Source organism: Sceloporus occidentalis, unplaced genomic scaffold, assembly GCF_023333645.1.
Source record: "Sceloporus occidentalis isolate IW3139 unplaced genomic scaffold, rSceOcc1.0.p SCAF_1, whole genome shotgun sequence".
In the NCBI taxonomy this organism is placed as follows: domain Eukaryota; kingdom Metazoa; phylum Chordata; class Lepidosauria; order Squamata; family Phrynosomatidae; genus Sceloporus; species Sceloporus occidentalis.
The window spans coordinates 186,784,206-186,856,294 of NW_028316981.1; the positions used below are offsets into that span (position 1 = coordinate 186,784,206).

General features: G+C 42.6%; 1 protein-coding gene across 2 annotated transcripts; it reads right to left on the bottom strand.

The window, feature by feature from the left end:
* Nucleotides 1–9,462: 9,462 nt before the first annotated feature.
* ZSWIM4 (zinc finger SWIM-type containing 4) lies at nucleotides 9,463–54,845 on the bottom strand. 2 transcript variants are annotated; one of them, XR_016272384.1, is made up of 15 exons: nucleotides 54,455–54,845; nucleotides 42,831–43,032; nucleotides 26,729–27,085; nucleotides 24,244–24,392; nucleotides 22,647–22,797; nucleotides 21,360–21,539; nucleotides 20,681–20,995; nucleotides 19,865–20,002; nucleotides 19,099–19,353; nucleotides 17,984–18,119; nucleotides 16,921–17,078; nucleotides 16,601–16,764; nucleotides 14,223–14,304; nucleotides 11,735–13,273; nucleotides 9,463–9,654 (listed from the first exon to the last, which is right to left on the bottom strand). XR_016272384.1 is itself a non-coding variant. In XM_089486973.1 (14 exons), the coding sequence occupies exons 1-14, from the start codon at nucleotides 54,833–54,835 to the stop codon at nucleotides 12,387–12,389; spliced, it is 3,555 nt and encodes a 1,184-aa protein (XP_089343099.1). In that variant the 5' UTR covers nucleotides 54,836–54,845; the 3' UTR covers nucleotides 10,109–12,386. The 2 variants fall into 2 exon arrangements, 1 of the variants encoding a protein (XP_089343099.1); XM_089486973.1 differs by lacking the exon at nucleotides 9,463–9,654 and having other exon boundaries at nucleotides 10,109–13,273.
* Nucleotides 54,846–72,089: the final 17,244 nt, after the last annotated feature.

Consider the following 72,089-nt stretch of genomic DNA (forward strand, 5'->3'; position numbering starts at 1 on the left):
TCTTTGGCAACCATTGGGTGGCCTTGCTGAGAGGGTGCTCAGTAGAGCTACATCATGAAGCCTCTGGTAGGCAGGATTTCACTAGGAGTGACTCACGAGGCCAGGTTTTGTGGGGGGTTTTATTAAAGAGGAAGAGGCCTTGAGTCATGCCATCTTCCTTCTGTCCCAACCAGGAACCACAATGACTCCTACCCATTTGGCCTGTTCCCTCTAGGTCTGGCCCATATCAGTTTCCATGCTCTTCTTCCACCTCCTAAATTCAACGAATCCTCCCTTTGCCCTGTGTGTGTCACCCAGTGAACCTGCCTCCCCTTCAGGCGAAGAAACCAGGAGATAAAGGTTGCCAAACGAAATCTCCACTTGCCGCCATGTCTGAGCCGTTGCACCTTGCAGATGCATGATGAGCCACGCTCTTGCGTCCTAGTGAGCTGACACACCCCATGTACACATTCCTACCTTCCAGTATCTTACAGATGGAAAACAGAGAACATGTACCCAAGCAACATCAACAAGTGGAGACGTTATTAATGACGAAAAACATACAAGCTAGGAGAGGCTGCAGCAGTTTGCGTTTGCCTGAGATTCAGCCCTTTCCTCTCTGCTGGGCTAACTGAGTGCAAGCTGCTTTATATACTCAGTTGGCAATAAGGAAAGTAAGGGGAAGACAAAGGAGGGAAATGAGGGAAGAGAGAGAATCTGGGATATTTTAAAAGCAACTGGAAAAGAGGGATGATAGGATTAATTGAGACACATTAATTATTCCAATAATAATAATAATAATAATAATAATAATTGGTCCCTGCCAAATTGGGACAGTTGGAGGATCTTTTCACTCCTCAAGGAACTGCCACCCAGCATGATGTCCAGTGATCACATCTCCAAAAGAAGAGAAAATTCATCACACAACAAAAGAGATCCGAAAGGAAATACAGATTTGCACACTGTATTTGACTCAGCTATTGAATGTATCTCATTATAATAAGGAAGAATGTGATCAGTCTAAAGGACTTCATCTTTCCAGTCCAGCACTAACCATCGATGAGCAACTTCCAGTTCCTTGGTCTCCATTCTTAAGGCCTTTTCAGATAGAGGGGATCTCACAATAGTAACCAGAAGTCACCATACAGCTATTTTGTATTCTCCCCTCCATTTAATGAATTTTCTGCGATAGGAAAAAAATGGAAGAAGCAGTGGACAAACAAGGGAGAATTTCATTCAATGCTTAAGGTGGGACAATGGTGTGATAAAAGCTGTGGCTGGAAATTGACCTTAAAGATCACCCTGTTCTTAGGGTGCTTGATGTATAAAGAAGACTTTGTACTGGGCAAATAGAAGATGCCTTCAGATAGAGAGAGGCCTCTCCTCTATAAAGCTGCATTTATGACCACCCTGTTTCATAGCCATCTTAATCACAGAGGTTTAATTTAAAAAAGAAAATCAGTGTCAGCTCTTGAGGTTTGTGTAGGATTAAATGGTGTCTCCGCATCTTCCTTGAAAGGTAATATTGCCTCTGCTCCCTCAGAGACAAATTCTAAATGTGCTTATGTCTACACATTCATCTTTGTCCTGTGTTTCTGTCCCCAAATGTCGCAAATGTCTCTGCTCAGCAGAATTTCAAAGAGTAACTCTGCTTATGACGACTGGGGTTTCCTTTTTCAAAGCCTGGAAAAGACATTCTTTATGAAATCAACACACTTTAGTAGGAAATTTGGCATGGAAAATCGACCTTGTGAACCACAGCTTGGAAAAGTTAAGCTCTTTGTACTACAACTCCCCAAACTCTACGCTGGTTAGAGGATTCAGACAGCTGTAGTCTTTAAAAAGGACTTTTCCCAGCTCTGCTTGTGAAGGGTATAATTTGACCAAAGTTCAAAACGTTCTAAAGAAGGATGGCATATTTCAAAGATTTACCAAAGGCCAAGCTGAACTCCAGTGGCAACCATTTTTGTGGCCACCAAGAAAAAAAAATGACATTTCTCTTTTTGAAAGCTTAGGTTATATTAAAAACATTCAGGGGTATTTCAAGGACAGGCCTCTGGTTTGGTGAAAATCCATTCCGTATCCTAAAAGCTATGCGGTTTTCAAAGTTCCCCTTTAAACCATCATTTAGCTAAAAGAGTAGGAGTTGTTGGGTAGATTCCTTGGTAGGCCCTGTTTCCCAAAATAAAAATGGTCACTATTAGGATTCACAGAACAATAGCAGTGTGGATTTGTGGGTTTGGAAAAAGGAGCAGCTGCTTTTGTGTGTCTGTGCATGTGGATTCAGTATAGAAGTCTCCAGAGCCTGGAGAGGTTACTTTTTAGACCACAATTTCCCAAACAGCATAGTCCATGACTATATTACCAAGAGGATTTTGAAAACTGTAGTCCAGAAATGTAATTCAGTGGATGACAGATGAAATACTCCATGCAATAAAGGAAAGGAGAGAGGTACCCCGACACTGGCTTGGTTTTAATTTTGGTTAGGGAGAATGGCACAGAATTGCCTCCTCCCATATAATCTGCCCTGTACACTCAGGTCACCTGGCAGACATTTATGCCACTCAGCCAGGCCTAGGTTGGCAATGGTCAACCAGAGGACTTTCTCTTCAGATGCCCCTAGACTGTGGAAGGACCTGCCAGAAGAGATTCAACAACTGAAGACGCTGTCTGAATTTAAAAGAGCATTGAAGACCTGTCTCATCCTTCAGGCTTACCCAGATGATTTTTAACTTGTGCATTTTAAATGTGGATTGTTTCAAAATGTGTATATCTTGTCCTTTTAAATTGCATGTACAGTATGCCCTTTTCAATGGTGTGTATTTTAACTGATTTGTTTTAACTGATGTGGTGTGTCTATTAATTGTTGTTGTTCCTTGCTTTGATCCATGGGCAGAGGTGGGTAAGAAATAAATAGTAGCATGTATGTAGTATGTGAGGGGTAGCAATAACCACCAGTAATGGTAGCAGTAAAGGGAGCAACAGAAACCCGTCTTGTTAGATTGAACTTTGCAGGAGAATAGCCTTCATAGGTGGATTGACAACTGATAGGATCAAATGGGTATTTTGAAAAGCAAAAAGGGAGCTACATAATAGATGATGGATGGAGCAGAGCACACAGCTGACAACCACAGCATAAAACAAAACAAGACAAAAGAGCCATAGATAAGCCTCCTCAGAGAAAAGCACAAGGGAGGCACAGAAGGTGTTTACATCCCACTGTAGACTGAATAAAAGACAGACAGAGGGATATTGTTTCTCTTAGAAAACACATATCTTTCTTTGGTCCCACTGCCACCTCTAGTCAAACACGGCTATAAGAAATACCCAAAAAACAAACAAAAACAAAAAACCTGCCAGGCATCTTTGCCCCAAGCCAGTACAGATGAGGGAACAGCTATTCCTCTTTTAGCACTGACAGTGAAAAGTGTATACAATCTAGGAAGGAAGGAAGGATAGTTGTCCTATGAGTTGGTGGAGTTATTTTTGGTATTCAAAGGATATGGAGGGAGGAAAGGTTATTATTGTGCAGACACTTGGCCTCATTCATAGAGTACTGGATACAGGGTATTTAGACATCTAGAAAGATTTTTAGAAAACATTTCTTAGTACTACTAGTCAAAAGACACTGCAGATATTTTGTATTTCCATTCTTAATTTTTATCTGCTATAAAGAACATGAACAAAATGGTGGGAAGGCAAGACGCAGATAGTTTACATATGGAAGATGGTGATGCCTGGACCCCAATATAAATTTCTCTGAATGTAGCAGAGGGGCTGTGCGTTATAAATCTAATCTGTACACACCCATGTCATCTTCCATTTGTAATCTCCCCACTGGCCTCCTTCTCTTCCTTTTTTACTTCAGCAAACCTGTCAGTGAGAGAAAGAAATTATAGCAACACAACATCCTTTGGTCAGTAATGCTAGGAGCCATCCTTCTGCAAACAGCTGAAGAGAGATCCAGCGACTGTGGGAGTTGTTATCCAAAACATCTGAAGGGCACTATGTTATCCAAGACTGTAATGGAGCCTGTGTAATAATGTGGAGGGAATCTGAATTGTTTTAGGTCTCTCTAATATTATAGTGTCAGCCAACTGAACTTCTCTATGAAATGTGGAAGTGTGACTTGAATTAGAATATAAATGTGTTCTCCTGTGTTTGATTTTCAGTACCTGTATTCAGCTACATTTGATTTAACTGACTTTTAAAAATGTATTCAATTGATATAACTGCTAAGCAAAAGGGTAGAATTACTAAAAAGTTATGATAGCTATGGATAGTATGGATTTGTGAAATGTATGGGTAGTATTGATTTGGGTATTCCCTTTCCCCTTATTGTCAACACAGATCTTTTTGCTATTTGATGACTGACATGCATTAATATTTAACATTTCACTTGTTGTGGCTGATGACATATAAGGCATTGCAGACAACATCAGACAGTAGAAGTGTAATTGTTACTAGTAAATTCTTACTTTTTGTAGTTGTATTGCCTGTACATCTAACCAATTAGGACACATTTCACTGAACAGATGGCAAACATACACACACAGAAATTTTTCAGATGTTGAGATCAACTTTCAAAGAGTATAGCAGCACTCACAAAACTGGAGATATTCATTCAGGTCCATAACCTGCTTGCTTTCTCTGTCTGTACAGTCTCCACTTTCAAAACTGGGGACACAGTCATCTAATCAACCTAATAATTAAACCCTGCATGCCAGTCCTTACTTGCTGCATGGTTGTGATTCAGGACTGTGCAACTTGAAAATAAATCCCAAACTACTATTTTTCTAACCGTAGAGTTCAGAGTGTCCTGACAGATGGCCAGCGTTACCATTAAGCGGAGTGAGGCCATTGCCTCAAGTGGCAGGTATATTGGCTGGCAGTACGGGTGCCTGTTTTTCTGAGTTGAATAGCACAAGTGTGTGTTCCAGGCAACCTGACCTCCAAGTCCCTAGGCTAGCCTACTGCACAGAGGTGAAACGGAGGGTGCTGTTTCATCACCAATGTTGCAACCAGATTTAGTAGCCAGCCCAGAGGTGTCAATAGGGCTGGAATGTAAAGAGATCTTGTAGCACCTTTGAGACTGACTGAAAGAAGTTGGCAGCATGAGCTTTCGTAGACTGATGTCTACTTCCTCAGATGCATTTGACGTACTTAAGTCTACGAAAGCTCATGCTGCCAACTTCTTTCAGTTAGTCTCAAAGGTGCTACAAGATCTCTTTACATACTGATTTTACAGATGAACATGGCTATATCTTTGAATTCTACCACTAGGGTTGGTGTCACCCCAGTGCAGTAACTGTCACCCCCAGGCAGGCAGCCACCCCCCAACTCTGACAAGTCTGGAGAGGAATAGATCCAGTTTGCCTCCCTCTTCCTATGGAGCAAAGACAGGGGGTGGGAAAGGCACTGGACTGGGGCCCCAACCTGCAGAAGGGGGGGGGGAGAGAGGCACAGAAGAAGAGGAGGAGGATGCCACTGTTGCAGCAACTTCGCCCATCCTGACAGCCCAGAACACACACACATATCTCACAGATAATGTTGGGTGGGGGGAAAACAGAAGAAAGGGAAGTGATAGCTGCCCTCATCCTCTTGACTGCCTTGCTGCCATCCGACAGTTTAACATGTTGTGCCCCACCTCAAGCTGAGGAAAGAAAGAAATAAAATTGATCATCATCATAATCCTCCCCATCCTAAGCAAGCTGCCTGGCATCTCCCCTCTGCCATCCGCCTGCCCATTCTGGATCTGGCAGGGCTGCTGGCGTTGTAGCCGTTGCAGCCATGGATCCCTCCTCTTCACTAGAAGGATAGGATCCATGGCCACGACTTCCACCATAGCCTCCTTTTCCCACCCCACCAGCAGCCCTGCCAGATCCAGAAGGGACAGAGGCACCCTGGCTGGTGGAAAGGGGTGGCCAGGAGGCGGGGGGTCTTGGGCTGTAGTGAGCAACACCCCCTTAGTGGTGTCACCTGGTGCAATCTGGAATTCCCACACACACACACACACATACCCTAGAGATGCCTCTGAGTCAGCCCATATGTCATATGAGCCAACATCTGTCTCCATCCGGACCCTCAACGGTCTACTAGGGCTTCTATATCTTTTCACATGGTGTCTTGTTTAGCCAAGTTTATCCCATCCTATATCTATGCATTTCATTTTTTCTACCTAAGTGCAGTACATTACATTTCTCCCTGTTGAAGTCTATTTTGTTAATTTTGGCCCAGCTTTCTTATCTATTAAGATAATTTTGAATTTTGATCCTTTCCTCTACTCCCTCTAATTTGGTGTCATCTGCAAATTTGATAAGTATGCCCTCTATTCTTTCATCCAAGTCATTGATAAAGGTGTAGAATAGCACTGGGCCCAGGACAGAGCCCTGTGGGACCCCACTGGTCACTTCTCTCCAGGATGAAAAGGAGCCATTGCTGAAAACCCTTTGGGTTTGGCCAGTCAACCAATTACTAATCCACCTAACAGTTGTATTGTCTAGCCCACATTTTACTAGCTTGTTTGCAAGAATGTCAGGTCAAAGGCCTTATTGAAATCAAGATGCAATGTCGACAGCACATGTCTACATCATTCCCTGCATCTACCAAGCTGGAAATTTTATTTTAAAAAAACAGATCAGATTGGTCTGGCATGACTTGTTTTTGAGAAACCATTTTAACCATTCTCTTCTTGAGTGTGTCTTTATTATAACTCCTGATAACAAGTTTTAGGATGCATGTCCCGAGAACAAGGTGATATGGCGAATTTTTGGTGCCATGACATTCAATAGAGAGAGGCAGGCAGGGAAAAAAAGGTGACCCATGGAACACAACCCATGCGCATGTCAGACCAAAAAAAGATTCTTGTTGCATGACTCCTTTGGGGTGCAAAAGCACTATTCTGGTTCTAGAAGTCACCAAGCCAAACCTTGTTCTAAACAAAGTATGGGCCAAGTGAGCATCTTGTCATGTAAGGCTCAGTTCCCAAAGATGCCAGCTTGAATAGCAAACATTTCAGTGACACAGGGAAAGTTTAATTGCTTATGGGGAGTGGAAAAATCAATTTCTGGTTCGTCACTTTTGTGTATATTCATAGATACTTGGGAAACTACTTTGGAATTACAAACCCCATAATCCCCTCTAGCCAGCATGGCCAGAATCCTCCAACCTCTAAAGGCAGTGCACGGCTGGAGAATTCTGAGTCCTAAATAGGTTCTACCTATTTCTGTGTTTACATGTTTTTAAAAGTTTAAAGATGGATTTCCAAACTCATCATCTGTTCCAGAAATGTGTACTTAACAATATTTGATCTCAAAATTTGTGTTTTAAAAATGTACCTTGACTACATTTTTTTTACGCTCAGAACAGTGTTGGCACTTCTACAAGTTGGTTTTTCATTCCCACACAAAAAGCCATGTTGTAACAGCAGTGGGCCTGGCAGCCACTTTCCTGCCCTGCAACTTTGTAAGAGCTGTACAGACATATAGAGCACATACAGACAGGCCAAAATAAAGCTGCTTTGGGTCACTTTGGAGGTATGCTGTTTAAATGCATGCGTCCTAAGAGGCCAGAAGCCATGCCAAAGCCAAGCTCCAGTCCTAAGGACTAGCGTGCAGCTTGGGCTCAGCTTCTGGCCTCTTAAGATGTGTTTGTCATTCAAACAGCATACTGTACCTCCAAAGTGACCCAAAGCAGCTTTATTTTGGCCTGTCTGTATGGGCCCATAATCTGATAGTGTTACAATGCACCCAAGGGTAATTTTATCCAAACCCTTGCCAGAATCCATAGCTAAAGCAGAGATTAAAAATCTGTTAAGGGGAGTCCTACCACCTTCCAAGGTTGTCTATCCCACTGACAAAAGTTCTTACCATCAGGCCTTTCTTCCCAGTGTTTAGCTAGGTTGACATTTCTTTCAATTTGAATCCATTTCTTGGACCTACCCCCTAGAAAAGCAGAAAACAAGCTTACTCCACCTTCCCTTGCTAGTCCTTCAGATATTGGCAAACTGCTATCATATTACCTCTCCATCTTCTCTTCCCTAGGCTAAACACTTCCATCTCCCTCAGTGGTTTTTCATCATAGGGCATCACTTCCAGACTTTTTACCATCTTGGTTGTCCTGAATTCATTTGTCAAAATCCTTCATTATGATATCCAGACGTGGATACTCCGGGTGAGGCTTAACCTAAGCAGAATGCAGAATTACTGTCCAGATCTGGACATTAAAATTCTGTTGATTCAACTTAGAATTGCCATTGGCTTCTTTCTTACTTTGCCACTGCATCAAATTATTTAGCCTTCAGTTTATTAAGGCCCCAGATCCTGTTCAGACATCCAAGAACCTTTTCATGTGTCAAGCTCGGTTTCACGCATCCTATATTTGTCCACTGGATTTGAACATTTGTTTTAGCACTGACCCAGTGTCTAGACTTTAACGGTTGAATCACAATACTGTCATATATTGGCTCCATTTGGTGGCTGGTTTGGTGTCATGTGCAGATTTGATATGTCCCCTATGCCATCATCAAAGTCATTTATAAAGATGCTGAACATCACTGGGCTGCATCCCACTTGTCACTTCCCTTCAGGTTGATAAAGAATAATTGGAGAACACTCTTTGGATTCAGTTTATCAACGAGCTACTAATCTACCCGAGTCTGGTGCTGGTCTGCAAACCATATGTTCCTGGTCCCTGAGGCTTCCAAGAAATGTACTAGTGCTGATGGGCACAAATATGATACTAATTCCTAGTTCCCCACATCAGATAGCTTAAGAAGCCCTGACCTAGCACCAATTTTCCAGCTTGTTTGCAAGAATATTAGAGCAGACTTTTGTCAAAAGCCTTACTGAAATCAAGACACACTATATTCACAGAAGGAATATCACATTGAGGGGGGAGCAATCTTGTTTTCTGCTGCTCCAGAGAACAGGACCCAGAACAATGGATGCAAGCTCCAGGAAAAGAGGTTTCACCTAAACATTAGGAACTGTCTGACAGAAAGGGCTGTTTGATAGCGGAACACACTCCCTCAGAGAATGGTGGAGTCTCCTTATTTGGAGGTCTTTAAACAGAGGCTGGGTGGCCATCTGGCAGGTTTGCTTTGATTGTGAGTTCCTGCATGGCAGAATGGATTTGGACTGGATGGCCCTTGCGGTCTCTTCCAACTCTAGGATTCTATGATTCACAGCATTTATTTGATCTACTAAGTTTGTAATTCTATCAGAGAGGGAGAGAGAACTGTTGCATGACCTCTTCAGATGCCCATGGTGGTTCTTGGGAATCACAGCATTATTTTCTAGTGAGCCTGTACACTGATTGTTTAATAACTGGTGCTAGGATTTTCTTGGCATTGGTGTCAGTTGAAGAGTCTGTAGTTGCTTGGGTCTTCCCCATGCTGAAATTAGGGACATTTGTCCACTCTTGTCTACAAGAACCTTAAAAGAATTCTGAAAAGATTATACACAGATGTTCTATGACCACATCTACAAGTTCCTTTAATCCCTTTAGAGATAGCTCATCTGGCCCTGGAGTCTTCAATTCATTCATGAGCTAGGTGCATAATCTCTTTGGAGTTGCAGCCCCAGCACTGTCTCATTCATTTCACTTTCATCAGGTTGAGCACCATTTTCCTTTCAGTAGAAAACAGTTGTTCTGTCTCTGTTATCCATTAGGCTGCTAAGAATGCAGAAAAGAACAAAGTGGATGAAATATGATTTCTGGTTTTGAGAAAAAAATATGTATTTTCAAATGCTGAATAGTGCAAATGGACATGTAAGCTATTTAAATTGTAAAATTCCCACTCCTGGGGGTTTCCAGGAGATGTACTTACCCTCCTACCTCTTCCCCCCCCCTTTTTTTTGCCAGAAAAAGGAAGGTTTGGGGGAGTGGGGGGGGGTGTTAGAGGCCAGACCTGGCTCACCTCTATCTCAAGGGAACGCTGGGCCATGGTGGGGGGGAAACCTTGGTGGAGTACTCTGCAGTTACACAAAGCTATCTCCCTTGCATATTTTCTGGGTCAAAGAGAATTGAATTGAGCTGCTTTAGGTGAGTCAAATCAATTCAGGGCTCTTTATAAGGTGATGCATAAACTGAGAAACAAAACCAACACATGTCCAAAAGAGACACTGGAAAGGGGAAAAAACCAAACGTTGAGGTTTATGTTAATCCTTTTACAAAATAATACAATAAATGATTCAATAAATAGAAAAAAATTACAAAATTACAGGATTTTTGTTTTGTAATACAAGAAAACAAAGAAATAAAACCCCAAACTTTAAAACTAACTGACTAGCTGGCTCCAAACTGGAGCTGTGCAACACACCAACATCTCCACCAACACTAAGGGCCAAGAGGAGTTGAGCTCGGGACGTAGCCTACCCGCCCCACGGCCCCATGCGCACAAAAAGGGAGACCCGCTTGGACCCCTTGCCTCTTCATATATATTAACTTTTTAAAACATTATCATGTCTTCACAATATTCTAATTAGTAGCATGAGTTTGTTGTGGTTTGTTCCTGAGTAGATTTTATCCAGCAGAAAAAAAAAGGGAATTTGGAGCGGGATGTTTCTGGAAATATTGTTCAGCACCCCGCCTCCCCTGCTTCCTCCACAGAAAACTATGCAGGCCCAAATCTGCCTTGGGCAGCAAAATTTTGTAAGTGCTGACAAAGTGGACTATAACCCAAGAGACCCAAGGCCCAAGATCCTCCCAGGAAACACCACAGAGTAGTGGTGGGGGTGGCACTCCTTGGCTCTCATGTGTCAGCAACCTAGCACATGGCAAAATGTCTCTGGTGGCAGGCCTGGCCATCTCGTAGCACTGTCGTGGTCTGAAAAAGGAGGGAAAGAGGTTTGAGGTATGAGAGCTGTCTACCCACCAGCAGCTCCAGAATTCTATACTGGCAGAGAGTGGGAATCCTTCAGTTGTAGGAGTCTGAGGGGCATTAAATGAAGGGGGGGGATAGGGAAAGGGGGATGACAACAGACAAGGCCGCTGGCCCCTCAAAGTGCCCTTGGTCCTTCCCCACACACAGTGCTCCCAACCACACTGCAAAGAGGGTCTGTAAACAGTTTGCGACCCAAGAGCACAGCCCAAGGAAAGCAGAAATACTGACAGATTTGGGAGGGGCTATGGGAAGATGTGCCTGGAAGAAGTAGGAAAACAGCATGGTCCTCAACTGCACAGCAGAGCTAGAAGAATGGGTGAGTGCACAGAAAAGCCAGTTGGAATACAGGTTGTAGTTGGCATTGTGGGAGTTAACACGCATGCCTTTGTGTGGTGGGGGAGCCAGGCTGAGGATTGGGCACAGTGCCCTCCTGGTCTCTTCCGCAGGTACCGTCCCATTATATTTCTGGCTCAGTGCATCTGGTCCATAAACTCCCTAAAATATCCCATCTGCCACCAACAGACTGACATTAGCAGGATCATCAAGCAGGAAGTGGTTCCAACACACCAGTTCTGTTTAAGGAAAACCAAGCTGAGGCAGCCCAGCCAGTGAGAGCAAACCCTCAGACTATGGAGCTTCTGTACCAGGTGCTTTCAGCACAAAGGCACAGGAACTTGAATGCTGTCAGTGCAAAGATGGATCCAGGGACAACTCATCTCCCTGCCCTTTCTGCACTTACAAGCTTCAACACAGGTTTGGTATTTCAGATGTAAAGAACATTGAGGCTACGGAGATACTACAGATGAGGGGCAGAAGCAACTTACAGGACTCTAAGTAGGGAGGAGGAGGTGCATAACCACCCTAACTTACATAAATGAGGCCAAAGCAACCGCAACCATCACCACCACCACCATCATCATCACTGGTCTTGAAATATGAAATTGGGACAGCAGCTGTGAAATTCCACAGGACGGGATACCCCAACACTTGCAAGAGCCTGCCAAGGCCTGGGGCATTCAACCAAAGTGTGTGTGGGTGTAAGGGGAATTCCTCGTCATCCTGCAAGTTAATACTGAAATTGGCAACTCCTGCAACCAAAAGCGCAGGCCAAGTTCCTTCCTGCCCCACCAACAGGGCTGGTGCTTCAAACCTTGAACGGAGTCTGTTCCTGGCCCAGGTGTTGCAGAACCCCCACACACCCCTGGACCTCCATTCTGCAGGGCTCCATCCTGAACCCCAGCTGAAGCGCAGAGCTGTCTGCTCAGTTTTACAGTACCGGAGCATCATTGCCAACGGGAGGCGAGAGGTCTTGCTGCTCTTCCTTCAACCAACAAAGGGTTTTGGAATCCAGACAGAAATTCAAATTCCACCTGGCCACGTACCCAAAGCACGAGTGCAAGGAACAGATCTTTCTGCTCTGCACGCCAAGCCAAAGTGCTTCTGATCCAAGGGAGGAGAGGAGAAAAATCCCTCTGACTGCCCACCCCCCTTTAGCCAAAGCCTTCCCTCCCCTAACAGCCCCCTAGCCAAAGCGCTCCCTCACAAGCAACATCAATTTCTTCTTGCCCTTGTAGGTCTGTTTGAGGTTGTCAAGGAACTGTCCAAAACGCCTGTGCCCATCGTGAGCCATGAGGAAAGTCTCGCGGGCTTTGCCAAGAAACTCGATGAACTCTCCATAGTGCCGGGGACTGATGTGGGTGAGGCGTGAGTGGGTGGTACTGATGTAGGCTGCCATGGCTGCTTCCAAGAGTTGGCAAAGCGGGGCCTTGTCCATGGCAAACAGCTTCCCTCCGGCACTAGCACTGCTAGTCCCCCGGCGTCCCCCACCCAGGGAAGCAAGGGCTGGGGGTGGAAGGCTCCAACGGTGCAAGATGTCCGACAGCATCGGGGCACACTGTACACTTTTGATGACCAGGGGGACTATGGCAGCCAGCTCATTCTTCCCCAGTGACTGGCTAAGGGAGCAGGCCCAAAGGACGTCATTGAGAGCAGGGTGGGTGTCCTGGTTGAAGGCAATGCTGAGGTGCGAGAAGGCCAGGGTGGCCAGCTTGTAGGCACGCACAGGCAGCCCACGATGCTCCATGTACCGGGCCACAGTGAAGAGGTGAGAGTGGCCCATGCCAGCAGAGGCCGCTGAATCCAGCACAATCTGGTAAGCTGCCTCAAAGGCTGCGTGGTTCTTTTCACAGAGAGTCAGAGCAGGCAATGCGCAATTTTGTGGATCCTTCATGGCGCACTGCAGTGCCAGTGTCCGGGCACAGGTACACAGCTCGTCCCGTTGTGCTGAGCTCAGGCTCAGCCTCAGCAGTGTGGCGTGTGTGGTGCCTGTCACAGCCACAATGGTTGTTGCCTCGATGGGTGTGAATAGTGTGTACCAATTCTGCATGATGTTCATCAAGGCTTGGACACCTGATGGTGGAGAAAGTGTGAAAGAGAACAGATTTATTACAGAAGGCGACAATGTTGATTCCTCATCTCAAGATGGGAATCAAAGACCATCAAGAGAACTCAGAATAGGGGAAAGCGACTGAGAGGTGCTGCCATTACACACTGAGGATGGGGGGAAAGCAGCTAAAGTCTTTCTCCCTTTTTCCTAATATTAGAACCCAGAAAAGATAGAAATATTTCTTCACACAACACATAGTTAAAACTGCGAGACCTGTTGTCACAGTAGGTAACAGTAGTGTTGGCCACCAACCTGCAGGGCTTGACAAGAGGATTAGGCATATTCATGGAAGGCCATGGCCATTAGTCATGATGGATGGAGATCATATATTCCCTCCAGTATCTAGTATTACATGCAGTTGCTAGTATACATTAGTGGGAAGGTGCTCTTGCTCTTTTGTTCTACTTGACCTCCCAGATGCACCTGGTTAGTCGCCATGAAAAACAGAATGATGGCCCAGACAAGCCTTTGCCCTGATCCCGCAGGTCCCTGGGGTCTCTTTCCTAGTCAATGTATCTTAGAATCATAGTTGGAAGGGGCAGACCACAAGGTCACCTATCCCAAACTCCTGCCATGTAGGACTGTCCATCTGCCAGAAAGGTGTCCATCTAATCTCTGTTTAAAGACTTCCAAAGAAGTAAAGTCCCCCACCCAGCAAATCCACCTATACTACTTCTTAAAATCTTCTTATTTTCTAAGGAGCAGGATTCAGTCAAGAGTTTGTAGCGTTCAAGCAACCTTTTATGGTAGTGGTGGCATCAGCGGCAGCAGAATATTCCAAGTTCCTTTTGGACCGCAACTTCCAGAATCCCTGAGCTAGCATAGCTGACAGCCATGACAGCTGATTATTCTGGGAGTTGTTATCTCAAAATGTGACTTTCCCCAAACTGAGCAGCATTCACACCCACTCACCTATCTCAGTGGCACAGCTGACCAGCCAGCGCACCATTTCCCTGCGACGCCAGGTCATGGTGTTTAGTGTCATCCGCATTACCTATGGAAAAAGCAATACCAAAAAGGTGCTTCAAGACAGCTGGAATTCTAAGAAATCACAACACAAGTTAGGTACAGATCTTGGAAAAGCTACTCTTTTGGGCTAAAAGCATGGCTAAAAAAAAAGTTGCTCTTCTGATTCCGGTCAGGCGCCATCCCCTTCCTAGAGGACATGTGATTGAAATAGTTTTCTGCCACTGCTAACCCTTGGTTTAGGCAATGTGTGTTCCAGTGGCAATCACTTAAGTAAGTATGGAATTATTGTGCCACATGACAGTTAAAGGAGGGTCGTACTACATTATTTCTGCAGTGCAGAAGCAGCCAAAGTCAGAATACCCATGTCCTATCCTCCTCTCAACCCCTAATCTACGAATAGGATATCAAAAGAAATTTGCAATCTGTATTCAAATACAAATAGTCTGCTCTGTCTCAACATAACTGAGTCTAAAGATCTGGCAGCCAAATAAACAGGTTCATAGTCAATGAAATAGGCAGGGTGGCAGTCAGACATCTGCTAATAAGGCATTAGATAAAGGGTACACTAGTTTCCAAATTTTCAATATGAAACAACTTAAGAGAAAACAAGAAAGAGTATGAGTTTTCAAGAATATAGATGCTTCTTGTTAATTCTGGCAGAATTCTGTTTTCAACTGTCATGTGGAGTAGAAAATAAACAGGCAAGGAATGAAGATTCAGTATTTAGAAAGCCTTTTCGATACTGCACAATTTTGGCCAATGTGCTGAATTATCTTCATCATGGGAAATCTACTATTTATAGCATCTGCATCAGGACTTCAAACAGTAATGGCCAAAACTGGATAGATAAACTTTCTTGTTGAGGGTCCTCAAAAACAAAGGAGGGGAAACTGCAGCCTCAAGGCCTATAGTCAGGCCCAAAAAGGATTCCCATTGGGTCCACAGAGGCTCTGAAGAAGCACATTCTGTCAATCTTTTCCCGCCATCCCTGTGTGGGAAGATTCCCCCATATACTCATCACGCTCCCATTCGGGAGGGCAAGCAGTGTGCATGAGAACCCTTCCTCTATCTCAGATTACTCTCTGGAAATGAATGCAGCATCTCCTTCCCCATTCTCTGAAATGGAAAGCTGTGTGGTGAGGACAGGAATTACTGTATATACACGAATATAAGTCTACCTCATGTATAAGTTGAGGGCAGGTTTTGGGGTCAAAGTTATGGATTTTGATATGACCCATGGATAAGTCGAGGGTAAAATATAGGGGCATGTAACAAAGGAAGTAAAGGATGAAGCAAAGGAGAACAATGCCAAAGAACATACAAAATTCCAGCAAGCATAACTGATTGTGCTCTACCCTAAAGATAAGAGTTAAAGTACAGTACTTACATTGACCCATGGATAAGTCAACCCAGGTTTTTAGGGTTAATTTTTTGACTAAAATTTCTAGACTTATACATGAGTATATACAGTACATAGTTATTTATAGCCTGACTGTATTACGCAGTTCAATTGCGGGATTCCTGAGCCATGCAGATCAGTTGGGATTTCACCCTAACCTCAATACTGTGCCTTCAGATGTAGTCTGGTCCAAACCAGCTCCAGTCCCAACTGTGCTACATGGATCAAGCTATGCTCCACAATCCACATGGCTCAGACAGGGTGCCCATCCTTCCCAACTATACAAGGTACAGATGGGACAAAGCCAGCTCTTGAATGATCTGACCAGAAAGCAATAATTTTGGAGGGCACAGTCCCACCTCTCATGTCAAAGATGCAGCCACACACCTGACATCATCCAACCCACAGAGAGTGACAGGAGGGGGAAACTCTAGCCCAGGGGTAGGCAACCTGCGGCCCGCGGGCCGGATGCGGCCCGGCAAGGCCTTGGGACTGGCCCCAGCCCGGTCCTGCCACCGATTGCCGCCCGGGCCTTTGGGGGGCAATTGTCCATAGAAGCCTCAGAAACATGCATTTATATTAACATTTTTTTAAAAATCAGCAAATTTTTTCATGTGTACTCCATTTTTTTTAAAAAAAAGTGTCTTCCATTTGAAATTTTTTTCCTACATTTGTCCTGGTTTATTTATATATTTAAATTTTTAAAAAAAATTTAATTATTTATTTTTTGGCTTCGGCCCCCCAGTTGTCTGAGGGACAGCAACCCGGCCCCTGGCTCAAAAAGGTTGCCTACCCCTGCTCTAGCCCCTAAGCCAAAAAAGGTTCCCTACTCCTGCTCTAAAACTTGAAGCGGTTAGCAGTGGGCAATGTTGAATGTCCTTCAGAGAGAGCATGGTCGCAACTGACTCAGTGGTGCCCTCACCTGCAGGCCAAGCTCCAGGGAGATGTTCAACAAGGTAGTGTCTGGAGGAGTGTTGGCAGGAGTGGCCGTCTTGCAGGCATCTTGAGCCAGCTTGAACAGCAATGCTGGAGAATGAATGTTTTGCTGGATGGAGCCCAAGACCATGCGCAACCAATTGGGGTCACCTAGAATGTGGAGTAGAGGGAAAGCACAGAGTATTACACCAAGGGACCAATCCAAACTCACAGCTCCAGCCAGTATTTGCAGCTCCCTTCAGAAGGGGAGAAACTGTGAATCCCAAATCTCTGAACTTTACTTTCCCCTGCCCCAGCTGGGTCTACCTTTAGCAGCAGTGAGCATGGCCGATGCCAGCTCGCACTGCCGAGTTTCTAGGTGACCAAGAATAAACCAGCGGGGAAAGCGGTTGGCCATCATAGAGTCCAAGGGGTTCTGGTGCAGGATGTCACTGGCTGGCAATACTGTTTCCAACACGGGAAGTCTGCAAAGATTGAGAGAGGAATGCATTAGGGGATTGTCGCTTTGTGGGGTGAAAAGAGCCAAGTCTTGTCTTCCAGAATTTAGAGAACCCTAGTAATGGAAGAGAAGCCAGGTGTGGTGTGTTAGTTTGGGCATTGGACTATGGCTCTGAGGACCACGGTTCGAATCCTTGCTTGGCCATGGAAATCCATTGGGTGACCTTAGGCAAGTCACATTCTCTCATCCTCAGAGGGAGGCACTGGCAAACCCCCTTCTGAACAAATCTTGCCAAGAAAACCCTGTGATAGGTTTGCCTTAGGTTGCCATAAATTGGAGGCACACAGCAAGTAATGTAAGCCTGACTTCAAGCAAAGTTTTGCTTGGGAGTTGGTAAGTGGAAATGGGGATTAACTAGACATAAGGTACTCACACTTCTGATTGAGGAGTCTGGCTATTTAATGTCAGAGACTGGGGGGGGGGGGGGGGGCACATTACCACTACCCCCACCAGGCCATGGAAGATTGCACCCACACAGAGACAAAATTCAAAACTTACTTCCTGTTTCCTGTTTTTAAAAAAAGACCTCCTTCTGGGCCTAAAATGGGGTTAGGGGTGCAAAAATCTGTGGGGAGGAAAATGCCCCCATGTCATTTAGAGAGCATTTGAAACAAACAAAATGTTTTGACCTCTGGGATGCACTGTGGGTCACAAAAACAGCCCTGGGGCCACATATGACCCACAGGCCCCACTTTGCCCTTTTCAGTAATGGGGGGAAAGGTGATGGCCTGAGTGGAAAGAGTGTCTACATGTGCATGGGAAGGAAGGGGATACAGCAAAGTGGTAATTATATAAGGCTAGCTGTACTGCAAGGTAGCAACAAGGGGAAGAAGAACACTGAAGGATGCAGAGAGCAAGGGATTTACGTACCTCATGGCTCTCAGTGCCAAGCGGTAGGCCAACTCAGGATCATAGGGCAGTATGGCTGTGAAGAGGTAGCGGGCAAATGTGTGCATGGGAACACTCTCACGGAACACAACTTCCCCAAATCCGCTGAAGGGACCTCCTGGTAAGAGGCAAGTAACCAGTGTCAGGGAAGGAACATAACAACTTCACTTGAAGCAACTTGCAGAGTGAAGGGTAAGCAACAAGCAGAAGGGAAGTGAACTGGAACTAGTTTCAAGCCAGAGCATAGGAAAATGCCATTGTGGGACTACAGTTTGTGGAACCTCCCAGTTAGCAGGACAAATTGCAGTCCAGAAAAGTAACGTATTGGGCAGAAGCAGAGCTTTGGAAAGTTACTTTTCCCCTCTGAATCCCAAGAGTGGATGTAGCCAGCACATGCCATCATGAACCAACCCAATGGAAGTGGCATCACCAAGTCCCCTCAGGCAAAGCCCAGACCCACAGGATGTGCACAGCATCCCTCCCTACCTATCTCTCTTGCCAGTTCCTCAAAGTTGGGGGCTGATACTGCTTATTTTGAATCAAACATACATCCTTTTGGCCTATATTGTGTAATCAGGTTTGTGTTCAGGCATTAGGAGAGAAAGCTTTGGGCAATCACAGTGTAGCACTTTAGCACAGTGTGTTGGTATTGGCATCACATGGGGGAGTAGGGAGAACAGAGTGAAACTGCCTTCCTTAGTCCCACTGTCATTCTTGCCCAGTTCAGGACACTCAAAAGCTGTTTCATAGACATTTCATGCAGAAGCAATGTATCTCATATCAAACGGGAGGTCTTCATGTCAAACAAAAGAACCTTTAGATGCTACTAGACTGAAACTCCTATTGGCCCTAAACCCAGTGGTCAAGGATGATGGCCAGTGGTCAAGGATGATAGGTCTTGAACTTCACCTGCAGGTGTTCCCCTTCCCTGACATAATTGAGATGCTCTTCGCACGCTCTCCTGCATAACATCCCACCAACTTGGTTAACCCATGCTGCTTCCTCCCATCTCATCTTTAGTCACACAGTGGGAGGTTACAGTGCTGGGGTGCCTCTTTTTTGGGAACTAAAAGGCAAGCCATCAGTCACTCACTTACCATCCAGGAGCAAAGCTGCTTGTTTGCGGAGTACTGGTACCAGTCGCTCGTCCAGCTCCATCTCCTCCAGGAGGCTAATCAGCTGCTCCTCACTGCGCACCACCTTATCCTGAGCATACAGCCCCTCCGGCATAGACCTCTGCTGTCCAAGCCCCAGAAGCGACACCTCTAAGGCCAGCATGAAGTACGACTCACCAGGACTCGAGGGTACAGGAATGTGCTGATAGAGGGCCTTCTTAGGCTCTGCTGTGGAATCTGGAGAGCGGGGCAGAATGGGGTGGGGGCAACAAGGATAGCACCACTGAGTAGAAGGTGGAAACAGAACAACCAACTGGCCCTGCAAGCACATGTTAATGCTTAGGAAGACCCCAGTACAACTTCCTTTGAGACTATAACTCTGAGTATCCCCTAGACAGCATGGTCTCTCACTCAATTTTTTCAAGCTCCATCCTCCATCTCTCCTGGATAATCTTGTGCAATCATACAAGATCTTGTGCAATCACATTGTAGCCCTGATAGGCAAATGGAAAGCTCCTGCACAAATACAGCCTAACATCCACAAAATCCTTGAGGAAAACAAAAACCCATGCTTTGAACCATTTCCCTGTTAGGGAAAGCATTCCCTCATTATCAGACTGCTAATATAGACTGGAGGAGTAGGTCACTGGCACAGCAGTGCTCAGTGCTGCAAAGGAATGAGCCTCCTTCCATCTATACAAACTCACTAACTTGATGTTGTTGTTCTCTCCCCAAACTCTCCCAGTACCTGGATATAGGGCCAGTCCTTCATCATCTGTCCGGCAGGCCTCCAAAAAGGTGCGGCAGAGGCAACCAATAGGGTCCAGAGGATGTCCTACCCATCCCTCTAGGTTGGTAATGCTAGTTGTCCCTTTGTGCAGGAGTTCTAAAAGAGGGAAAAGATTAATCAGAACCCAAACTCTGAGGACTAGCAAGGCAAATGGAAACAATTCTACATGCTCAAAGTCCCAGTGAAATGACAGACACCTACAATGGGCAGAGAAGAGAGTAAGGGGAGACAAACCCAAGATCCACTGCTTACATCCACAAGTGAGTGGAGAATTTATGGCCTTCCAGATGTTTTGGATTTCAGCTCTCACACACTGCAGCCAGAACTGCTAGCAGTTAGGGACTGTGCAAGTTTAGTGCAAGGCATCTGGAAGATTAAAACATTGAGCTGTGCTCTTTCCTTCCCAAAAAAACTGAGCCCTCTGATGCTTTAAATAAAAAGGGATCCACACCAGTAAATGTCAGCTTGCTACCACTGAGTTCACTATGGCTCTGCTTAAGATTCTGCCCTTGGGAATACCCAAAAAGGAGAAGATGGTAACTGCACACAGTCAAAGGGAAGCCCCACCACTACCCTTCTCCAAGTTCCAGTGGCTCTTTTCCCCATTTTTGTACCTGAAGACTTTCAGAGCCCTGTGCATGCAGAGAGTGCCTTGTGTTCTTTTACTGAGCTTGCCTGCCTCTCTATCACCTCCCATCCCAGCAAAGAGAACTGATGGTAGGCCTCTTGCAACCAGCCTCCCTTACACCAAGCCCCACTAGGCCTCCTTCTTGCCTTTCTTCTGCTGCTTGTAGCTCTCCAGCTGATGACGTCGCTGCAAGCGCATGGCATTGACAACAGCCACTGCCAGGCGCAAGGCCTCACGAGGGTAGCCGTGGGAGCGTAAGGCATCCACTCGAGCACAGGCCATGGGGAAAGCATCTCCCAGCCAGAGTGGGTGGCCCTGAGGGTCAAAGCCCAGCTTGTCGCTGCCACTTTTCAAAGAGACACCATAGCAGTCACTGCTCAGGATCTTCTGCAGGTGACAATCACCCCAGCGAAGCTCTGCAGCCTTGATGGCACGTCCAAAAACTGTCTGCCGAATGCCAGCTGTAAAGGAAGACATAGTTCAAAGCAAAGGTGTGAAAATTTACTATGAAATCATTTGGCTCAGAAGGAAACCTCTATTCCCCATCTCTTCCAAACACACATTTCAACCTGATCAACATATAGCATTAGAAACAGGGATATTCAGATTTGCAGCTCAGCCACAGCTGTTAGCATTAGTACACGGTTTAAAAAATAAGACATCTGACAAAATGGGGCTTGAACCCAAAACCTTCAGATTATCATATGCCAGCATCATATTTCATAAAATGGAGTTATCATATTCCAGGAGAGGACCAAAATCAGGACTAGGATATAAGACTTGTTCCCCCTAGGGGGCAGCACAATTCTAGCAAGTGTCCCTTACCTGTGTTGCGGTTTGGGTTAGAGGGCAAGGTGCTGTTAGGTCCGACACTGTCGCAGGAGTAGTTACCCTCCTCCAAGGGACAGACATCCAGCTTGTTCCACTTCTTGAGAAGTTGCAGCCAAAGAGCCCGCTCTTCCAACTTGCAGTGGGGGCTAAGCACCACACATACCCATAGCGCTCCTGCAGCAGGGAGAGGAAAACGGCAGTCAGCCAGGTTAACATTCAAGCACAATCTCAAAGATGCACAGGAGGGACCTAAACACAAAATGGGTCAAGGGGGTGTAAGGGTTATGGTCTCAAGGCAAACAAATCTGCAGTTATGCAAAGGCTAAGCAAAGTTTGCAGTGGCGAATGTCTGGATGGGAGTCTCGCACAGGCTGCTCAGAACAGAACTCTAGCTTGGAAAAAAGATAGGATAAAAATGCAATAAAAGATAACAGTAAGATATATATTATCTAGCAAACAGTCTGCAGCAAAACTAAGAAGGCTTGTCATTGCTGTAGGGAGATGAGATGAGAGCAAAAGAGGAAACTAAGTTGTATGTCAGCTCTATGTCATCTTTATAGCCAAGGTAGAATTCTACCCAAGGATTAATGGATTAGACTAGGAAAGGTCTTGCCTGCAGGCTAGATGTGGCCCACCATAGTTTCCCTTATTTGGCCAACAAGCTGTTATCTCCAGTCAATGACTGGCAGAGGTTAGGAGCCACTGCCCATTCTGGCTGGGAAATACTGGAAATTGTAGTCACAAAATTAACTTTTCAAAGCTCTGCTGACTGGAGATAAGATATTATATAGTCTGGGAAGCTTACGTGCTGTTTTTTTAATCACAAACTAACTGACGAAAGTGCTTTCTCACCTGCTTTCCCCTACAGAATACTATGCAAAGACAGGTTTGGCATCTTATGGTACAGCAACAGATAGTATTTTTAAAGTGGCCATACAGCATGGCACTCTATTGTAATTTGGCTTTTAAAAGCTGACAAGATAGTCCTTAACTATCATACAATGAACATCTTGGGCTCTCCCACCATGCTTGCCTCAACACTATTTGGAGCAGCTTTCTCCAACCAGGCAGTATCCACATGTAAGGGCTAGAACCTTGCATTATTTTAAAAGATAATATACATGGCAGAAGGCTGGACTGGATGGCCCTTGTGGTTTCTTCCTACTCTATGATTCTATGAATTCTGTGTCAGCTTACAGAACTCTTCTGATATGAATGACACAACAATGACCAGCAACTCCCTTGGGCAGACTGCTCTCCTACACTGGCCAGAATACTCACCTAGTTCATCCCAGAGCTGCCGGCACTTGTCAGTCATGCCAGCTCCTTGCTGTCGCCAAAGTGCTAGGCGTGGATCCTGCAGGAACTGCTCTGTCATCAGGATGAGCATTCGTGCCCCATTTGAGTCTCGCATTCTTAGCATTTCCCGCACCTGGGGAAGGAGATACCATGATTCAAAAGATTCAAGAATCTCAACGTAACATGTATACCCCTTGTCTGCCAAAACTGCATACCCATGAAGGAAGAATGAACATCTTGGGCCTCTCCACCATGCTTGCCTCAGCACTATTTGGAGCAGCTTCCTCCAACCAGGCAGAGAGGATGAAAAGCTCCAGAGGATGCAGCAGTCCAAGCTCCAACTCTTCCAAGCTCTGTTGATCTTAAATCCTACTTGCCACCAAATCACATAGCTCATTTCCCTGTTCTCACTGTGAGGAAGGACAGTGGCATCACTAGGGTAGACGTCCCCCCAGTGCAGTAACTCATGGTGTCAGCCTTAAGGCAGGCAGCCACCCCACAGCTCCGGTGAGTGGGAGCTGCTGGCAGAGGAAGGGCTCTGGTCTTAGTTGCCTCCCTCTTCCCATGGAACAAAGATATGGCAGGAGGGGAACAGGACTGACACTCCCAGCCCTGCAGAAGGGAAAGAGGGAGGGGCATGAAAAAGGAGGGGGATGCCACCACTGCTACTGCCCTTGCAACAGCTCTACCTGGACTGACACCCAGAAACAGACACACACCCCAGGTAGAATTCTTCCTCCCCCCATGGTCAGGATAAGCAACTGTGGGGAGAGAGTAGGGGAGGGGGCAGTGAAAGGAAAAGTGGTAGCATCTGCCCTCCCAACATGTCCACAACACCACCTTCCCCAGCCCTACTCAGCTGCCTGGCATCCCTTCCAGCCACCTTCCTCTCTCTTCCAGCACCTTTGCCATCCGTCTGCTGCAGTCACTGGTGAAGGTGATGTGCTGCTGCCACCCAGCAGTCACTTCCAGGTCTAGCAGAGCTGCTGTCTGGGGAAAGTGTAGGCAGTGTTGGCAACAATGGTAGCCATACACTGCTCCTCTCCCCTTCCCCAGAAGGAAAGGAGTGTGTGGCCATCACTGCCACCATGTCCCTTTCCCAGCCCAGCCTGGAAGGGGATACTAGGTGGCATTAATACCCTCACCCTTAGTGGCTGCAATGGACAGGCAGCAGAAGTGTTCTACCAGGGGGAGAGGGTGGTGTAAAGTGGATCTTTAGATGAATGGTGAGCAACTGCCCCAATGAGGTGTCATCCAGTGCAGTCGGCAGTGATGCTACTGTTCAAAGCAGTCAGTTCATTTTGCACACATCATCTCATATCCCCAGTTACCAGCAACTCTAATATTTTCCCACAATTCTGCCTTAGCATGAACTGGATGTCTAGATGGGGGAAACATCCCCAAGGGCCCTGAATGAAAGCTGAAACAGGAATTTTCACCATCTCTGTTCAGTGTCTGGAAACAGTACCAATTCTTCTATTGGTCAGGATGAAGGCGTGAAGGACCTGCGAAGACAAGATCTTTCCACAAGCTAGAGGTCCCACCTTCCACCCAGCTATAGACAAGCAGGAGCCTTTACCTTATTGAACATGGACTGCAGCTGCTTGCTTGCCCCATAGTAACCTCCATTTGAGAGAAGCTGCTTCACTTGCTCTTGGATCTGCTCCTCATCCAAGTGCCAGCAGTTTGCATCCTCAATTCCAGCACCAGCCGTAGGGTCAGGGGCACCTGGGAAGAAATAATCAAAATGTGATTGCCACATATACACTATGCCTGTAACTAGCAGGGTTACTTGCACTGGACTTAGCAGAAAGTAATTAAGACAACACCTCTGTCCAGTCCACAAGCTTTTCCTGACCTAGAAAAAGGGTGGAGAACATGTGACCCTCCAGATGTTGTTGGACTACAATTCCCTTCATGCCTCATCATTGGACATACTACCTTCAACTTCTAGTTGAATACCAAAACATCAGGAGCACCAAGGGTTGACAACCCTTGCTTTTAGAACAAAAAAGAGGTAGCTAAGTATAGTGATTCTTGTTTCAACTTAATTACTGAAACTGGAAGTTTTCCCTCCACATCCGAAAGGGCATAGTGCACCCCAGGGCCTGTATGCAGCCACTAGACATGATTTTTTTGGCCTTTGAATCCCCCAAGGCCTCCAACCGATCCTTCCAATTTAAAAAATGGCATGATTTATCAGGGGATTTTTGCTCCCAAATCATGCAGAAAGCCCCTAAAATGCAGGAAAAAAAAACCCTCTTCCCAGAAGCTTCCCAAAACACTAACTAGCCCTAATACCTCTGTTTTACTACACGGTCACTCTCAAAATGGTGACCAGAAGGGAGCCCTGGTGGCACAATGGTTAAATGTCAGTACTGCAGCCACAAGGTTGTGAGTTTGATCCTAGGCAGGGCTCCAAGGTCTACTCAGCTTTCCATCTTTTTGTAGGTCAGTAAAATGAGTACCCAGCTTGTTGGGGGGCAATTGGCTGACACATTGTAAACCACTTAGAGAGTGCTAGTTCACTGATAAATGGTATAGAAATGTACTTGCTATTGCTATTACTATGATGTCCAATTTAGGCTTGCTGGGTGTTTTGGGGCAAAGCTCATGGGGGGCGGGGCTCTGGCAGTGTACATCCACCCCTAGCTACTATGTAATTGCTCACCTTTACTCTTGATCATGATCTTCTGCCCGCAATGCTTTGTGAATATAAAGTTTAAGACCAGGATTAAGCCTGGAGCTAAAGTTTGTGGAACTCACAAGCTGAGTCTGAAATCAGTGTAGGAATTCTGGGGAATTTAGGGGATGTGTGAGCTAATCTGAGAATTAGAGCGAGAACTGCAACTGCAAGCAAATGAGTTGTTTACCATGGAGATGTAAATTAAAATTAGCTGATGATCCTGAGATTTTTTTTTATCACATCTGCTGCATACCTCTGTTAACAAATTATCTGACAAAGAAGTTCCTTTTTACGAAGTCTTTATGTCACCTGCCCTCACTTTCTTCTTGTCCTCTGTCTACCTCAAAGCTTTTTTTTTTTTTTTTTTTTTTTTGAAGCATTGGCATTGGGAGGATGGTGAAGCAAGGCTAGAGAAACAGACTTTCAGTGTCTGTTTGCAGCAGCATACCTACAGTAAACAATGTAATACGCCTGAGCTGTAAAAGCTATGTCTGCTTGCCTACAACAGAGAACATAAACAGCAGCTGCCTCTAAATTCCTTTACTTACTAAGCATGTATGAAGAGCAAAACAGAGAAAACAGGGGAGAGCAGATAAGACTACCTCATAAGCTACCCACAGCATGTTAAAAAAAATCACAGATCTCTAAGTTTGGCCAATAAAATGGAAATCATAAAAAAGTGGAGGATGGTACAGTTTTAAAAACCATCCCTGAATGCATTTTATAAGAAGCTTTCATGGGGACGCTATACAAACTTTATTATCTTAAAAAGCTCAACACATTTCGGCCTTGTCACAAATTGGACTAATTCAGGGGCTATTAGCAGAGATTTCAGGAGTTGCAGTTTGCACTCTAAACAAAGTGGACACTCATGAGTATTAGAAAGAAGTGTTCACCATTATAATGCTGCTCAGATGGAAAACTCAGGCAGCAAAATACCAGTTTTCACTGGTATGGCTACTCCACTCCAACATGTTTTATTTTGTATGTAAGTAGCTTTGTCCATTTACAGTTACGCATATGGTTGTATACCTTGGTGAAGCAGATTTTTGGCCTTACTCACGGCCAAGAAATTCTGAATTCTTTTTCAGCAGCCACTCTTGCCCATCTGCAGCTCAACTGCATCAATAAGAAATAGGGAAAGGGGAAGTCAGGGATGCTGACAGCCCAAGGACTGCAGCTGTACCTAAAGCTATTCCCTACAATCTGACCAGAACATGGAAGGCAGTTGGGATTTTTGGACTACAACTATCTAAAACTCATAACCATGCTTGACAGATGATTCTGGGAGTTGTAGTTCAAAACAAGAACTCTTCTCTGGCCTTGCCTCCCACCTCCTATTATTGTCTCTCCAAGGGACTCAAGCAGAGCTCCATACCATGTACTCGGTTTATCTCAGAGCCAAGCAACAGAATCTCATCAGCAAGCCTTTGAGCCGTCGGCAGCACCTCTGTATGGTGGGCACTGATCAAGTACTGTACAAACTTCTGAAGCTGGTCCCGGTTCATCTGTGACAAGGTTTCAGAGATGGGCAGGCGCAACTCCACCTGGCGAGCATGTCGGATGCGGTGTAATGACAAGGCTACCACGTGGGCACAATAGAAGATGTCTCGGTTGTCACAGGCACAGCTCACCGATGTGATCTTGCAGCGGTCAAAGCTGATGGAGACGTGATAACTGTGCTCGGGTTCACTGGGGCCTGGTGGCTCTGTTACAATGCCACTTAGATGGAAACCTGTATGATTTTTAAAACAAGGAGAAGGGTAAGACAAGAAACAGCTTGTAAGCACACTAAGGGACTGCTCCCAGTAAACAGTCCATCATACATTAAATGGTCAAAATCAAGGAACAGCAAGAATGATTATTATTAATGTGAACAGGACTGTGAGTTGAGTCACAGTTATCTATCGAGTCTTAGAGCACTGACAGAATATCCCAGCAAGTATTGGCTTGGGGTATGGGAAATACAGACTCAAATCCACTACAGAGCCATGAAACATAGGGGGTGGCCTTTGGCGAGTCACATTCTTATTCCACCTGATCTCCTTCACAGGATAAAGCATGCATGCTGCTTTGAGCTCACTGGAGGGAATACAAGGTAGAAACAGAACTAATAAACTCTGGCTGAGCAAGGAAGTGTCACAAAAGCCAAATCAATGTCCCTGTTGGCCAAGGGCATCGTCAGAGGCAGCAGTGTTTAGTCATGAACATAATAACTAAGTCTTGATACCAACTGTGCAGTGAGCAGAAACTGTGGAGTAACAGGACAGGAATCCAGTCAGTTAGCCTTCATTCTGCTCATGCTCAGTATGGGAAAGGAATAGCATGGGCTTATTTACTGATTTAAAATATTTCTAATCTTCTTACTCCACTCAATCTGCACTCAAGGCAATTTACAATACCTCAAACACCATAAAATTTAAAAATCCTAAACAAATATAAGAACAAAACGAATAAAATACATAACAAAAGCATGAGAAGCCTTCTGAAATCTAAAAGCAACATAAATCACTGAAGGTTTAGAAGAGCAGTAGAGATTTTCCCAGCCATCTCACTGCTTCTTCCCATAGCTGGAATAAGTTGTCTCTGTTTATAGTTTCTACCAATCTTACCTCTCTAGGAAGTGAAACACAAAACAGGACCTTAGAGAATGAAGACTCTGGACAGAACCAGCACTGTGAAGGTGACTTAGAAACAAATAGAACACCCAAGAAGCTGTTTCAACAATGGTACTATCAGGTCTATAAAAACCCAAACCAGAGAACAGGTTGACAGTCATGTTATGTACCAGCTATAGTTTAAGATCACTTTAAGTATACCCTTTCCATGAGACCATTTTACAGTAATCAAGACATGGAGCACTCTGGGCAGCTCTGACTTACCTGGAAAGAACACAGCAGTTGGGCTAGCTGAACCTGGGCAAATGTGCTCCTGGCCACGACCACCACCTGGTTGTCCAGGAGCAATGTCGTCCCCAAGAGCACTCTCAAACTGGATGTCTAATCCTTCAAAGGATGTGCAGCCACAAGCAGGGCAGGTTGTGCTCCTAACCAGCAGATCCATATCTTCAAGCAAAACAACCCAAAACTCAGGGAACTTAGTACCTTTAAGGTTGAGGAGGGTGGACACAAAGAGTGTATGCAGCCCATGGCATCTTTTTTTTTTTTTTGCAGACCCCAGCCTCCTCCTGTATCTCTGGCTCAAGGTTACCCTCATCCAAAAATTGGACTTTTCCCCAACAAACATGACTTTTCAAAAACATCAGCTGCTTCTTCTGGAAGGTTATAGGTGGTAGATTTTGTAAACCCCCCTCCCAATAAAATAACATCCGTCCATCTTCCACATTATCATATATACAAATACAGCTACATATATTTACATGTACAAATTACACATATTTTCCCCCTCCCTCCCCTCCTGTACCCTCACAATCAATGTTGTTGGGTTCATCTTAATTATCAGCTAAGTTCTTCTTTCTTCTTTATTATCACTGGAAGGATCTAACCCTTCCACCTCTCCATTATAAGTTTCTTCGCTATGTAATCAGTTGTCATGTCCTCATCCATAGTCATATTCATTATATTTATTTCTAATTACCAGTTTCGTATTGATTTCTGAATCCTTATTAGTTACTTGTTAACTGTACTGTAAACTGTCTTCTATTTCATATTTCCCCTAGGTTAAAAGTATTCTATAATTTTGAAGTTTTATGTTGTAAATTAGTAAAGTACCGATAAAAATGTTTGATTATTGTACTGTTTCTCTTGATTACTAATTTTTAGTCCATCTCCTTTCACAAAATCTTAGCACTGGCTCCCATTGAGCCTCCCAGTTATTAGTTGTTTTTTTCTTTAATAAGTGCTGTTAGTCTATCCATTTCCATAGGTGGTGGATTTCAATGGGCTCTTAGTAAAGCTCGACTGCAGTTCTGCAGTACCTTCATCTTCATGTTTTCTGGAAGAGGTGCCAGCCATGTGTCTCCCTCTCCCACACATGTACAGCCCTGAGCAAGAGAGGTGGAGGAAGAGACCTCAGCATGGTGTGTCATGGGCGGGGTTCTTTGGATGTATTGACCAAGTCAATTGAGTCACACGTGACGAAAGCAGGGCATCCTCACTAAACCAGTTGGGCTCCATTATGCCCCGCCTGCACCCTTTGCTGCGTCACTGACCATAGCTGCAAAGAGAAAGGATACCCTGCTGGTACTGCGAGCTTGGCAATAAAGGCAATAAGGGCTAGCAGGTGACTCATGCTACCTGCCAAGTCCAGATCCACACCCAGCAACACACCTTCACCTCTTCAGCAGCGGGAAAGTTGCCAGCTACACACATAGCTATAAATAGAAAGAAAAATCCAGACAGAAAAATAAATAAAAAACAACCAGACCAAAACTTCATTCTACTTGCTCTTTTAGACTAGAACTCTCTGAAAACCATTGTGGGAGATGTAATCCAAAAATAACTTTTCCAGTGTCTGGGAAGGACAAAACAGAAGCAGAACTCAACAAAATGTAGATTTTCGTTCCATTCTACTACAGCCCAGGCCTAAAATCATCAATGGCATATGCTCCGGAGAAACACATGCAGTGAGTGAGTGAGTGAGTGAGTGTGTGTGTGTGTGTGTGTCTGAACTTATGGCGACCCCATGAATTTCAGTTTTTTCTTAGGGCAAAGAATACTCAGAGGTGGTTTGTCAGTTCCTTCCTCTGGAATATAGCCCACAGCACCTGATATTCAATGGCATTCTCCCACCCAAGTGCTAACCAGACCTGACCCTACTTAGCTCCCAAGATCAGATGGGTATTTAGGCCCAACACCACATCTAGAAAACCCTAATTCATAGCATGTTATGCACTAGTTTAGTGTTTCTGGCTCTAGCCACAGTGAAATTGTACTTTTTTAAAGGCAAACGGTGTAGCGTAAACATATAAATATATGGCACATCCACATTTACAACATTGGGCATGTTTGGACCTATCAGTATGAATGTGATCCTTGCGAATACTGGCTGACTGTGGATGAGCTCCATGCTAGTACATGCAGTCCATTCATTCCTGCTTGACTTCTTCTGCTAGTACAGGCTTGAGCAACTCTGGAAGCTTTCTGGATTAACCCGCTGAGGCCACACCACCTGCTTCTGCTGGCAGCGGAAGTGGCTGGAAATCCATTTGCAATTATTCGTTGGAAAAAGCATTTTAAAGACAACCAAAGTATGGAATGCCATGCAGCTTTATTTAAAGGAGGGCCACATTTCCTAGAACATGATTTCCTATGTTTTAACAGACAAGTAAATTAATAGACGGGGTTCCATCATGTGTCCCAAAAATGAGATGGGACACATGATGTTAATTCCTGGGCTGGTACAATCAAAGAAGTTAATCCTACAATTTAATTTTACCATGTATTCCCAGGCTCTTGGTTACTGCTCTCAGAGGAATCAGAATTTATAAACCAGGGATTTAGTCTGGTTTGCAAAGGGATATAAAATGGAAGCTTATAAAATTACAAGAAAAGACACACCATACACTTCTTATAATAAATGTGGTTAAATGTGGATTATCCTTTTGTAGTAAGACGGACACAAGGGGTCAATATAGATTTTTAAAAGATGTACTTCTCTACAAGAAGCACAATTTAGAGACAAATCTCACTACAAGGTGTAAGATAGCCACTGACTGATGGTACTGAATTTTACAGTTTTCAAAGATTACAACAAATTCATGGTCTATGAAAATCAGTCTGAATGCAGGAGGGGTCTTAAGGGTATATGTGGGTGTCGGGTGTGAAGGTGGAATAGTCTCCTGTTCTTGTAACCCCCCTTGTGGACTAGCAAGAGCATCCATTGAGATTGAGAAGTCCGGGAAAACTGCACTGGAGAAATTTGTTATCACTAATGAATGGCTTTTGCTATTTTTCACATCAGCGCACTGCTCTTGTCACTCAACACACTCATCTACGGCAGTGTGGGGAGTCCATGGATCTTCAGTACATCATTTCCCAGAAGTCCCAGTCAACTTGGCCAGTGGTGATAGTTCTGGTTCAAAATATCCAACAGTTCTGCATCCTTATGTCTACAGTGAAATTGTTAAGGGTTAAATGAAAAATGGAAAGAGGGGTTGTATTATAACAGCAACGTCTAAGCTGAAGCAGTGTGACCAATGCAGCCTCTCAGACATTATCATGGTGGCCTACTTTAATCAATATTTTTACAGAGCCTAGAAAAGTTATTTTTGGGGACCACAACTCCCAGAATCACCCAGCCAACACTAGGAGCTGTAGTTCAAAGAAGCAACTTTTCTAGCATTTATATTTCTATTTGATGCCTTTGGAATCTAAAGATGGCCAGATGTTATAAGCCATTATTTCCAGAAAAACAGGATCAGGAAGCTGAGCTGGATGGCATAATCAAGAAGAGCAACAAATACTGAATGAAATCCTAAAGTGCAAGGAGTTAAGTCACTCTCTGAAACTAGATTTTGATATTATTAGCAAAAGACTCAAGCACTGAAAATAACAGATGAGGAAAGAACTGGGCAGATCTCACTCGGTCACAAGATGACCAGGGTGATGTCCCTGCAAAGCAATCAAGTGCAATTTCTTTTAAACTGGGCCCTTTTTAGTTGATACTGAGAAGTGGAAATATGTTTGTACAGCCCACTGGCAAGTAATTCAGTTTGGCTCCCACATTTTCAAGTGTGCATCCTTAAGGCATCATGTGACTTTGTGGTTTTTGCTGTTAACAGAATTGCATGGAAATGATAAAAAGTGCTGGACCACTTATATGCAGACATGTAGACTTTTCCCATGTAAGCCTCCACCTTCAACTGTGGACATCAAGGGCAGGAAAACTATATGACATCAGGATCTGAGAAGCTCCACTTCTCTTTGTATTTAAGGAGAGTCCTTCACACAATTTGCCCACAATAGAGGCTGCACAATCTTTTGTTTGCAGGAAACCAGAGACAGTGATGTCCCTCCACAGCCACCCCCACTCGCATTGCTGTATTGGTTTCTTTGACTCTACATGGATATATGCAAATGCTATGTATGCATGAATAGGGATTAGAGTACGGGGCAATATAGTTCACCAGCCCAAGGCCCATCATGGGCCTGTGCCAGGCTTGCACAGAGCACAGTAGGGTAAGAGCCAAGCTATGTCCCAGCCCTGTGGGAGCAAAGGGTGGTACTTGGAGTGCCAGTGGAAGAAACTCTGAACTTGAGAAATTGCTGGATATTCAGGAAAGACCCAACAACAAAAGCTATCACACCAAGTAAAAACAGCCTGACCTCTTTATGTCACAAATTTATTCTTACCCTTTGGTATGCAAAACCACCTCTATGTATTTCTTGCCTTTAAAAACTCTATGAAATGCATGTGGTTGACATAAAGTCAGAACTTGAAGGAACGAACACACACACACACACACACACACACACACACACACGAGTCAGCTAAAACCCTGCAAGCTCTAATGAAACCTTGAAACTTGACAATCATTAAGAAGAAAGGAAAGGAGCCCCAGGAAAGGCCTAGACTGTGATCCACTTAGACCGAGTGTAATGGTTCAATTTAAATGATGATTAATATTTTGCTGCTCAAGGCAAAAGTCAAGATGGCACTGGCACCCATTTTATATACAGAAGTCAGCTAGACTGATAGTTAATCCTTTCTTGGCCAAGAGAATAGCATGTGGTTCATCACACTGGAGGGCAACAGGTTAATGTAAGAAACACAGGGCAATGTGTGTGGCACATTCACTCCTGTCTTCCAGAAGAGGTAATGAAGAAGGAGCTCACAGGAAATGGATGGCAAACTGTGACAGCTGCTTATTAGGCAGCTGCTACCTGAAGCAGTTGCTTCACTATGCTTAAAGCCAGCCCTGGCTGGCATTACTTGCCAAGGCTCTCAAAAGACAAAGTTTCTAATACTATGGCTTGAAGGTGAATGCAAGCCTGGGACCACCTTGCCATTCACTGTATGAGTTTCACACATTCCACTGGTAGCTAGAGGGAAAAGACCTCTGCCTCATTCCTCCTCTTCCTGGTCCATTCCTGATCAGGATTGCTCATATGTACAAGAAGTCACCATGGATATGAATCTGCCAAAGCTAAGACAGTCAAAGGCGTTTTCCAGTGAAAGCAGCATTTAGGATGTACTTGGAATTTTCTCATTCCATTCTGTGCATCTTAGCAATACTCACTCTGGGTTAGACTAAGCTCTCTTTGGAAGACATGACATAAAGGCTTGGGGAGCTGCTAAAAAGACAGAAAATGGAGAAGACCTTTTTGGATTGTTAAAAGAAGAATGGATGACAAACGCTTAAAAGCATTAAGGATCTATTGTCTTAAGCTATTTCAGTTGCCCTAAGCCAAAGAACTGGGCATAGAAAACAGATTTCAAATTCAGTTGGGGGGGGGGGAGAGAGAAAGGCATACAATTGCCAAGAAGCATTCACACATTAGGTCTCCAGCCCTGCTGTATACTTTCTTTTGTGTGCATTATAAAAGCAAGAGAGAATTATAAATTAGGCTCTGCCTCTCCAACTAAACAGTAGGTCAGAAACTGCAAGATGTAGGCCTCCTAATAAAGAGTGAGATTTTAAATCACATATTGCAACTGAGGTACTGCTGAAAGAGGAAAAAATGTTACAGAAAGCTTTGAAAAGCAATACAAATGATTGTATCATGATACTGTTGTTGTTATGCGTCTTCATAATTTCTGACCTGTGGCAACTCTATTGCAGGGTTTTCTTGACAAGATTTGTTCAAAGGGTGCTTTCTTTTGCCTTCCCATGAGGCTGAGAGTGTGTGACTTGCCCAAGGTCACCCAGTGGATTTCCATGGTTGAGTGAAGATTCAAACACTGGTTTCCACAGCCCTAACCTGACACCCAAACCACTACACTGCATAATACTGTTATCCATAGTGAATCTTACTGTAGTATTTTTAGATGTACATAAATTGACAAGTGTGAACTATTTTAAAGATATTTTTGTGTTATAGGTAATAACCCATCAGTCTCTCTTTGGCTTAAAAGCCTTCCACATACTTTCCTGGAATTGCTGATGGAACACATTTAAACAAAAGGAAGGAGAATTAGATATGTGCCCTGTTTGTTCTGGGTTATAACTTGAAATGTTTTTCCACAATCTGAGCTACAGAAGGTTCAAACTATATCAAGATCTGCAATGCACTGAAAGAATTTGTAGGAACACACTAAAAGACAGGCCGCATAGATGGCACAAGATGTTTATTGCAAATAAAGGGGGGGGGGGGATTTCATCTAGCCACAAAGCATGATCTTTCAATTTCACATTATAATTCCTTTACTTCACATAACAATCTGTGTAACTGTCAAACAATATACTATTCGAATAGAACATTTTCCCTCCTTCTCCAAAAGCAGCCTTATTCACAGTATCGTTGCTGCTGTTGTTGTATGGCTTTGAATAGTTTCTGATGTATGGTGACCATAAAGCAAACCTATGACTGGGTTTTACTGGCAGAATATATTCAGAGGAGGTTTGTTTTTGCCTTCCTCTGAGGCTGAGAGAGTGTGACCTACCCAAGGTCACCCAGCAGGTTTTCATGGTCAGGCAGGGATTCAAACCGTCATCTCCCAGTGTCTTAGTGTAGCACTCAAACCACTATATACTACTCTCCATATTGCATTAGTTTTGCCCTGCTTTCATTTTGATTTGTAGATGGAGTCAGTGCGTCAACATTTTAAAATACTTCCATTAAGAATTTGTTTATATTTTTGCTTACCTTTAATAATAAAAAAAAATGTTGTAAAATCAATTCATGATTTTTTAAAATGTAAATATTTACATGTAAAAGGAAGGTAGTATTTCCCTGATTTATATTTTATTGTTGTTGTGTGCTTTCAATTCACTTCCAACTTATGGCAACCCTAAACCTAGATGGGATCTTGCTAGCCAGATTTTTTCAAAGGGGATTTGCCTTTGCTTTTCTCTGAGGGGCTGAGAGAGTGTGCCTTGCCCAAGGTCACCTGATGGGTTTCTATGGCTGTGCAGGGGATTCAAACCCTGGTACCCAGAGTCATAGTCGAACACCCAAACTACTACACCAAACTGGTTTGGATAATATATCCTCAGCCAAAATAATAATGATAATAATACTGATATATTTCCCATTAGACAGTTGAACCTGTTAATTTTGCTTTTGTTACTTTTTGTAAATAAGGTTACAGAAAGAGAGTTTTCCACAAGGAAAAAAATAATGAAAATGTAATTCTTAAAGAAATTCTGAAATGTCCAAGTACTGAATCTCAATTACTTTACACAGAATAAAAAATGGAACATAAATAATGTGGCAAGGTACTATGAATACCATCAGAAGAAGAGGAGGTGAAGCCGACAATGTTTTATCCTAGCATCCATATTCCAATAGTCATAGTGCATTGTCTGGTTATTGCACAGATTCTGTCAGGAGGCTAAATGGAGAAAATGTTAGTTTATAATGTACAGTTGAAAGACCAGGCCTCAGGGCAGCAGGAAATCTTTTTCTTTATGCAAAATGTGAAAAATGAGATTTATTCCACACTTTATACACATTTTGCACCGTGCCTTCAGAGTCTCTTCCTTAATGCTTCTCCTAAACATTTCAATACACTGCTCAATCATCTCTTCCAGACATTTTGAACTTCTGGAATCCATGACGGCACTCTGAGAAAGTTGTAGTCTCCAACTCCCACCCTAGTCAAGTACAAAATCTGCCTCAGGGTCTATTCTTTCAATGTAACCTATGAAAAACTAGGAAATATTGCAGGAAACTTTTAACCCAGGCACAGAGCAGGCAGGATTTACTGCCTACCAAAAAAAAGCACAATCTACAGTCTGCATGGACTATGCCAGGAAATACATTTTCTAAACATTTCTCCCACACACAGTTCACAGCCTGCAGATGGCTAAACAGCCCAGGGAGCCAAGGTATAGCCATCCCAAAACTGGAGATTAACACAGGATGGACGGATCTCTTTGAGATGACTGTTTGGCCACCATATTTGGAATAGGAAAGGATTTTCTGGAAATTAGATACAGATTCCTGGAACATTCTGCCTTATTCTGTAGCCAGCAATTCAGCTCCATAGCTTAAGCAACACAAAACTCCTTCTGGAGGCTGCTTTCTGAAATGCACCTGCTTGCGGGCAATGTTGTGATGAAATCTGGCTTGCCCCAGGTTGGAAGCTGATGAACTGAAGTTGAACACAGGGCAAGTTGTGAAATAACTTCAAAAATACCATGGGGTCTTCATACAGCATAGTGTGCCTTAGACCAGGGCCGGGAAACCTTTGTCCCTCCAGATGTTTTGGTCTACAGCTTTCACAATCCCTTAGCACTGAACATGCTGGCTGGGTCTGATGGGAATGATAGGCCAAATATAAATACAGTAGATCCATGGTATCCGCTGGGGTTTGGTTCCAGGATCCTCCGTGGATACCAAAATCCCTGGATTCTCAAATCCTATTAAATATAGTGGCATAGTAAAGTAGTGTCCTTTATATGAAATGGCAAAAATCAAGGTTTGCTTTTTGGAATTTATGTATTTTATTAGTATTTTCAAGCTGTGGATGCTTGGATCCATGGATAAAGAATCCGTGGATATAGAAAGCCAACTGTAGGGTCAAAGGTTCCTCAACCTGCCTTGACTTTGAGCCCTAAGCCATGGCCCTGCCAATCATCATAAGAAATACTGGGTCACTTTCATTCAAACTGTTCAGAGTGATACAATGAAAATCCAACTGTTATCCAGCCGGTGTCTCACCACCTCACCAGGCCGTCTGGCTGCATTTTTTAAACACTACTGCTCTGCAATACTTGGACTGGCCTAGAATTTACAAAGCTTTTGGAATCCTCTCCTGGGGATGTTGTAGCATGAAATTGTAATGCAATCTTTTCTTTGTACTTTGCTCCCTGTTCTGTCCAAACTACTCAAGATGCAAACTCATGTTTAGGCCAGGGGTAGGAATTACTCACACATGCATGTACATTACTCAGCGACTCTCAGCTGAAAGTGCCAAGAGCCTCCATTTAAAAGCATTGTGTTAGGGGAGACACAACAGCTCTGTGCTATTTGAGTAAAGATAACTATTCATACTACCAAATGAAGCAACCATGTGCGATGGCTTGTAATGAATGAGCATACACAGCTGAGTCGCTATTAGAATAGGGAGTTGGCTTCAAGTCCCTCTCTCCCACATTTTATAAAATGGGCAGTCAGAGTACTAAGGCAACTAGAAGATGGCATCCCAGGTCAGGATGAACTCTTGGTAGGCACCAGAAACTGGTGGTCTATAGTGCTTCTGAACATTTAGTTAACATGGATAATAGATTGCTCTATCACTTGCATTTCATTTTATTTAAGTTATGATCTCAAGCACATTCCATAAGATGCATAGCAAGGTTTGGCTACGTAAAGAAATACTTTCCTTTTCTCTGTCTTGACCGTACTGTTAATTAGAGCAAACTCCACTGAAGCAGCATAACATAAAATGGTATCTCGCATTAATAATTTCTTCTGAAGCAAGAGTCCACAAACATGTTCAGTCGCTTCTGGTATAGAAGGTGCTCCAAATTCTTTACCATTTAACTGCTCTTTAATCATAAATCATAGAGTTGGAAGGGCCATCCAGTCCAACCTCCTGCCATGCAGGAAATCTAAATCAAAGCATCCTCAACAGATGTCCATCCAGCCTCTGCTTAAAGACCTCCAAGGAAGGAGACTCTACTATACTCCAAGGAAGGAGTGTGTTCCACTGTCGAACAGCCCTTACTGTCAGGAAGTTCCTCCTAATGCTGAGGTGGAATCGCTTTTCCTGGAGCTTGCATCCGTTGCTCCATTGGGTCCTGTTCTCTGGAGCAGCAGAAAACAAGCTTGCTCCCTCCTCAATATGACATCCCTTCAAGTATTTAAACAGGGCTATCATATCACCTCTTAACTTTCTCTTCTCCAGGCTAAACATCTCCAGCTGCCTAAGTCCTTACTCATAGGACATGGTTTCCAGACCTTCACCATTTTAGTCGCCCTCCTTTGGACACACTCCAGTTTTTTCAACATAAATGTCCTCCTCCTAAAATATTCTAATTTGAGATGGTTACCAGAAGATAACACGATGTCTTAAACAATGGGCTTTCCTTTCTATTACCTTTGTTTACCCCTTACTTGTCTAGTCCAATTGTTCACCCCACCTCAACAATAACTTGCTCTGTTTGCTTCACTAGAACCAAATTTAGCTTGAGTATTTTTTTAAAAAATGGGCCCAGCTATAAAGCCAGAACTCTTCATTTAGGACCCCATCATGGGCCAATGGTGAGGAGGTAGAGCAAAACAAGATGTCTACCATTTTAAATTTTATTATTTCAATATTTAATATTTATATTAACCAAAAGAATACAATTAAAATGCCGAATGTGATCAACCATTAAACTGAACATGATCACAATAGGTCCCACCAGACACAGTGACACTTCCTTCTGAGTAAGTATATGCAGAGCTGCTTTTAAAAGGGGGGATTTTTGATCATAGGGCACAAGTGGCAAAGAGTTTCTTTCATTTTCAGCTTTACCAAACATATATTTATGCAACATAGGTCCAAAACACACTGCAGAAATAATCCAGTTTGACACCACTTTAACTGCCCTGGCTCAATACTAGGGAATTCTGGGAACTCTAGTTTTGTGAGACATTTAGCCTACTCTGTCAAAGAGCTCTTGTGCCACAATAAACTACAGTCCCCAGGATTCTCTAGCACTGAGCCAGGGCAGCTAAACCAGTCCCAAACTGGGTTATTTCTGCAGTGTGTTCTGGACCATAAATTCACACACTAATTTTTAAATAATGCACAGTATGTATAGACCACATATCAAGCAGTTTCCAAAGTGATGCCAATATTATCTAGCGTAAGTAATCCTTACAATCACTCTGTTGGGCACACTAGCGTCCTCCTCATACTGTGGGGCTGAGAGGATTTGAGCCAAACCCAAGAGACCACTGGCTTGCTTAAGGCCACCCAGACAGTTCATGGTTGCTGAAGGAAGCAGTTGAACTGGGAATTTCCTGCCACACAGCTCCCACTCTTAGTCAATTCATCAACTCTACACAGATGTGCTCTTTGTTGAACCCGTCTGTAAGATTTGCAGCCATCCTAAGGGATGTGCATAGACACACTGGATACGGACTGGATGACACACAGCAGTCTTGGACAGACAGATTTGAACAGACAAGTTACAAGCATGACATACAATATGTCAATTATGTCAGCCCTTTAAGTATCAGAGAAACATGGTGGGATGGGGGTGGGGGAAGAGAGAGAGAGTAGAAGGAATGCGAATTTAGAATCAGAGGTCAGCCATCTGCTTCTAGGAGCCCTGGGCTGAACTATCCTTTAGCTGGTAGTTTTGCATCTCATATACAAAGAGTTAGAATATGGAGTTCAATTTAGCCACTGTAGCAAGGTTAATCATCTGCTTGCTTCTGTAGGATCAAAACAAAGTGGATGGTAGTTTAAGGAGGTAGCAAGCAACTGCAAAGTGAATCAGAAAGGACAAAAAGGGTTCTGCTATGTATAATAGCTACAATCCATGCAGAACACAGCAGCTGTCAACACAATTTGTGGCAGATATACAGCCAGTCCCATTATTAATTCCCTATCTCTGATTCCAACATGTTTGACTGCAGAGCTCTCAGAAAGGTCCTTCATTGAAATACTCACTATTTCAAAATGCATTATTTATATGAACATGGAATATCAGTTCTCAAACATTTGTTAGCACACCACCCACAATCTGACTAACATCAAAGCCAAACACAGTCATGTGTCACTGTTCTCTAAACACCCTTCCAGAGAAACAAACAATTAGGTATCACATTCAAAATAGCTCCTCCAATACACCCATGATGCTACCTGGAAGCATATCAGAGAACTACAGTGATCTAATAAACCCAGAATATAAGAAACATGCTGGACAAATCTAGCTGGTGAAGGAGAATTCCAGAAACTAGTTCAGATACACAGTGAAATGTACGGGTACACTGTAAGCCAGGAACAGCTGTTGTCACAGCAAAAGCCTGAAACCAGTATGGACAGCTGACAAGATTCTCCAACCGAGCTAACCAGGGCCACTCAGCAGCTGAGGGTAGCTTTCCTCAACTCAGATCTTTACAGCTGTGCTAGACTACAATTATCATCATGTTCAGTCAGAATGAGAAATGCTCTTCCCAGTTGACTCAGCCAACACATAGATATGCCACTTCCCTTCAATCTATTTAAATCTATTTTGCCCAACCAATTCCTCCATAAGCAGTAAGTTACAGTGGGACCTTGGTATCTGTGAGGGATCCCTTCCGGACACACACACACACCCGTGGATTCCAAAAACCGTGGGACCTCAGATCCCATTGTCCCCAATGGCAGCGCGTGCACATGGCCATGCCACCATTAGGGACAATAGGACTTCAGGTAAACCCAACGGGACTTCAGGTAAGCCCCTGTTGTCCCCAAACAACAGGGGTTACCCTGATATCCCATTGTCCCTAATGGTGTGAATGAACTGCCACTGGAAACAATGGGGGCTTGCTGTCTGCCGATGTTTAAATCTGCAGACGACAAGCCCATGGATAATGAAGACCCACTGTACTTTTAAAATTCCTGAACTTCAGATGCCAGTTTTCTATGGTGAAATGTAGAGAGACAACTAGCTTTCTTTTTCTTGTTTTTCAGGGGATGCCAAGTCCCAGACCATTGTCTGGGTATAGGAAAGGATGGAAGATGGATGAATAGACCAAGACTCAATCTAAAGAGATAGAGATCCTACTGGTTGATAAGTGGGCAAATTTGGGGCTGAAATACAACTTGCTCAAGATATGCTATGCTCTCTTTCTGAAGGATAAGGTGCATAGGTTGAGACTGGTCTTGGAGGCTGCACTGCTCCTATATGGTCATGCAGCAGCAGAGACCAGGAATGGCTTGGCCAAGCCTCAGTTGGTGCCTCAGCTGCTTCTCTTCCTGAGGAAAACAGATCTACTCCTATGGTCTGTGCCTCAATCACCTCATTTCTAGTTAATATAGTTTCTGTCTGGGGTTATCCTTGCAAAGTGTTTGTAAACTAGAGCTAGCACATAACATGGTGGCCAGCTTGTTCTCAGGTATGTGTTTTATAAACCAAATAGCATCTGTTTTAAAACAACTTCACTGACTGCCTAATTGTTTCCAAATCACATTCTTGGTGCTGTTATGTGTCCCACCTACTCAAGAGAGAGGGGCTTCTATGTAGCAACCTTAGTCGTAGGATTTCCTTTCCATGAAGATTAAGTCAATGCTCTCATTATTGGCCTTACTATTACTATTCTGAAATAGTGATTGATGCCACCCTTTGACTGAAATGAAATTGTAATGATAAAAAAATAAATTACGTTGCTGGGCTTTAGTTTTGTGATTTTATTGTAAACTGCCTTAAGTGCTCCTTGAGTGGGCAAATTTTAAAATGTATTAAATAAGAACATCAAAAATATGGATATTTTGTAAAGAAAACTCAAGACAAGTTTGCCTTTCCAGCATTAACAGCCCTGATTCATTACCTCCTTTTAATATTAGCTCAAGAACAAGATCAAAGATTGGCCCTAAACAAATAAACTATAATAATATAATAATGGCGGGGTACAGACTGCCAGAAAGAGGCGGCCGGGAGCCGCCCCTCTTTTCCGCATAGCCATGCCGCAGCAACCAAATTGCGTGGTGCGGCTACGCGGAAAGCAAAGAGCGCTGAAAAGTGGCTCCTTTTAGCACCGCTGCCAACTGCCTATGGCGGCACAAGCACGCTGCTGCTGCGCACACCCATTTGGACGGCGCGCAGCAGTGACTTCATAGGGTTGCGGGGCGTCTGGAAACGGTCCCCCAAGGCAACCCTAGCACGTCGCCAGGACATGCTAAAGGGCCCGTCTGTCCAGCGCCAATAAAGCAGGAAGTGCATCAACATGTCACATGGTGGGGTAGGCAAAGTATGGCCCTCCAGATGTTGCTGAATTACAAACTCCTAGGCAGCATAGTGTGTGGTAAAGAATTCTAAGAGCTGCAGTTCAGCAATGTCTGGTGCCTTTCTCCCAACCTTGTCCTTTGGTCTCACACGGAGAGCTGTGTGTTGTCTTGCTCCAATCATTTGGAAGCCCACAAAGGAAATGAACAGCAGCATTGAGTACTGAAATTGTCACTCGGAAATATAAAAGGGTGCTCTTTCTCAGGCTGCCTCTAGAAGTTCAACTGGCAGCCAGTCCCATATTTTGGTCTGGATAAAATGCTGTGGCAGACCAAGCTAAATTTTCCCCTTCTGTTCTTTCAACCATAGGGAAGCACAGTTTTATCTCTGCTTCAGTACTGCCACAGAGGCCAACATGCTGTTACTTATAACCCAGTGTGCAAAATACATTAAAAACAAAAGCTTCTGGACCAGTTGGTTCACTCACCTACTTGCAGGACACGGTCAACAGCACCTGACTGTAGCAAATTCAGGCCACGATTAAAGGGCACACGCGAGTCTCGCTCACCCTCTGGAGGGTGATAGCCGAGGGATGAGTACATGCATATTTCCCGTTCACTCCGTGGGAAGGACCAGAAAACGATGCGCTTTTGCACAGGCTCTGGGACACGGGAGAAACGCTCTTCCACCTGGACAACAGGGAAAAGGAAAAAGACAAGACATCTGTAGAACTACAAACTGTAAAGCAGGAATACCAAGGACAGTCTTCTCCCATATAAACTTGCCCTTAAAATCATCCATCAAGGTCATACCCATCTTCAAAGGCATCAGTTAGGACCAGAACATTTTTCTGTGGTAGCACCTCAATTTTGGCATTTTCTCTCTCAAAGTAGAAGGTCTTAGGTTTTCAGATACCAAGAAAGAGATGTTTTGTTTTTGTTGTATTTACATTTTCTGGAGATGTTAATGACAGATTTTATTTTTCTCTCTTAGATTAATTTTATAGTATTAATTTTACTTTTATTGATATAACTGTTAAAGCCACTTTGAATGTTTGGAGTAAAACAGCAAAATCAGAGGTAAACAAATAGATGCATTATCTAGGCCCTGCATAACTATGGATAAGTCAACAGCATAGCTCCAAACCATTCTGGGATAAAGATACAAAAACACTGATGTATATTTCTGTTGTTGTGTGCCTTTAAGTTGCTTCTGACTCATATTGACGCTAAGGCAAACCTATCACAGGGTTTTCTTGGCAAGTTTTGTTCATTAGGGGCACTGCCTTTGTCTTCCTCTGAGGCTGAGAGAATATGACTTGCCCAATGTCACTTAGTGGTTTCCATAGCTGAGTGGGGAGTCAAATCCTGTTCTTCAGAGTCTTAGTCCAATGCTCCAATCACTATACCATGCTGGCTCTGCCCCAAGGTAAACAAGCATACTACATCCAAACCTTTACAGCAACTACATGTGACCTTTTCAGACTCAAGGGCTGCAAATGCAAAAGCAAACTATATGACACTAGCAAGTTATGGCTGTGTGGAATTGGTTGGGGAGAAATGAGGGCACCACAGAGAGCTGTATCTAAAGCCTTGGGGGTCCAAAGCTTGTGCACCTCTGCACTATACTAACCACAAGATAAAGAACCCAGCAAGCAAGAAAAATCTCTCATATGTACTAATATGACATTTTTTACACACCAGCATATGACTAAAAATACTCTTGATTTTAAATTTGAAAATGTCAGTATAGTCCTGCATGTGGACCACCAGGTGTTTGAGATTCAACCCTTCCTGGAGCAATACATATGAGAGCACAAGGATGAATAATATACTAAAATTCCTCCAGCTGTGGGATGGGGGAGGAAGGCAAAATGACTGGGAACAGTGATACTGGAAGCCACAGGACTGCAGCAGGGCTGGGAAAGGAATGCAAATAGCTATCCAAAGATATGACCTCCATGCATCATCTACTGTAAATGAATGGCACAAAGCCAATCGTGTGGCTAGTTCAGGAAGAGGAAGAGAGTCGTGGAGAGGCCTGGCTGGGACCAGGATTTTCACTGTTTTGCCAGTCCCCTGCCCCAATAGCAGTTAACTCCTCTAGGCTCCCTGAGAGTATATAGGAGCTGTTTTTGCAGCCATCACAAAGAAAAGGCCACTTAGCTTTTTTCTCATATTGACTGCAAACTGATTAAAGCTTTTCCTCCAAACTTTATGAGATCACTCAAGCCCACCAAAAGTAGGGTGATAATGGGTGAACATCCACTATCATTCAGTACAGGTTACTACAATCTCCTACCTACCATGTTCAAGAACTATCTGAGATACCACAATAAACTCAGCCAAGCAATGCCAGAGTTTCATCATGGCAATTGTTTTGAAAAACCTAGTTGCAGCAATAGACACTTTCCGACTTCTAAATCTATACTCTAGTTTTCTGTGCAAATGATGCATAAATTGGCCTTCCGTGCTATTTTAGGTGCTGGACTCCCACACAGTTGCCACCACCGGGCACTGACTGAAACCCACAAGGAAAACACTTCCCCCTATTGCAGTGTAAACAGTGGTCATGTAAAGTTTTGACATTCAGAGACTGGCCACAGAGGATCAGGCAGGCTCCCATGGGTCCAGTTGCATGTAATTTTCTCCCAATCAAGTTTAGTCAGCGCACAATTATGACCAAAAAAAAAAGGATCAGGACCTCATGCTGCTACATTTAGTAGGAAGTGAAAGTAGCTATCTAACTGCTGTTAATGTAAGCCCTTTCCTCAAGGGGAAGAAAATGTTTCTCCTATAACAAGTAATAATCTGCTTATTAATGTTTTCATCTCCTTCACTGTTCTTTTTCCACTATTAGCCCCCCCCAAGTCCCCTCCAACTGAAGATGAAGAAAAGAAGTTTAACTAAATCTTTGCCTATTTTCTACCCAATAATTTCATATCATCTTAGATAGGCAACCTGGCTGCAATGGAAAAGTAATTCACATTAACATAGACTACTGTTGCTTTTTTAAATAAATGCATCCAAAACTATTAATAACAGCATGCATGTATCTTTCATGTTCCTGCCATTTGGAGACAAACAACCACCATGAGATTTTTCTTTTCTTTTCTGAATTCCACACAAGCAAATCCTCTTGACTAAACATGCATATATTTGAAAAATATGCGCACATACACACACACTTTAATCAATAGATAAAATGCATAAAAATGAATTTATTAAGAAAAATGCAAAACAAAATACTGATAAATTTCTGCGCAGAAAGAAAAGAAGCCTTGCAAAATGATACAAAATGTGGGGAGGAGGAGGCTGAGATTGGGAGATTTGAGAAATGCAATGAAAATGAAACAAATTTTGTATCTTTAAACTTTGGCATTACTACTGTTTCTCTTCCCATTATAACTAATCACCTTCAGCAGAATCCCATGGTTTTCAACTCCAAAAGCATGCTAAAGCCTTCTTTTTGTTTTACCAGATTGGCAAAGGATCAAGGGATAATTTAAACCTAACCTACATAGAACTGGATTCCCAGGATTAAAATGATAGCAACAAGACACATGCATATCCAGCTTTGACATGTTTTTTTATTTTCAACACTAACTGTTATACAGTCACCTTGACTACTGGAGTTTCTTCCTAGTCACCAATCTCAGACACCCTCACCAAATCCATCTCTACACCTCACTGCCACACTCTCACTATCCTTCTCCAGAAATCTTTCACTGAAACTCTATCTTTGAATCAGGCTAATTCAGTGGTTCTCTTTTCTTTTCTTTTTTATCCAAGACTCTCTTCTCATCTACATACAGACGTCGCACACACAGCCCACTTGATATAAAATGAATAAAATATTTTGTGCAGTGTGTGTATTTTTGCTTGCACATTGATTTACATTCATATTTTAACATTTTATAGGAAAAGAACATTGTTCAAATTAGAAAATTTTATTTAAATAAATTCAGTGCCTAACAGGTGTGTAAATTTTACACATACCGTCTCAAACACAGCCACACTCACATGCTCCAGTGCTTACAGATAGGTACTCTCAGTCTTGCTCTTTCATTCACTCACACAGATGCTCATTTCCACGCTCACAGTCACACAGAAATGTTGTTCTCTTGCTTTATGTACAGGCAAGTATACATAAGTGTATATGTGAGTAAGTAAAAAAAGAGATGAAGAGTGTAACGGAAGTGGAGGCACAGAGATCAGGGCCCCCAAGTCCCATGCCCACCCCATAGTTTGAGAACCATTGGGCTAATTCAAAGCTTTCCAACAGCTCTTACTCCATGTGCAACTTCCTCTGCTTGTATTTCATCTTCTCAGTCCCATCTACACCCCATCACTGCTTCCTGGGTTAAAAGCTGCTTCTGTCAAGCCAATTTGCTTTCTGGGAAGTCCCCAGGGGAGACAGGGACATCTTTGGCATAGGGACCACAAAGATTCAACTACTACAACTTATCGTAGTTACAATGTTCATCCACTTCTGTTAGCTAGCCACCAGAAGGCAGCATGGAACAGTGATATGAGTGCTGGATGGGCTTTTGGGGAGACTGAGGTTCAAATCCTCATTTGGCCATGGAAGCCCATTGGGTGGCCTTGGGCAAGTAATGCTATCTTGGCCTCATAAGAAAGCAATGACACAATCCCCTCTGAACAAATTTGGCCAAGAAAACCCCACGATAGGCTCACTTTAGGGTTGCCATAAGTCAGAAGTGACTTGAAGGCACACAATAACAAACTAGCTACCACATGATAAGTCCTTCTCTCTTTTTGGCTACTGTTTAATCCAACTCTGAAAATTTCCTGTGCATGCATCTTGGACTGAGGAACCATAGAGGAGCAACTCCACATATTTAACAGCAGCAGCCAGAAACACAGGATACAGAAATTTCAATTTAAGCAAATTTCAATGCCCCAGGCAAAAAAATTCAAACGGAGATGGAATTGTATCCCATTAGCTTGTGAATGTGCAATTCACTAGAAGCACAACCTTCATTTAAATAAGTGGGAGACACACAGCTGCAGTAGCTATTGACTTCATTTGGGTGTATATAGAAGAACCTCCCTGGTGACTTCAACTCAAGGATTAGGTTCCATCCAACTCACACTTTGCTGTTTTTGATTGCACCAAAACTCACCACCCAATCTGACTGTGTCACCATAAACACAGTCTCACTTGTATTTCAGCCAACATGACTCCCAATAGGGAAAAGATTCAAGAAGGCAAGCTTAATGGATAGATCTATATCCCAAAAGTAGTTTCAGTCAGAAAGATGGTTGGGCAAAACAGCACCTCAGTCCAGAACACAGTTGGAAGGGGCTATGGAACAGAGCAAGGCTATGCTGAAAATGGAGGTTGAAAGTACAAAAAGGAGAGGATCAGCAAGTGTGGGTTCCTATGACAGATTGCCCCTTCATCCAATCTGCTTCTCCAACCATGTGCATGCATCAGGAAGACTCCAGAACTCTAATATGCCAGTCATCTTTGGTCCAAAACATACTGCAGAAATAATCCAGTTTGAGACGGCTTTAACTGCCTTTCTTCAATGCTATGGAATACTAGGAATGATAATTTTGGGAGGCATTTAGTCTTCTCTGTCACAGAGCTCTGGTGCCACAATAAACAACAATTCCCAGGACTCGCTAGCACTGAGTCAGGGCAGTTAAAGCTGTCTCAAACTGGATTATTTCTGCAGTGTGTTTTGGACCTTTGTGAATGATACTGTTTGGTAGAGATGCACACTCCATCCAATGAAAACAGATTTGAAGCAGAGCAGTTCAAGTGCAGGTTTACCATCTCAGACAAAAGGACATTATAGGTTGACATGGCAGCTTCAAGTCAAATTTACTGTCTCAACAGCGCCAGTCCCCATCTGATGAGGTACGAAGATAGACCAACTGGCAGCCCATGGTCCAATCAAGGTGGGTAGGCAAGTGGGTGGATGGATGAAGTTTCTCTCGCTCTCTCATTCATGTCCATACACACACAAACACACACACAATAGGCCATTGGTGGGTAAAACATGCAATAGCTTATTAAATGCAAATGCACTCTATTGCAAGATGAAAACTCACCGAGAGGTTATGGAGAAAAGACAGTCCTTGCCTCCCTCTCCCTCCTCCTTCTCAAGCTAATTAACCATGCCACCAAGTTATCATGCTTGAGTAAAGATGGAGGAGAAGAGAATGACTATCTATAGCCAGGATGGAGAACATGTAGCATTCAAGATGTTTTTGGACTTCAACTTCCATCAGTCTTAGCCAGCACAGCACAAGGTCAAGCATGAAAATAACTGTAGTTCAGCAACATCTGGAGGGCTACAGGCTCAGGATACCTGGTGTAGGCACTCCAAATTCACTATTAGCACAAGGAAGAGGTTAGGCAAGACAGTTCAGCAGTCATCTATATCAATGCTATCTGATGTCAAAAACTGGCAGGATTTTCTCCCTGCATCATATTTATGCTCATTTACTACAACTGTTGTTTTCCTGGAAACTCACCACTGACCATGAGCCACTGGCTCGCAGACTGGCACCCATCCATGGACCACCAATGTGAGTAATAATGATCCATGGACCACCAATTTTAATAATAATTTGATAGTTTGGACCAGCGGATTAATAAACTCCAGGACTGTCCTGTGGATCTTGAAACATGCCCCTTCATTAAAATATTTTCAAATCCCTGGTGAAAAGTTTAAAAGGAGGAACCTGGTCCAGACCTCTTATTCATTCACACTCTCATTTTAGGCACTCAGGTACTTTGACCTGGGAGTTTCACTCACCAATGCTAGTGACAAGTGACTCTTGTTTGACTAGTTCCCTAGCCCAACACTGAAATTAAGCTCTGTTATCTCATTGTATGGAAACTGAAGCTGCTTAGAAAGAATTATCAGGTTGAAGGAAGGAAGTAGCCAAGCTTTGATCTTCAGGAATCATTAGTGAGAGAGTTTCAGACAGGGTGGGTGAGAGAGATGAATTCATGAGGCAAGCAAGGCATCTCCCACACAGCATACATTGTAGGATCATGACACTCTCTCCTGGGCTTTGCCCAGACTAGCCCTAAGACTCTGTGGTACTCCATGTCTACCTAATGTCAGCTATTCCTCACTCCACCTATTTCTCATCCTTCACATCCAGAGAAAGTTTAGAGATGATACCATATCATAACAACATCCTCCAAACCAAGCAGAATAGACATCAGCCTATGAAAGGGAGGACTTAACACAGGAAGGAAGGACTAAAACAGCAAGGAGACGGGAAGGCCAGACAAGAGGGATGAAGCAGCATCAGAACAAACAGAAGTTGGATATAACACATGATTACAAGGAGGAGGCAAGAGGAAGTCAAGAGATAATATTCAAACTCATCCCTCAATGGATTTGGAAACATGGCTATAAGTACAGATCAGAAGACAAGGGAGGATGGGAGCTGCCCCTGAAGTCATCCCACAGGAGTCAATCCATTAGTCAAGAAGAAGTTGCCAGCCAGTAGGGAAGAAATCAGAAAAGTCCAGTAAATCACATATATAAGACTCATCACCACTGGTTCATCATGTCTGCCTCCACATCTCCCATCCCCTCCACACAAAAAGGATGTCTCCTGGGCAAATACTATTTAGAGAGGGAACCCCTTAATCATCTCAGTCAACCAGAACTTGACCCCTGAGGAGAGGATGCTACAAAACTACAAAGCAAGCATATCGAAGTGTGAATGGCAAGCTGATGGCTTGGCAGCAGCAGAAGAGAAAAGAAAGAAACAGGTCTGACACCCCAAACCAGCAAGAAAAAGGACAGCTCCAGAAGAGGACAAATAGGGAGGAGGGGAATGAAGAGACGTGAATTAGGGTGGAAAAAGAGAGAGAGAGAAAGGAAGGAAGATTAGGGTAGGCTTTGTTCCAGCCAGGGTAATAACCCTCATTTTTCCTTCCCCAGTGCCTTTAACATCAGCCTGGATATGCTTAGTTCAGCAGATGAAAACACGCACACAGACAGTTTACAACACTACCACCTGCTTCATGCTCTGCACCTCCACTTATTGTCAAAGGGACAGCAGCCACCCCCTCTCAAAAGAGCATTAAATACCAGTCTCTTCAGGCAGGCTTCCCCAGATGATTTTTAAATTGTGAATTTTAAATGTGGACTTCTTATTTGTCTTTTAAATTGATGTGTGCTTTAACTGATGTCATGAATTGTGTTAATTGCTGTTGTTCCTTGCCTCAATCCATGAGGAGAGGCAGGTAAATAATAATAATAACAATAATAACAATAATAGTTGTTGTTATCATCACCACCACCACCATCATTATAGTCTCAGATATCAATTTTCCATCGCCAGGCCCTCATCTAGGTGCAAGTCTGTGCATGTGAGAGAGACAGATATAAAAATAAATAAATAAACAAGGAGAGTCCACTCTCTGTGGAAATTGCAAATGCCACCCCCTTGCTGCACTTTGAGAGGAAAGAAAGCATGGCGTAGTGGTTTGAGAGCTGATCTGCAATTCTGGGGACCAGGGTTTGAATCCGTCGGCCACAGAAACACACTGGGTGACCTTGGGTAAGTCACACTCTCTCAGCCTCAGAGGATGGCAGTGGCACCAACCCCCTCTGAACGAATCTTGCCAAGAAGAAAACCCTGATAGGTTCACCTTTTGTTGTTTTTGTTAGCTGCCTGTGAGTTGACCTCAACTCATGGAAACCCTGTGAATGAGACTTCTCCAAGCCCCACTATCCTGTCTCTCTGCTCAGGCCCATGGTCTCCCTGATTGAGTCTTTCCATCTGGCACATGGTCTTTCTCTCTTTCTACTGCCTTCCACCTTCCCCAGCATCATTGTATTTTCTAGTGATCTATGCCTTCTCATGATATGCATGACAGACTCAATTTAATCATCTTGGCTTCCAAGGAGAGTCCAGGCTTCAAGGACCCATTTGGTTGTTTTTTTGGCTGTCCAGGTATCCTCGGTGCTCTTCTCCAGCACCAACTCTCAAATTCATTGACTTTCTTTCTATCTGCTTTCTTCACTGTCCAGCTTTCACATCCCTACATGGTGATGGAGAATACAATGGCTTAGATCAGTGGTTCCCAACCTCTGCTGCAAGGAGCCCTTATGTCTCCGTGTGCACTTCTGCAGACGCTCCAGGAAAATGAAAGAAATAAAAATTGAATGAAACAATAAGAATATATTATGTATACTGAACACCATTAATTTGTAAGACATAAAGTAGGCCTCTTAGGGGCTCCACCATAGAAATAAGGGCTCTGTGAGTCAAAATGGTTGGGAACCCCGGCTTAGACTATGCTTACTTTAGTATTCAGAATGATCTCTTTACATTTTAGGATCTTATTTCATGGCTGCCCTTCGCATTCCTAGTCTTCTTCAGATTTCTTGATTGCAGTTTCTGTTCTGATCAATGCCTGATAAGTTGGAAATGACTAGAAGGCACACAACAACATAAACAACAACAAGGAGAAGGAAGGCCTCTGCCCCAGGGGAGAGAGGGAGGCGGTGAACTGATTTTCTTCTTATCAAATCAAATGAGTTTCTTTTCTTCTTATCCACTTTCTTCACCGTCCAACTCTCACATCTGTACATGGTGATGGGGAATACAAGGACTTGGACCATTCTGACTTTAGGGTGGCCATAAGCTGGAAATGACTTGAAGGCACACAACACATACACACTGCCAGAAGGAGGAAGAGTGAAGATAGGAGGAAAGAACATCAACAACCTAAGATATTTGGATGACACAACAATACTAGCAGAAAACATCAGGGACTTGGAACACCTGCTAAGGAAGGTCAAGGAAGAAAATGAAAAAGCAGGCTTACAGCTGAACATAAAGAAAACAAAGATAATGACCATGGAGGATCTACACAAATTAAACCTAGAAAATGAGGAAATCAAAACAGTTAAAAGATTTCTCGTACCTGAGATCAAACATTGTTCAGAACAGAGATTGCAGTCAAGAGATAAAGAATGGGAAGACCAGCCATGAAAGAACTAGAGACGATCCTAAAGAGTAAAGATATGAAATGGAGCACTCAAGTTAGAATAGTCCAAGCCATGGTATTCCCAATCACTATGTATGGATGTGAGAGCTGGACTGTGGAAAAGTGAATAAAAAGAAAATAAACTCATTTGAGATGTGGTGCGGGAGAAGAGTGCTGAGGACTGCACTTTTGACAGCAGTCAAGAAATCAGAAGAAGACTAGGACTTGGAAGGTCAGCTATGAAGGAACTAGACAAGATCCTGAAGTGTCATAGAATCATAGAGTTGGAAGAGACCGCAAGGGCCATCCAGGCCAGCCCCATTCTGCCATGCAGGAACTCTCAATGACAGCATCCCCGACAGATGGCCATCCAGTCTCTGTTTAAAGACCTCCAAGGAAGGAGACTCCATTACAATCCGAGGAAGGAGTTTGTTCCACTGTGGAACAGCCCTTACTGTCAGGAAGTTCCTCCTAATGTTGAGGTGGAATCTCTTTTCCTGCAGCTTGCATCCATTGCTTCGGCAGCAGAAAACAAGCTTGCTCCCTCCTCAATATGACATCCCTTCACATTTAAACAGGGCTATCATATCACCTCTTAACCTTCTCTTCTCCAGGCTAAATATCCCCAGCTCCCTAAGTTGTTCCTCATAGGGCATGGTTTCCAGACCCTTCACCATTTTAGTCGCTCTCCTTTGGACATGCTTCAGTTTCTCCACATCCTTTTTAAATTGTGGGGCCCAGAACTGGACACAGTATTCCAGGTGGAGCTTGACCAAAGCAGAATACAGTGGCCCTGTTACTTCCCTAGATCTAGACACTATATTTCTATTGATGCAGCCTAAAATTGCATTGGCCTTGCATATCATTGAATATTAATGTTTGGATTGTCCTTGCCATCATATTTCCCATTTCTATGTATGGTTGTTAAACCTGATAGAAAGAAAACCAATTCATCTGAGATGTGGTGCTGGAGAAGAGTGCTGAGGATATCGTGGGCAGCCAAAAAGACAAACAAATGGGTCCTTGAACAGATCAAGCCTGAAATACCTCTAGAAGCCAAGCTGATTAAACTGAGACTGTCATACTTTGGCCGCATCATGAGAAGGCACAGATCACTAGAAAAGAGAATGATGCTGGAGAAGGTGGAGGGATGCAGAAGAGGAAGACAATATGCCAGATGGATAGGATATTGTCTCTATTAAGGAGAGCAGAGGCATGAATTTGCAGGACCTGAGCAGAGCAGTGGAGGACAGGAGGTCTTGGAAATGTCACATCCACAGGGCAGCCACCACCACAACAACAACACACAAAGGATGGATGACTTGTCAGTGGCAATTGCCTCTTCTTCCTTCTTTCCTTTGCCACCAAATTATCTCGTATGGGAAGAAAATGAAGATGGAGGGAGGGAGGGAGGGAGGGAGGGAGGGAGGGAGGGAAGAAAAGAGGGAAGAAGGAAGGAAGGAGGGAAGGAAGGTGGAAAGAAGGAAGAAAGAGAGGGGGAGGGATGGAAGGATGGAAAGAAGAGAGGGAGCAAAGGAAGAAAGAGAGGGAAGATGGAAAGAAGAAGAAAGGGGGAGAGGAAGGGAGGAAGGAAGGAAGGCAGGAAAGAGGAAGAGAGAGAGTGAAGAGAGAGAAAGAGGAAGGGAGGGAGGGAGAAAGAAAGAAAAGAGTAAAGAAGGAAGGGGGAGGGAATGATGGATGGAAGGAAGGAAGGAGAGGAAGAAAGAGTGGGGGAAGAAAGAAAGAAAGAAAGAGGGAGGGAGGGAGGGAAGAGAGGTAGATAAAGGAAGAGGGGGAAGGAAGGAAGGAAGGGGAGAAAGGAAATAAAGAAAGAAGAAAGGGAGGAAGGAAGGAAGGAAGGGGAAAAGGAAGAAAGAGAGGAAATAAATGAAGGAATGAAGGAAGGGGAGGAGAGAGAGCGATGGGGGAGGAGAGAGGGGTCTTCGGGGTCTCCTCCTCCTCCTCCTCCTGGGCGTCTGAGCCTCCGGAGGGCGACGCCAAGGGCGGCCGGGAGAAGGAGGCGGGGGCGGCGGTGGCGTTGTCCTCCTCCTCCTCCCCCTCCTCCCCCTCCCGCGTGCCCTGGCGCCGGCTCCTTCCTCGGGCGCTGCTCACCTGCTCGAAGGCCCAGGTCTCGGCCACTCTGCGGGCGCTCAGGTCCAGCAGCGTCTCCACGACAGCCGAGGCCGCCGAGGAGGAGGAGGCGGCGCTGGCGCTGGCGCTGTTGTTCCCGGTGCAGCCGGTGTCGTTCTGCTCCGCTGAGGCGCCGCACCTGCGCTTGGCGGGCGGGGGCTCCATAGGCCCAACCAATCCCCGGCCTTTCCTGAGCGCCTCCACGGGAACCCCACCGCCGGACCCGACCCGTTCTCTCGCCTCTACCCTTCCTTCCTTCCTTCCTCTTTCTCGGTCGGCGGCCGCTTTAAGGAGCTGCCACAACAATGAGCTCGACGGCCGCTGGGTCCCCGGCCCGCCCCCTCTGGCCTCGCCGCTCCCCATTGGCCGGACTCGGGAGGAGAGGCGGTGCCGGATTGGCTGAGCGCGGCTGTCGCTCAAGGAGGAACTCCCCCCATGTGGGGGGAGTTTAAAGGAGAGAGGGAGAAAGGAGGGCGATAGAAGAATGTACGGGCCGCTGTCTGGGAACGAGGTGTCAATCAAAGGTCGGGAGGGCCCCAGCCAATCAGACGCCGAGTTCTTTAACGAGGGGTTCTAAGTGGGCGTGGCCTCCGTCGACAGCCTCCATTCACAACATTCTGCAGCTGGCTGGGAATAGGGCAGCCATCAGGATGTTTATGCTCATGTTTTATTTTTCTTAATTTTATGTATGTTATTATTTTATTATTTATTTATTTATTGTATTTATAAATTCATAAATAAAATTAAATAATTCATTTTATTATTTATTCATATATATATATATATTATTTTATTATTTAATCTTTATTTTTCTCTTTTTTATAAAGAATAATAATAATATTTTATTTATTTTATTATTAATGTATTTATTTACTGCATTTATTAATACATAAATAAAATAATTTATTTTATTATTTATTTATGTATATTATTATTATTTAATCTTTATTTTATCTCTTTTAATAAAGAATAATAATTTTTTTTATTTACTTACTGTATTTATAAATACATAAATAATTTATTTATTTTATTATTTTATTTGTTTTATTATTTTATTGTTTATCTTTATTTTTCTCTTTTCCTAAAGATTAATAATATTTTATTTGTTATTATTTATTTACTGTATTTATAAATACATAAATAAAATAAAAATATTTATTTATATTGTTTTTTTATTTATTTTATTTTATTATTTATCTTCATTTTCTTTCTTTTAATAAAGAATAATAATATTTTTATTTATTTTATTATATTATTTATTTATTTACTGTATTTATATATACAGATAAAATAAATAATTTATTTTATTATTATTATATATTTTCTTATTTGAATTTCTTTTATTTTTCTCTCTGTTAATAATAATAATAGAAAGGAATTATTTTCTTATTTATCTTTTATTTTTCTCCCTGTTAATAATAATAATAGAAAGGAATGAATTATTTTCTTTTTTTAAAGTTTATTGGATTTAAAAACATACACATTAAAACATACATACAAAACAATCAGCATACAACTAGTCAAACATACATTGCTCAGACGTTACTCCAAGAATAATTTCTTATTTCTCATTTCCTTACCCTTCTTGACTTTTTTCTTCTTCCTATCTATCTATCTATCTATCTTGAACCTTCCTTATCATTATCCTCTTCCTACCTTTACTCCTTCAACTATTCAATTTCTCTTATTCTCCTCCTCCTTCTCTTCTCTAAACTTCTAACAACCCTCTTCATTCCTTTAAATAATAAGGAAGGAATTATTTTCTCATTTGACTTTATTTTATTTTATTCCCCCGTGAAAGGGGGGAAACCACAAATTTAAAAAACAACAACACACAATTACTTTTAACCTGAAAGAACACCTCTCTAGAAATCTCTAAGTCAAAAATAAAGTAAAGTATCTGGGAATAAATATTACAAGAAAAAATTCAGATCTATTCAAAAACAATTACACACCGTTATGGAATGATATAAAGAAAGATTTAAAGAGTTGGAGGGGGGGTCTTCAAATTTCTTGGTTGGGGAAAATTGCAGCAATCCAAATGTGTGTTACCCCCAAATTATTATTTTTATTTCAAAACCTCCCAATCATAAATAACGATAAACCTTTTAAAGAGTGGGATAAAGAACTATCCAAATTTATATGGAATAAAAAGAAAGCAAGAATTAAATTCAAAGTACTACAGGATAACAAGGAGAATGGGGGGTAGGAATGCCCAATTATAAACTATATTACCACGCATGCTGTCTAGCTTGGATTAGAGATTGGGTACAAATTAAAAATGAAAAAATTCTACAATTGGAAGGATTCGATAATGTAGTAGGTTGGCATGGATATTTATTATATGACCAAATTAGGATAAATAAAAATTTCAACAATCACTTTTTAAGGAGATCCCTATTAAGAGTTTGGCAAAAATATAAACCCCTTTTCATAACCAAAATCCCTGTGTGGGCCTCGATAAATGAGGCCTTTTTCAGGAGAGAGAGGATGAAGAATACGGAATGGGTAAGGTATAAGGATTTGTTGAAATTGGAAAAAGAAACCTATAAAATTAAAACAATGGAAGAACTGACAGAAGAAGGATTCAGTGTTAACTGGTTCTTATACAGACAAATAATAGAAAGATTTAAATTAGACATTAAAGAACACCAAATAGAAAAAGAAGAATCAGTATTTGGACACTTAATGACCGAAGATACGGAACATATTATTGCCAAACTATACAAATTATTATTAAAAAGAGAGATGGAAGAAGAAACAGTTAAACAATATATGATAAGATGGGCACAGGATTTAAACACACCAATATTATTGGAAGAATGGGAAGGAAATTGGAAAATTAGGCTGAAGTATACATTAAGTATGGATGTGAAAGAAAATTATTTAAAAATGCAGTACAGGTGGTATTTAACCCCGGAAATATTGGGTAAGATCGGCAAACATAATAAAAAGGATTGTTGGAACTGTAAATGTAAGAAAGCAAATTATATACACATGTGGTGGGAATGTAAGAAAATTAAAAACTTCTGGAGCCAAATTCATAAGGAGATAGAAAATATATTAAATACAAAAATTAAATTTAAACCAAAATTCTTTTTATTGGGTATGATAGAAAATAAAAAACTAGAAAAAAGACTATGGGAAAATTATATTTTATATGATAACCGCCGCAAGAATGACGATAGCAAGAAAATGGAAGAGTAAAGATGATCTGCAGATAAAAGATTGGTATATGAAAATATTTGATATGATAGAATCTGATAGGCTTACAAATATATTGAGAAATGGAGAAGAATCTAGGTGGGAAGGCATATGGGCAGCTATCATAAAACATTGTAAAGAGCAAATAAAGAAAACACCGAAACAGAACTCAGAAAGGAAAATATGCTAGGAGTTAAAAATCAGTTTGCTGTATTTTATGTAACACAATGTTCAATAATAATGACAGAAGAGTCATAAGTAACATCAAGAAGAAATTACGGTAGATACATAAAGGAAACAGTAACAACAAGGAAATGTAGGGGTGTAAAGTATGGGGGGGAAAATTGGAATAAAGAGAGGATTCAAATATAGGAAAAATGATGAGTATAAGGGGGTTATTAAGTATCGTATTAACTTACAATTATATGGAGACATTATATTGGATACTCTGATAAAAAAGGAAGTAACATGTAACATGTAAGGTATAGTTTGAACAAATGTAACAAGTAAGGGAAAAGAGTAATAGAGAAAGTTCATAAAAATCAGTTGTCTTCAACTTGAAGGAAGGGAAGGGATTTTAAATGTTTGTTGTTTAAGTTTAGCTTAGTGTGTAGGGCACTAGGTGTAAGGATATTAATATATATTTTGTTTTTGGTTTTGTTTATGTATTGTCTAACTTTACTGTTTGTGTATTATGTGTATTTGAAAGTATTTTTTCTGTTTTTGTTTCTTTGTTGTTTTTTTAAGTAATAAAATTTAAAAAAAAATCTCTAGGTCCTCCAATGCAACTCTATGGTCAACATCTGCCAGAAGCTGACCCTAGAATTGCACTGGAGGACCTACAAATGCCTAGGGAAGTGTTCTCTCTGGGAATCTGTAGGTCCTTCCGCTTCATTTATGGCCGACTTTGCCCATGGAGTCATGCTGGAGGAACTAGACATTCCTAGAGAGAACATATTAATCAAATCTGTGAACAATCAAATCTGCAAAACTCGAATGTTGGGAGTTGACTGTATTCTTCATTATTATCATCATCAGGGGTAATAGGTGCATCGGGAGGAATTCCAAACGAAACAGACAAAGTGTCTGAATGAAATTGCTCTGGAGAGGATTGCCGTAGCACAAGAGTGGTGCAACTTGGACCGTGACGCATGATCTGCCGATACCTCATTCCTAGACTCTTGGAGGAAACCCAAGCCATTGATCATCCAAAAGTCCAATCAATAACATCTGCTAGACTGAAATTACAAACTATTGCTAAATCATTGTCTGTGTGGTTGGCAATACATTGGCTGGGGACCAGTAAATTGAAGATTAGCCTTAAGGAGGTGAAGGTGTAGGTGGATTTTGCATCTAGACTGGGAGGTAGTGCTCAGCCAATGCTGGATGGGGATTGCTCTTGCCCTTGCCCCCTTAAACATCTGGATCACTATAGTTTTCTGTGGGTTTTCTGTGCTATGTGGCCACATTCTGGAGGAATTTGTTCCTGACGTTTCACCTGCAACTGTAGCTGGCATCTTCAGAGGTTGGTGGCATGGACATGTGTGGTCCATATATACCTGTGGGAACCTTCTTTGGGAGGAAGTGGTTTTTTATATGTTAATGGTAGAGTTAGTTTGTGTGTTGTACATTGTTGAATGGCACAGCCTGGAAATGTGTTATGTGGAAGATATGCGGATTTGTCTTTATTTAATTGGTAATCCATTGTCTGCAGGGAAACCCCATGAACTTGGGTGGTGTTCATTTACCGCCATGCCACAACCCTCTGAAGATGCCAGCCACGGATGCAGGTGAAACGTCAGGAATAAACTCTTCCAGAACATGGCCACACAGCTCAAAAAACCCACATGAAACTATGGATGCTGGGCATGAAAGCCTTTGATTTCACATCTGGATCACTGTCTAAAGTGCTTTTGAAGCTTCTCTTTGGATGCACAAAAATGGCCATACAGGAAGGGGAGCATGCATGGGGGGCCTCCATGATTGTGGTGTGCCAGTGTATCACTGGGCACACCTATGTGCCATATGGGCAGTCGATCACTTGTGTGATCAAGTAGGTGGTCAAATGAGCTGGCAGCTGGGCAGGACAAGGGTGGCAATTGGTGGCCACTGGTCGCACATCCATGTGCACACGCATTTGAGAAAATGAAGGGAAAACACCATAAAATGCTTGGAGATGACAGGTATATTCTGGTGGTACTGCAATAAAAAAAAATCTATGTTAAGCTGTTGTTTATAACAAAACTATATTTTATTCAGCTGATGAATTTCAGGTGTGAACACTTCTTCACAAGCTGTGGAATTGACAAATAAACATACATATATTTACAGTAATTCAAACATTTAAAAAGTACATCAGGACTTTTAAAAATAGCTTCATAAACCATCCATTTTATACATCTACCTTACGTTGGACTCGTCTCAAATTACAATATGTTGGTATGTAGAATGATTATAATATTATAATTATAATAATTGTTATATTATGACCGTTGTTTGAAACATATCTAAATGTTATTGTTTAGAAATTATTTCTCTTGTATTTCATTATCTATGCCCATGGTTTCTTCTATCTTCTGTATGTATTTACTATACTACAAATCAATCAAACTCACTACTTTCATAAACATACATTTTTACATGTATCAAACAGGACTTGTACCTCCTTGACTTTACCTATATTGCATAGTTTTATTAAAAACATCCCCACCAAATGCAAATAAATCTAGGCCACTTCTCCACCGTGAAAACATTTTTTACTTTATGCACAAACATTGTATTCTCATATCTATCAGGGAAATTCTCCTTCAATAGCTTTGGCTTGACTTCCAAACTTGGTAGACAACTTATCAAAGGCATTCTTCATTTAAACAACTTATCAAACACAACCCCTGGTACAACATTACTAGAAGTGGAAAAAAAAATCTCCTTAAAAACCTATCACAAGACCCAGAAATTGTGATAAAAGAAGCAGATAAGGGAGAAGCAATCGTAATCCCAAATGAAGCAAACTATGAAAAAGAGGACCTTCGCAACGTTTACATGATAGCATTTTCTACAGTTTAGCTACAATCCAACTTCAGAGATAGTCCAAGAGATCACCAATCTTGTAGAAGAAGGCTTAATCATGGGATGGATAAGCCAATCTGAACACGTTTCTCCTATAAAAGGACCCCAAGGACACTATTATTTTACACCGTGCCTAAAATCCATGAAGGCATTTCCCTTCTGCCAGATCCACCCATTGTTTCTGTGGAAGGTTCCATACTAGAAACTTTATCACCATTCATAGATCATTCCCTAAAACCATTTATTCCTGTTATGAAGTGTTACATATGAGATTCCTGCATTTTCTTTTTTTAAAAACCCCAAAACCCATGGATACATCCCAAAGATGTTTTAGTCAAAATGTCAAATAATTCCTGTTTGCTATCTACAAGAATAATAGTGAGTTTGTTTGGTTTCCAATAGTAAATTCGTACAGAAAATAGAACAACCCACGGGCATAGATAATGAAATGCAATAGAGATCATTTCTAAACAATAGCTTTTAGATAAGTTTCAGTTGTAATATAACGATTATTACAATCATTCTATATACCAAGAGACTGTAATTTGAAATGAGTCCAACGTTAAGTAGATACATAAAATGCATGGTTTGTTAAGCTGTTTTTAACTGTCCTAATGTGCCTTTTTATATATTTAAATGTTTTAAATATATGTATGCTTATTTGTTGATTCTACAGCTTGTGAAGAAGGGTTCACACTCAAAAGGCATCAGCTGAATAAAATACAGTTTTGTTACAAACAACAGCTTAGCAAAAATACAAAAAAGAAGAAAAAACCCATTATGGCAATAATAACACCAGAATATACCTCTCCTCACCAAGCATGTGTGTGTTTGGGGCAGAACTGAAAAAATAACAATAGTGTGGCATATCTTGTACCCAGGAATGTCCCATTTTGGTGGATCTGTCCTTGCAAATGAAGTGGGAAGATGTGGACTGCAGCTTGTGAAGAATGCCCCTGGGTATTCATTCCGGTCAGTAGGATCTCCCTTTGAAACAAGAGATAAGCCAGCTTTTCTCCTATGTTTGCTCAACCTCACTATCTCTGTGCCATAGCTAGGTCTGAAACGAGATTGCAATGGACTGCAATGCTTTAATCAATAAAGCACATGTCGTTTTTCTTCTTGAATTTCCTGGTGCACTCATTTATCCATTGTATGTTTGCAATGTGGTTCCTAGTGCCTCTTCTTTTTCCATTCTAATCCATTTCATCTAGAAACCGCTGGAGGTGGGAAGCCACCACATGTTCCAAATTTTGGTTTGTTTTTTTTGTTGTTGTTAACCGCCCTCAAGTCGATCTCAGCCCATGACAACCCTGTGAATGAGACATCTCCAAGACTGCTCTGCTTAGTTCAGCGGTTCTCAACCTATAGGTTGTGACCCCTTTGGGGGTTGAACAACCTTTTCACAGGGGTCACCTAAGACCATCGGAAAACATATATTCCCATTGGAAAACACAAATAATTTTATGGTTGGGGGCCACCACAACATGAGGAACTGTATTAAAGGGTCACAACATTAGGAAGATTGAGAATGACTGGCTTAATTCTTGTAAACTCGCACCAATGACCTCTTTAATAGTCCATCCATCTAACATGCAGCCTTCCACTCATTCTATTTCCCTCCATTTTTTCCCAGCATTATTGTTTTTTCCAATGAATCATGTTTCCAAAGTATGACAGAGGCTTCCAGGGAGATTTCTGGCTTGATCTGCTCCAGGACCCATTTGTTAGTCTTTTCAGCCATCCACAGGATCCTCAGTGCTCTTCTCCAGCAACAAGTCTTGAATGAATTGATTTTCTTCTGGCCTTCTTTCTTAACTGTCCAGCTCTTACATCCATACATGGTAATAGGAAATAATAACTTGTCCAAAAATGTTAAGTTGGACACTGATAATTACACATTATAGAGGGATTCAGGGATGGCTTTTCAGCAAAGGACCCACAACTGCCTCCTGTCCTTTAGGCAAGCTGGAATGCTGCCTTGTTGTAGGGAGGCAAATACTACCCCTTTCACTCATTTAGCCAGGCCCTCTCTGGCCTGTTTAATAAGCCAATAAAGACAAGGGTCTTGTCTCACATAAACTGGCTCTCACCTCTCCAAGGATCCTATCCACATCCTCATGCTCCCCAAATTGAAAAGTATCTATTAACACTGGACAAAAAGGCACCAGGGTTACAGCCACTAGCAGTTGAAGGCATATCACAACACAACAACAAAATATCCGTATCTTTCCTAATATTTTCAGCCACACTATTGAGAGTTTGCCAGTGTTGTTTGCCAGTGAGAGCCAGCGCGGTGTAGTGGTTTGAGCATTGGACTAAGACCCTGGAGACAAGGGTTTGAATCTCGGCTTGGCCATATAAATTCACTGGGTAAAATTGGCAACTCGCACTCTCTTCAGAGGATGGTGCTGACAAAAACCCTCTGAAAAAACTTGCCAACAAAACCCCATGATAGATTCGCCTTAGGGTCGCTATGGGTCCAAACAACTTGAAGGCACACAGTTACAACATCAAGAGTTTATTCACTTGTTTATCTTCTAATGGGATAAATGCCAGCAATGTCCTTCTGCAGATGATCTAGGAGAAATAACTCAGTCTCAACAGAAAATAATAGACTTAACTCTGACACCAGAAATGGCAGCGTTCAAACACCAGTGGTGAAAACACTTAAGCTCACAGGACATTTCATCACAGACTACAGTCTAATGCAACCTTTTTAAAAGCAAAAATACTTCAAAAGATGACAGGGTGAATCTGCTGAATTACAATACATCAAGAGGTTATTTTCTATCCTCCACTAACTTGATATCCCACTATGAGTGGGAATTAGCTTACCAATGCCCGGATGTTTGCAATTCTTAACAACCGCTTTCTTCGTGAATGTTTTCTGTACCTTTCTTGTTTTACATAAATTTACACTTTCACAACTTAGTTGTCACAGTCTGGCTTCACTGATTACATCCCACCACCACCATTGCCACGTTCATGTGTATTCTCTATATCTGCTCCAAGCTTCCATGGAGGGAATACTGTTTTGAGTTCCCACTTCTGAGGGACAATATCCACTCCTACAGACCTGGCCAGACTTTAGGATCTGCAGGGCAGGGAAGGCTCTCCTGTTAGTCTTGCCACCCTCAGAGGCATGTTTGATAGAGACATGGGGAGAAGTGGCAATGTCCAGACTCTGAAATTCCCCCCTTGATGGCTAAGTTGCCCCCTTCCCTGTTGTACTTCCACTGGCAGGCTGACTTTAGAAAAAGTCAGGCAAAACTCTTTGGTAACTGACTTCTCATGATCTAGGGTGCATCTACATTATAGGAATATCATACATTTCTAAAACCTTTAATCTATAATCTATCATCACTTGTTCCCATTTTAAGCTTCATTGCATTCTTTACTGCAGACACACTGCTGCAACCTGACACTGATTGTCTGTCTGTTTTTCCAGCCCCCCCCCCCCCCCCCATTCCTCCAATGCTGATGGTTCTTAAAAAGCCTGGCTAAACAAAGGATGAGAAGGAAAAGGGCATAGAGATAAGAAAACTTTGCAAAAGAGCGTGTTTGTCAAAGGTTTTGTTAACTGAAATATAACTGTAGAAGCAAGAGAGAATCTGGGGTAGACAAACAACCCCTTCCAAAGACCTGCCAACTTGCATAGGCCAGGACAGGAGATGCTATGGGGGAATCCCCCACCTTCACCAATGTTTGCAACATTTTCCCTCCCCTTGACATCAATGGGAAGGGAATTTACTATGCCAACTCCTGTGCATAATTTTTGCCCCCTTGTTTGGGCAGTAGGAGATGATAGAAGGTTGGCAACCTCTAAATCTGAGGCTTCCTTAATCGAGCCTGGCAAGCACCCACACCCAAATGCTTCTTCTTGGCTCCTTGTGCCTTTGAAATGTCACTAGAGCTTTGAACCAATGTTCCTGGTGCATCTCCAAGGGTTCATGTGTTGTCTCCCGAGCCAAATTCCTTTCCAGCAGTACAACGCTTTTGCAACACCTTCCCGCTCATCCAAGACAAGCTGATAGTCTGTGGTAATGCAGCCTTACACTGTAATCCTATACATGCTTACTCAGATATGACCCCCTTTGAATTCACTGGCAAGATGCTCTCAGATGCAAATTACTGGAAAAGAGATTCCACCTAAGCATTAGGAAGAACTTTCTGATGATAAGAGCTGTTGGACAGTGGAATGCACTCCCTTGAAGTGTGCTGGAGTCTCCTTCTTTGGAGGTTTTTCAACAGGGGCTGGATGGCCATCTGTCAGGGTGCTTTGATTGTGAGTTTCTGCATGGCAGGGGGTTGGACTGGACAGCCCTTGAGGTCTCTTCCTATTTCTATGATTCTAGTTTACTGTGATTGCACTGTTAATGTTCTGTTGAGTTCAGAGCAGGAAATGCCTTCAAGAAGCCAGCAAAGTTGACCAGATGTGTTGTGTCTGAACTAAAGGTAGCTGCTGGCGATTCCTTTATTCAAGGGTTTTATTTATTGAATTTATTTATTTGATATCCTACTTTTCTCCTCAAAATGGGACTCAAGGCAGGTCATGTTAATATCGATTTATTTTTTTAAAAGTGCAATTGAACAAAACAAGAGCAAATATTTAAACAGGATTAAATTAAAGGCGTCACTTAAAACACAATATAAAACAAAGTATAAGGAAAATATTGATGCAGCGCCCATCCTGCTCAAAGCCCTTTCTAGGGTGAATATGTGCTGTAGAAATAATGCAGTTTGACACCACTTTAAGTGCAGCAGCTCCATCCTATGGAATCCTGGGATTTGTAGTTTTTCATGGTCTTCAGCCATCTCTGCTAAAGAGTCCTCATGCCTCACCAAACTACAAATCTGAGGATTTTGTAGGATTGAAGCCATGGCAGTTAAAGTGGTGTCAAACTGTATTATTTCTACAGTGTACATGTTCTCTTGGATTCTACTCTAGCTAATCCTACTACAGCTGTGTGTGCCTGTCTAGAACAGGCAAGGTAAACAGGAGTTGCCTCCAGAATCCATTACTGAGCATACTTAGCATTGCTAAATGTCCCTTAGTATAAAGGATGTCCTCTATTAGAGTGTTAGAAAGCTTCTCCTTTTATATAGACTGAACAAGATGCCAAAAGAACTGATATTTTTGAGTGCAGGCCCTTTATGAAGGCAGAAATGTGTACATCATGTAATCTATTAATGTGGATAATATGTTAATTTTACAGAGAAATATATTGTTAGGTTAAGTGAATCAATACTTTCATTCGCTATTTCATAGAACACAAACTTGTTAACAGATACAACACTGCGTGCCATTGATTTTGACTGACCCTTATTGCTATTTTGTAAACCGGTCAACATTAAGCATGTGTGGACAACAAAAGAGAGAGAGAGAGAGAGAGAAGGGGACAGCAGATTAGCCTGCCTCACCTGCTACTTCCAACATGTTGAAAAAGATCTATAGATCTATAGTTTTTTGTGGGTTTTTTGAGCTAATGTGGCCATGTTCTAGAAGAGTTTATTCCTGGCATTCACCAGCATCTGTGGCTGGCACCTCAGGGACTTAGCTAGGATTTTAGGAAGGGGAGGGGGTCCAGACTAAGTGCCACCATTATAATGGGGCTTGGGTGCGGCGGCACAGCAGCACACACCATTCATTTTTCTAATGGAAGGGGGGGTCCGGACCCCAAGAACCCCCCCACACACCTTGGCTATGTCCTTGGGCACCTTCAGAGAATGTTGAAACGTCAGGAATAAATTCTTCTAGAACATGGCCACATAGCCCGAAAAACCCACAAAAAAACTATGGATGCCAGCCATGAAATCCCTTGACCTCACATCTATAGATCTGTCTGGCACCAAAATGAAAATCATAAGAAAAGTGGAGATTGGTGAAATGGGATGGGAGGACTATCCCTAGATGTATTTTGGAAGAAAATGTATGGTGCTCTGTAGAAGGTTCAATATGTTTGGTTTTTTTAAAAAAAACTTATGTAAAACTTATTTGACCTGATTATTTCACTGCACATATACCACTGAACCCACCATATCCACAGATCTTTATGCACAGATTCAACCATTCACAGCTTGAAAATATTTTTTTTAAATATATACATCCCCAAAAAAGCAAACCTTGATTTTACCATTTTCTATAAGGGACACCACTTTACTATACCATTGTATTTAACAGGACTTGAGTGGCCACAGATTTTTGTATCCACAGGGGTCCTGGAACCAGACCCCAGTGCATACTAAGGACCCACTGTATATATTGTTAGTTTTTGATTATGATGATGATGATTACAGTATTTTATTTTATTTTTTGCTGAAACATGTTGAACCACTATCATATTGTAGGGCAGGAAATTATCACTATTCTTTCCATGCTATTTCTGCCTTTGGTACCTCATTTTCTGTTAAAGAAGTAATGTCTAGGAACACATCTACTTCATTAACTGAGGTATGCCTGAACACTAAAGTTAGGATTGTCCAATCCATAGTATTCCCCATCACCATGTATGGATGTGAAAGATGGACAGTGAAGAAAACTGGTAGAAAGAAAATAAATTCATTTGAGATGTGATGCTGGCAAATAATGTGGATGGCCAAAAAGAGAAACAAATGGGTTTTAGAAGAGATCAAACCAGAACTCTCCTTGAAAGCCAAGATGCTGAAACTTAGGCTGTTGTACTTTGCACACATCATGAGAAGGCAGGACTAGAAAAGCCATCAATGCTAGGAACAGTGGAGTGTAGTAGTAAGAGATGAAGACCACACACCAGATGGATAGACTTAATCCTCCTATGTAAAGCCTATGGCACTATATAAATAAACATAATCATTATCATCATCATCATCATCAATCATCATCATCATCATCATCATCATCATCATCATCAAGAAAACCACAGTCCTGAGCCTGGAGAACCTGAGCAGAGCAGCTCAAGATAGAAGGTCTTGGAGATATCTCATTCATGTCACTATGAATCAAAGTCAACTTGAAGGCAGCTAACAACAACAACCTGTGTGCGGTGTAGTAATCTGAGTGTGGGACTAGGACTCTGGTGAAGGTCTGATTCCTCACTTGGCCATAGAAACCCACTGGGTGACCTTAGCTGAGTCACACACTCTTGCCCCAGAAAAACCCATGACAAGTTTTGTTGTTGCTGGAGCATTCCTGGTTATTCCCAGGATAAGTCCACTTTAATCGTGATGTGTGGGAAAATCTTTCCTGTGATCATGCAAATGTCCCAGGAAAATGCCTTATAGACCCCTGATTTTTGTCTGATTTCCCTCTGAGTGATAAAGTCCATAGAAATCACTTGAAGACACACAACAACAAATCTGTATTCTGTCTTCAACAGTGACCTCTCCTGGTCATCACAGAGACTAGTATTTCAGAGTTTAGACATCAGAACTTTGGGAACTTAATGTCTGAAGTGTGTGCTACCAGGTCACACTAGTTGCTGTGACACAACCATCTGCATGTTCCATAAGAAATCAATTAACTCAAGGCTATTGTGAGTTTAGAATAACCACCTACAGAAAAAGCTGCCTACTGCTATGGTCTTGCTTTCTTCTAAGTGGTCCCTGCTCAGAAGGAGTCCTTCTGCCTCTCTTTGTTGAATGGGAGCATTTAGCCACTGCCAGTAAAGCTTGTTGTTGTTATGTGCCTTTGAGTCATTTTCGACTTATGACGACCCTATCATAGGGATAGAGAAAATATCAGGGAATGTAATTGGATAGCAATTCTCATTAGCATAGTTTAAGATGAGGGATGATGGGAGCTTTAATCCAACAACCTATAGAGAACAGATTCCCTGGTTCTGCAGTTCAGAGATTACCTAATTAGCTGGTCTTAAGAGGAGGCTCAATGTAGCATCTCTATGTGAGTTCTGCTCTGGACACCGCTCCTTCCAGTCACAGAGACATAAAACTACTCAAGCAGAAGTGTGGGAAAGGCAGTGTCTTTGAGGAATTTCCACTCCTACGCACCATGAAAAAGGTGGCATTTTCAAGTGTGAAGTGATGCGATTCAGTGTTAACAGCACATGCCCTGCCCCCAGGAGGACCTGGTTCCAATCCTTGGCATTACCAATTAAAAGGAACAAGCAATGAGACAGACTCCTTTCCTGTTGGATTCCCCCAAGAACTGCTACCAATCTGAATATACCAGCGATGGGGAATGTGTGACTTTCCAAACATTGTTGGATTACAGCTGTCATCTTAGCCAGTTGTGGGAGCAGATAGTCCAGCTGGGTTAGATAGATGGACATCTTGATCTGGTATGGTGCGGCTTTCCTTTTTAAATGCTTCTGAGCTTAATTCAAGGGTGGGAGAAAGGAAATGTCCCTTAGCCATCAGACGTTAGGGGTAACTTTGGACGTGACACTCACCTGCTGACTTTCACACCAATTAGAAACACACCAAGCCAGACTTTGGAAAAATTAGTTTTTTAGACAACACCTCCCAGACTGCCCTAGCTGACTGCAGGATTCTGGAAGCTGTTGTCCAAAAAAGTAAGTCCTCAAATTCCAACCTTTGGCAATTCCCAATGGATTCCTGTTGGCTAATCCCAATTAAAGCAGACTCACTGACTCAGTAGTTGAATGGAGTCAACATGTAGGTAAATCCAACTTGATACAAGTATTCTACTCTATTTGGGACTAAAATAGATAAATCCAAATAAGACATATTAACACCATATAAACTCCCTCAAAGATTGTATGATTGGTACATGATTTACTTATTAGTAAATGGTAGTAAAGGCATAATAGGAATTGCAGCAAAGTTTCTTCTTGCCGCAATCAAGATTCACAAAAGTATTATATAGCGCTATAAATATGTGGCATTTTTCTCCTGTTAGTTATACTGTGTTCATTATATTTTTAAAAATGTAATAACTGCTGAACTGCTACTTGCTCTGTCCCAATAGGTATAACTTTGTATTGTGTTTTATATGATGGGTCTGTGATCGCCCAATTGTTGTTGTTGTGTGCCTTCAAGTAGTTTCCAAATTATGGTGACCCTATCATGGGCTTTTCTTGGCATATTTCTTCAGAGAGGGTCACTGAGTGGGTTTACATAACCAATCTGGGAATCGAACCCTGGTCTCCAGAAATGTATAGAGACTAGAAATAAATGCAGACTGGAAATAAAAGAAAAACAAAAAACAAAAAGGAAGAACAAGAGACCTTTCCCACAAGATCAGGAAATTCAACAAGAAATTTAAACCAAGCATGGGGATGCTCAATGATCAAAAACTATGATGAACTAAAACCAACAACAACAATGGAAACAATACATAGAAGAGCTGTATAAAAATGTGAAAGGTTGAATGATGCATGGGAAAAAGAAACTTATAAAAATGAACCCCAAATTTTGGAAAGTAAAGTGAAAACTACACTCAAAGCACATTGCAAACATACGTATAATGGATAAATGTGTGCACCAGGGAATTCCAGAAGAAAATCTTCATGTGCTTTATTGACTACAGCAAAAGCCTTTGACGGCATAGATCACAAAAAGCTATGGCTTGCGCTTAGAGGAATGGGAGTGCCGCAACATGTGATTGTCCTGATGTGTAACCTGTACTCAGGACAAGAGGCTACCATCAGAACAGAATACAGAGAAACAGACTGATTCCCAATTGACAAAGGGGTTAGGCAAGGCTGCATACTATCACCTTATTTATTCAACCTGTAGGCAGAAAACATTGTATGCAGAGCAGGCTTACAATTAGAGGAAGGAGGAGTGAAGATAAGAGGAAGGAACATTAACAATTAACAAGATGACACAATACTACTGGCAGAAGCAAACAGAGACTTGGAGCAACTACTGACGAAGGCCAAGGAGCAAAGTGCCAAGGCAGGGTAAATGCTGAACATTAAAAAACAAAAATAATGAAATAATAACACATCTAAAAGATTTCTTCCTAGATAATAAGAAAACTGAAATAGTCAAAGAGTTTCCATACTTTGTATCAGGTATCAATTAGAACAGAGAAATCAGAAAGAAGCCTAGGACTGGGAAGGGGAACTATGAAAGACGTGGACAAGATCATAAAGTATAAAGACTTAACTCTGATCACTAAAGCGAGGATTGTCCAAGCAATTGTACTACCCACCACTATGTACGGATGTGAGAGCTGGACAATGAAGAATGCTGATAGAAAGAAAATCAATTCATTTGAGATGTGGTGCTGGAGAAGAGTGCTGAGGATACTGTGGATGGCCAAAAAGGCAAACAAATGGGTTCTAGAACAGATCAGGCTGGAGCTCTCCCTGGAATCAAGAATGACTAAACTGAGGTTGTCGTATTTTGGCCACATCATGAGAAGAATAATTGAAAAAGACAATGATGCTTGGAAAGGTAGAAAGTAGTAGAAAGAGATGAAGAACACATGCCAGATGGTTTAGACTTGATCAGGGAGGCCACGGACCTGAGCCTGCAGGACCGGAGCAAAGTATCAGAGGACAGGGGGTCTTAGCAATGTCTCATCCACAGCGGCACAAGTCGATGTTGACTTGAGAGCAGTTAACAAGAAATAAATACAGTCTCTGTCAACTATAAAGCAAAAAAGCAAACTTTCTATTCTGAATCCTGTGCTTGCAAATAAATCTGAGGGATTCTTTTTTGTTTCTTAAATGTTTCTTAAATGATCACCCTCCAAATACGAGCCATCCAGATCTTCTTTTGAAGCAGCTGTTTGATCTCCTTCTCCTCCACTGCTCTGTTCACTCCTTGACTTCTTCTCCCTAGTTTTATTCATTCCAGCTTCCAAAACAGGATTATCCTTCCATGTTAGCAAAACAAAAGCCTTTCAGCCCTAGAGACTTGCCCTCTCCTTGGTGGGATTTGATCAGGTCAAGGCTTCTGAAGGGGGTTAGTGCCAAAGGAAAGGAGATGAAGGAGTGATCTTGGAAAGCATCCAAAGGGAGGCCGACATTGCTCATGCTCTTAGTTCAGTGCTGTCTCAAAGGTAGGGACAAATGTAATAAAAGATGCCAGGGTTCTGGCCCCTCTTTTTCCCCTCTGTGTAGACTTCAGAGATCATCATGCTACTCAATGACAGCAGTTTTACCACAATGAAACTGCCATGGCTCTAGCCTATGTAATCCTTGTAGTTTGAGACTTTGAATTTTCTAATCCACTCCTCTGAACGAGTGTTCCCAGCAGAGAACGACAATGAGCTCCTTACCTATGGAAGGATCAAGGATCCTATCCTTGAATTCAGACCATACCTCCCAACTACAGAACAATTCTCTGCTCCTTCCTTCACCCCCAGGCTTAGTTCTGGGGAAGTGGGGGCCAAACTTGGAATCAGGCTGCAGGGGAACCATGTCAAAGC

What these genes read in the sequence shown, in the direction of transcription:
- ZSWIM4 (XM_089486973.1), bottom strand. Translation starts at nt 54,835, where the DNA reads ATGGGGAGCGGCGAGGCCAGAGGGGGCGGGCCGGGGACCCAGCGGCCG. An exon ending in GCAGCTCTGGGATGAACTAG is followed by an intron (nt 21,540 to 22,646) that starts GTGAGTATTCTG and finishes TCCCTGCTGCAG; the next exon opens with GAGCGCTATGGGTATGTGTG. An exon ending in TAACCCAAACCGCAACACAG is followed by an intron (nt 20,996 to 21,359) that starts GTAAGGGACACT and finishes CTTCCTTTACAG; the next exon opens with CTGGCATTCGGCAGACAGTT.